The sequence below is a fragment of the Cupressus sempervirens genome, chromosome 5, assembly GCF_028749045.1.
Source record: "Cupressus sempervirens isolate cs-2001-9-10 chromosome 5, ASM2874904v1, whole genome shotgun sequence".
Classification (NCBI taxonomy): Eukaryota; Viridiplantae; Streptophyta; class Pinopsida; order Cupressales; family Cupressaceae; genus Cupressus; species Cupressus sempervirens.
Window position 1 is genome coordinate 963563210 of NC_143122.1, and position 72089 is coordinate 963635298.

Genomic DNA, 72089 nt, shown 5'->3' on the forward strand with positions numbered 1-72089 from the left:
AAAGGTTTGGTTTGGAAAGTTGTAAACCAGTTGGCACACCTATGGTAATTGGTCACAAGTTTTCCAGCAAAGATGAGACACCTATAGTAGAGTAGAAGAAGTACAAATTCATGATTGGAGGTTTGCAGTATCTGACTCACACTAGACTAGGTATAGTAAATACAGTTAGGATTGTAGCTAGATTTCAAGCTGATCCTAAGGAATATCATTTTGTAGCAGAAAACAAAATATTCCAATATTTGAAAGGGACATCTAACTATGGATCTTGGTATAATAGATCAAGTGATTTCACTCTATGTGCATATACTGATTCGGATTGGGCAGGCAATATGGACAACGGAAATAACACTAATGGTGGAGCATTCTTTCTTGGAAGTAGATTGGTTTCTTGGCTAAGAAAGAAGCAATAATGTATTTTAGAGAGTACTGCTGAGGCAAAGTATGTTGTAGCAGCAAATAATTGTAATCAAGCTATGTGGATGAAGTAGATGCTAAAGGATATCATAATTGAGTTTGAAGGACCTATTATCATTTATTGTGATAACACAAGTAGAGTGAGTATGTCTAAGAATCTTGTATTGCATTCTAAGACTAAGCATATATCTATTAAATATCATGTACTGAGAGAGAAAGTAGTAGAAAAAGAGATCAGATTGGAGTATGTGAGTACTAAAGATCAGATTGCAGATATATTTACAAAGCATGTTTCTAAAGATACATTTGAGTACTTTAGAGGTATGCTTTCCCTTGTCTACTTCTGAGTAGATGATGTAGAGAGTGCATTAGTCTAGTGGTACAGAACACTACTATTAGTCTGGACTAAATGTTGATGCTTCTCATATGGGGGAGTATCTATAATTATCTGAGTCACTAAGGACTCTTGGTATTTGGTATTGAATAGTGTCTATGGACTCTCAAGCTAGTTGATGACTTGGTGCAACATATTGGCAATTGGTATTTAACAATTGGTACGTTCTAACATTGAGATTGATGTCCTTGACATTGATGTCAGTGGGGGAGAATATGCATGAAAAACACATCTCCTAAATATGGGGGAGAGATATCTATTTAGAGAGATTTAGAAAGATTCATGAAAGGAAGTAGGAATATGCACCTGATGTATTGTGAATTATTTAGTGTGAAGTAAATAATTGATGTCTAAGTAGAAGGAGTATGCATCTATGTGCATCTGTTGTGTTTGAGATTCTTTTTATTGTGTGGACAACTCATGTTGGTCAGCAACAACAACAAAACATTGTTTGGTATTCTTGGAACTCAGATGTTTTTTCATCTATGTTTCCATCAATGCCAAAGGAGAAGATTATTAGCATGAATGTTGATGATACTACCTTGGGGGAGTAATGGAGAGTATTGAATGTTGCATTCATGACTGAGTTTGTCATTGATGTCAACATAGAATAGTTTTTGTAAAGATTGGTTGAGTAGCAGACAAAGATCTTGATGGTATAGATAATGGTTTGATTGTCTTGTGATGTGCAGTTATGGGCATGTTCGACACAGTGTCTTGATGATGTGGTCAAGTACGTAGAGTGTAAGTCAAAAACATATGAAGTTGTACCTAATTTACAGAAAGTAGTTCAGAGATAGAGTATTGGGAATGTAATTCTTGATGTTTATTGGCTATATTATATATGAGATGTAATGAAGAGATGCACTATCAAGTAGTGATAGAGAACAATCAGTGGATGACATCAACTAGTGCACAAGCCCTAGTATCGCACGCATAAAGTTTTGTATAGAATGTGAGCTGGAAGTGCTATTGTAATTATAGTTAATTAATTATCTTATTATAATTAATTGGGAAAGCCTCAAGGCTGACCTAACCCTATAATGAACGATTGAGGTTAAGCGACAAAAGATCTAAATTCTCTATTTATGGAGATCGTAGACCAGAATAAACATTTGTCATGTGCGAGAACCTAAGGAAGATAAGAAGTCTAGGGTATTGCTTCATATGGTGGCCAAATAGAAGAGTCTGCAATTGACATGCAAATCAAGAAGGCTTGAGAGGAAGAATTCTTGAAGGCTGAACAAGCTATTAGAGACAAAGAGGAAGAAAGCCAAGTAGAATGGAGGACTGAATGTGAGATCTGTAATCTGCAAGTGAGCTATAATTGTTATCAGATCAACTCCTACTATTACTCTCTAATAATTGTATCAATCTAGATAAATCCTTTGGATTAAGGATGACTTAACAGTCATTAGTAAATCCTTTAATAGGGTTACATTCTAATGGAATGTTCTAAAGTCCTCTAACAAGGCTCTCTCCTAATAGGGTGATTGAAATCCTTTAACCAATGCACATTTAACAATGTGCATTACAACCTTTAATAGGGTTGGCTCCTCACAAAGCTCACTTTAGAAGAGTGAAAATTGGTAGCATGTTACTAGTGGTTTTTTCCAAATTGGGTTTCTACGTAAAATCCTTGTGTCAAAATGTGTGATTGATTTTGCGGTTTTGCATGTTTACATTTCTACAAAGTTATTTTGACATAGGACAACAATATGCATATGTTTAAGATATTGAATGATCAAGGCATTCATAAGGATAAGTTGCAGTACTGAAAATTTTTATTTGTACATTTGGACCTTGGATAACTAATTCACCCCCCAGTTATTCTAAAGTATTCCAACAAGGTATTGCATTGGATGGTAGATTCCTTGCCACCTACCACTTGGGTTATTTGTGGGGACTTCAATATGATTGAGTTGGCCTCTAATAAAGAAGGTATTCTTCCATTCTAGTGGATAGCTAGAGAAAGAGAAGCCTGGTACTACATGCACAATAAATTAGGCCCTTTTGATCCTAATGACCATCATCTTCATTCTGGTGGGAATCAACATTCTTGGTCTGAGTTTAGAGTTGGCTTTGATAGGGTTTTTAAAAGACTTGATCATGCGATGATATTTGCACATTCTTATTTCTCTTTTTTTGAAGAAAGGGATATGTCTATCATTCCTCTGTCACATGTGACCTTATCAAATCATTTCCCCACTCTTTTTACTGTCACTTGGAAAATAACTCAAAGGCATCCTTCCAAAACTCAATTATTTTCTCAACACATCATTACTGAGTCATGAACCCACTTGGGCTCACATATTACATGTTTGGAATTTAGAGCCTTGAGCCCACACCCATTTTGGGTGGATTTAATAGTGGAATGATGTTATTACCCATATGATAATATTTCTTTAAAGCTATGGTAGGAAACTTTCCCTATATTGTAAACAGTCCTATGATGCCACCACCAAAGCTCTATGTGTAGCTTTGGAGGCTCTAGCCTTGAATCCATTTGATCCAAACCTATAACTTTAGCTTGCTAATCTCTACCATTAGAAGTAAGCTTCCAAGAATTATGCTGCTAGAGGGGTCTAGATCAAAGCCTATCTCCACTGGCTTGAGGTTGGTGACCAAGCCTTGAAGGAATTCTTTCAAGCTCTTAGAGCTCAACATAATTTTGTTGGGATTTAAAAAATTAAGGAGGTGCAATATATTCTTTCTGCCCTTCTTGACATTCTTCAAACCTTTATTTTCCATCATGAAAAGGTTTTCAATGCCCGGGATCAATCGTCAAAGTGAGTGTAGGCTTTGAAGGAATGCATTGATGTGACTTCTAACCACCTTGTGATTAAATAACGTGCTTTCTATGAGAAATTTCTTGCTATCAATGATCTCAAGGAGGTTGTCTTTTCCATGGTAGATGACAAGGCTCCTAGGTACAATAGTTTCCCTTGTGAGTTTTACAAAGCCTGTTGGGATTCCATTGGGCCAAGCCTTCACAAGGTTTATCAGGAATATTTTCATTCTATATCTTTAGGTAAAATTATCAACAAAGGCAATATCAAATTCATACCTAAGGCTAACAATCCTGAAGATATTTGCATTTGGAGGCATATCACTTTGTTGAATATCTCCTATAAGATCATAGCCAAAGCACTAGCGCTTAAAATCCAACATCTATTACCAGTAGTTGTCCGACTAGAGAAGACAAACTTTATCAAATCTTGTTATATCTTGGACAACATCATTGTTGTCTAGGAAGGCATGGAATGGGCCCATAGGTCTAAGCTACAAGCTCTCTTTCTCAAAATTTATTTTGCCAAAGCTTATGATCACATTGAATGACCCTTCATTCTTGCTATGCTAAAAGCTTTAGGATTTGGACTTGTCTTTCTTCAGTCTATGGAGATGCTTTTTGTTGATGCTTCTTCTTGCATCACCATTAATAATAGACAATTTGAGGCCTTTGGCCTTTTAAGATCAATTCACTATGGTTTTCCTTTGGCTCCTTCTTTGTATGTCTTGGCTGTTGAAGGTTTTGGTTACTTGTTGGCCCACTCCATCTCCTTTTGTCATGTTTGAGGCATTTCTCTTCTTGAGTCCCCCACTCAACTTGTCAATGGACACTTTGTTGATGATTCCTTCAATATTTTGAATGTACTCCAATGCCTGGATATCTTTTGTCTAGCTTTTGGGTCATCCATTTAGTGACACAAGATGCTCTGCTATATATAATATTTCCTTCCTACTCCACCTTGGCTAGCTCAATACTAGTGGAAATGGTTCCAACATGGTGAAAAATTTCATTTCATGGGTATCCCTTTTGCTTTTCAAGCTTCTGTAGTGGACCTTTGGAATGTAGCACTTGACAAAATCTCCAAAAAGTTAGACTATTGGATTACCAAGTCTCTCTCTTTGGTTGGTAAATTCCAAATTTGCTCCGAGTTCTTAGCTACTACCCACGTGTATTATTCTTCCCATTGGGCTCCATCCAAAGCCTCTTATTCCAAATTGGAGAAGCTTTTAAAGGATTTCCTATGGGCTTCAAATTCTAAGCATCATGGCTTCCACACAGTTGCTTGGCCGAGGAATCTAATGGGTTTGGCCTTATTTTCACTCACAAACAAGGTATTTCCTTGTGTGTTAAGTGGGTTATCAGAGCTCTTTCTAGGGATGAGGCATGGAAGATTCTTCTTAGGCACTGCATTTCCTCTTGCTTTCCTGTCAATAGGCCATCTGGGTTTCAAACCCTTCTTATCACCTCTAAGCATGTTAATATCCAAGGCTCCTTTGTTGTTAAGGGAATTTGGAGAGAATAGGAAGCTATCAAGTTGTGGCTTAATTGGGATGGTAATGGTTTTAGAGATGGGATTTCCTTGAAGCAACACAATTTGTGGTGGTTGTCCTTGTTTGCTATTGAGGGTGTGCTACTTGCCAAGATTTAGGCTGCCAGTGCGCTATGTTTTTTCAAACATGGCATCAGGACCCCCAAAGATCTTTTTTCTAGAGTCTCCATGAATCTAAGATCTTGGGAAGATATACAGGCCTGATATCGCCTGACTCATCCATATTGATAGACTTTTGACCTTCTGGTCTCTACTCTACCTCCTCACTTACTTCACAAGTTGGGCATTCAACTTGCCAAGCCTTGGTGGAAGGAATAGAAGTGGTATCCATGTAACCCTCTTGTCAATTACAAGCCAAAAATGGGATACCTATGGTTGGTGCCTCATTTGCCTATGATTGAGTCTCTCAACCAGTGTCGACACCTCTAGTCCACAAAATAGAATTGGAGATATAGGTTTAACACTATTTGGAAAGCCATTACTGAGCCAAAGATTGCACACTTTTCTTGGTGTGTTCTCTTCTAGGGTTCGCTTTTGGGTCCTTAGCTCAAGCATTTGGGTATTCCTGACCCATGTTGTCCTTTTTGTAGGTAACCTGAGACTTTTTTGTACGTCTTTTGATTTTGTCGCAGAGCTCAATAGTACTGGCTCTGGAACCACAATTTTTTTAGTCCTTTTAGGCCGAAATCATTTTCTTGGCATATGGTTTTTCTTGGGGACTCTACCAAAATCCCATTTAAATTCTCCTAGATTTGGCATGCTTTTAGGTTGGAGATTCTTTTCACTCTTTGGAAAGATATAAATGTTTCTATGTATACTAAGGCTTGCATATGTAATAATGCAATGCTAAAAATTCAAGTATAGGGCAACAAAGTGGCTCTAGAGGTGGCTCACCTGCCAGAGCTTCTCAATCATTGGGGCAATGCATAGTGTACAGTTGCCCAAGTGCCACTAGATTGGGCTTTGACGACCCAGACTCCACTACATAGTTTCCACCGAGGGCATAGCTCCTCTACCTACCACTCCTAAATGCCACATTCCAAGGGCCCTCACTGCTCTCCTAGTGGATGGGATGTTCACCATCACCACTCCACTTCTCCACAGTGTGGCTTGGGGTAGTCAATGGATGCTCCTCCTATTACTCCTATTATTCTTGGTCAGCCTACGCTTGCTGCTGACCCCAAGTGATCATTCCTTCGTCTGGACGTGGCAATCTTGTTGCCCAGGGCGGAGGTTGAGGAAAAAGAATATACTGTTGCTGTTATTGATGACGCGTGGGCTTCTCCTGAGCCACCCTCTAACCCTACTAATGCTTGGGGGTTTCATGATCAACATGACCCTCCTCCCTCAACAAGCACTGCTTTAGCTACTTGAGGGCTACTTTTTGTTTTTTTTTGATGAATAACTTTTAACATTTCCAACTCTGCCATTTGAACTCTCGCAGAGTGATCTTGTATCCCCTACCCCTTTTTTATGAATATGTAACTTTAATATATAATTAATAGAGAAGGGACTATTCATAAAATAAATTAAAAAAAAAAACCATATATTATTTTTATAAGAATTTTTTTTAGCTTTGAAAGTAAGACGATCTTAATATAAATAAATTAACTTTTTTTTATAAGTTTTTAAAAATAATATTCTAATTTTATTTATTTTTGCAAGTACCCATTATCTTATCTTGATATAGATTAATAACTAAAAAAGATAGATAAGATAGGTAATTCCATAATACATAATTTTATAGAAATAAAAAAAAGGCTTCTAAATTATAACTTCAAATACAATGTAGCCATAATTTTTTTGATGAGTAATCCATTTTCTATTAATTAAAATATTAAAGGTACATATTCAAAATATAGCCTGTGAGATACAAGATCACCACACGACATCAGGGTCCAAAACATTTTGATATATTTAGAGGTGGAATTAGTTTAATTAAATTGTCTAACATGTCAACAATGACATCTACCTTACCTAGCAATGCCCATTCATTCTTATTGACCTATCATTACTTTTCACACATGCTCATAAGCTTTTAGGGTTTATTTGGCTACGAGAATAAGAATATGGGAATAGGAATACATATTCTAAAATTGTTATTCTAGAATAGAAAAGAATATGTATTCCTATTCTTGTTTGGTTCAATTGGAATTTGAAGGGGAATTCACGAACCTAAAAAATTATGTTTTCTAAAATAAATAAAACTTGAATAGGAATACATATTCCAGTTCCACCTAATTGCAAATGCTCATTTTTGGGCCAAAATTGGAATATGTATTCCTATTCACAATTTCGATTTGGTACACCCAAATGAAGAATTAAAAATTTTAAGAATTTACATATGCCTATTCCACTCATATTCCTAGTGCCAAACGGATGGTTGATCGAGCTTATTGAGTTTGCCACACATCTCACTATTCATGATTCCACCCGAGGAGATTCATTAGTGAATAAATGGAAAACCTCCTTTTTGTTACCCCTAATGATGTTGGTTGATGGACTTATTCTACGGTGGTACAACTAAAGAGAGGGTTAAATCTTCTATTTATATTCATATAGTTAGATCATGATTTTAATTTATTTAAATTTAAAATAATAATTTTAATTATATTTTGTGTGTTGTAGATTTAATTTCAAATATGCTTTCTTGTTATAAATTCAATTAGTCATTATTAAACCATATATATTATAAAGAAATATTTTTCCTATACATAAGGTTGTCAATTTATTGTCAAAATTTGACAACATAGATAAAATTCTTGTAGGAAATAGCCATAGTCGTTTCTACAATCAAATTCAAAATTTGCAACCTAAGAAGGAATTGTAATTTGAATACTATTTATAAAAATCATGACTAATATGTTACATAGAAGTCATCTTTCAAAACTCTTCAACCTACTTAATTGGAAAAAAATTATACTAAACTTCCTCAAATTATTGTACAAACTAGATTAAATTTTCCACAACACAATGACTAAAATTTTGAGAGAATGCTATGTCAAACTAAAATTATTTATCTATTATACAAGCAAATTCACTCTATATGAAATTTCTTTTTTCAATTATCCATTCCCAATGTATAGTTGACTTGTGTGCACTTGTTTGATGAGATAAACATAAAAATTCCTCTAGAATAGTTTATCCGTAGCCTAACCCAGATCACGACTGATTTGAATACTATTTATAAAATTCATAAATGATATATAACATAGAAGTCATCATTCAAAACTCTTTAACCTACTTAATTGAAAAAAAAATTATACTAAACTTCCTCAAATGATTGTACAAACTAGATTAAATTTTCCACAACACTAAAATGACTAAAATTTAGAGAGAACTCTACATCAAACTAAAATTATTTATCTATTATAGAAGCAAATTCACTCTATAGGAATGTACAGTTGACTTGTGTGCATTTGTTTGATGAGATTAACATAAAATTTCAGCCTAGCATTGTCAATAAAAAAAAAAAAACATAAAAATTCCTCTACAATAGTTTATCCGTAACCTAACCGGCGGTCAGATCACGGCTGATGGGACGTGGCTGCGCCGTTATCTTCGGCCACTCACGTCTGCTTCATCTTTATCCACAAAATGAAATTACTCCTTCCTTACCTTGCGGACTTACCAAATTTATAAAACCCAACTAAAAGTCACATCTTGGGCGTGGAAAACGGCATAACAAATCAATATAAAATACATAACTCTTATTTTCAATCTGGATATAAACAAGCACACAAGGTGGTGTTTGGTTGTACTGAGAGATCCTGCAGCGAGCAACAATGGCAGCTAGAGGATTTTCTTCTCTCTTACAGCGAGCAGTCCGCTCTGCGTCCGCAAGATCATACACTTTTCCACCGTCAGGTGAGAAGACATCTTTTAGTCGATTTTCGCTCTTTATTTTTACACGATAATCACAGTTTGTGCACAGCATGACGCTTGTTGTTTGTTTTCCCTAATTTGCAAGGGTTTTGAAGGTTTTTTTAATGTTTCTGATATCTAAAGATGTAAATGACCAGTCCATAGAGCTGTGCATTTGTAACTGAGAACCTGAAAATGGCCGATTCGCTCTTTCTCAGTTATCTTCTCTCTGGAGTTTCTCGTTTCTTTGAATTTGCACTTTTTTTGGAAAAAAAAATCATTTTTACTATATAATTGAGGTTAAAATTGCTTGGAACTAGCTCCAATTAGCTTACTTTTTGATCTGAAATTTTAAGCCGGCTTATTTTGACACGTTCTCTATCTTTTTCTTGTTTAGTATAAGATTTTTTTTCACGCTAGGAAGTGATTAAATAGTATGATATGTTTAGAGCCATGCATATTCAAATATCCTATGAACTTTATTGAATTAGCCCTTATAATTAGGCGCTGATTTTAAAGGTTCCTTTTTTTTCCGCCGCAATAACGATTTTCTCCAGTTGTGTGCTTTTGTAGAAATTTATATGTTAATGACCTCAAAGATGAAAGAATGTGTTAAATGCATCGAATTTACTCTGATAATCACCGAAAACTTAATTTTAGCATATTTTCATGGTATCTCGTTTTTTAACTCCCCTTTGGTGGAAAGTTTTTTCTTATCTTGGGTGGTTATCGAATATTATGTTAAATTTGAAGCTATGCAGATCAAATAGTCAATAGAAGGTAACCATTTGGCCATTATAATAAGGCCTTGATTTCCATGCAGTCCGTTTTTACCCTGCAGTATGGCGATTTTTCTTCAGTTGCGTGGCTATGGAAAAAAATTATATGTTAATGGTCTTCAAGTTGAAATAACCTGTCAAACGTACCGAATTTGCACTTATCATTGTGCATTTATCATGGATAACTTAAAATTTTGCTAAAGTAGAGTTTGCTTATTTTGGGGGCCCTTGATCTGCAAGTTAAGAATGCCGCAATTTACCTCAAGAATGTTGTGATTTTTTATTGGAAAGTCAGCAAATTTGTCCACGATTTGACTGATTTATTAGCAGTTTTTCTGATTAAAAAACCTTTAATGCTGACCTTCGACAGCCTGTGATTTCTAATGAAACAAAGATGCGATTCTCAATAATCTCAACAGATGAAAAATGGTTGCAAGTCAAATGGAAAATAATCCTCAAATTTTTTATGAAAAATTTGCTTGCACTTGAATGCTCTTGAAACCTGAAACTTCTTCTGGTAATCCAATGACTTTGGCTTTGATTTCATGCTGTACAAAATAGAACATAATATTGTTTTAGCCGATATTGGAGTGACAATTACAATGAGGCTCATCTCCTTATATAGAGTTTGGGAAATGTAACTGACAAAAATAAACATGATGCATATTCGAATTTTAAATGCTAAAAGTATTTTGAAATAACAATACTTATTAAACCATTAAATTTTCTACAATGACTTACGCAGGAAGGCCTTATATTGTAACTGGTTTTGGATGCTAGATTTTCCCATAGGACTTAGTAAGCAACTGAATGTACAAGCAAAGTTGATCAAGGAGTCCTAAACAGAGGATAAGCATGTATAAAGCTCACCATAGACAAATATGTTTTGATTTCAAATATTTATGCTTGGTTATGGATGGATTGGATTTTATTTTGTGATATCCTTGGTTATATACTTTGGGAACTGTGAATATTAACGTGTAAAAATATGTTTATGAAGCCGTATATAGAGTGAAACAATTCTATTATAGATATTACTAATGATAGAGACTAAAGAAAAATTTAAGGTAGAGAAAATTCAGAAATCTAAGAAAGCTTGTATAGAAGGTTTAGTTAATAAGCAACAGGAAAATGATTAAAAGAAAAAAGAGGAATAAACTATTTATATTGAAGAGCCAATGGGCAAAAAAATTGTGAAACCAAAACAGATTCCAGAGTTAGGAAGGTGATGCACAATAGAGACTTACACATCATTTTTAGAGGCTAAAATGATGGACAATAGAGACATGCACATTATTGTGAGATGCAACAATCATGGAGACATTTTACGATATTGAATTAACATTCCAATCACTATGAATCTACATGTAATTGAAGGAGCAATTATGGAAATTGATATTGTCATAGAAGTGATACATATATTGGGCAGAAAATGAAGACTTGCCATGGAGAAAAATGGAATTGAAGTGGCACAATGAAATATGGATCAACAACAGAATCTTGGTACCATCAAGGACAACCTAAAGTGAAGATTGTATACGGATGATTGGTAGTAGCACATGGCTTCATATTTGTGTTAATATATAATATTGTTTTTGGCCTCTTCTCATGTTTTGAGAATAAAACATGCTAAGGGTGTAAAGAATGTACCGAGGTAGATGGTATTCTGGTGCACCAGGTAATATTAAATTAAATTGTTGGTGTATATCTTCTACTTAGTATCTCACTAATTTGTTGGAATAAAGGTATTTATCTAACATGTGGATAAGTGGGAAGTGGTAGGTAGTGGAGCATTATATAATGTAGGCAATAGACTGGGAGGTTATATGGAAATCATTTTATGTACGTGGATCTGATATTGAAATGTAATATCGAGTGCTTCATTTACTTGGAGATATATCAAAGTTATTGTATGTAAGTGGATCTCATATTGAAATAATATTGAGTACTTTTAAATAAGGTGCATTGAGTAAGGTCGACCTACCTAAGGTTTTATTTTCTTTCTGAATATATGGCACCATTCTGTTACTGATAATGTAGGTTTGTGAAATGTTTAAAAGGGGAGTGAATGCCATGAATCAACCTGCTAAATATATTATCTAATAGAAGACTCGAACAATAAATGAGGTGCATATAATTTGCAGTCACTATATACAAGGTAAAGATAGCCTTGTAGGGCACTTCCATTCATTTACAACCTGATCTAGACTTGTCCCACAATTCTGCTTTTGAAGTTAAAGAGAGCAAAGTTCACATTGGATGAAAACTAATGTATTGCTGATTCTTTGGTCATGATAATATAAGTTTAAGTCATCAAGGGTTGGACAATGTTTAAAAGGGATCAACCTCCTGAATGTATGATTTCTAGAACCATAAATGAACTTGGTGTGGTTTGTTATCAACTATAAAGGTAGAAAATAAAGCTACATTTTAGGTCACTGACAAGTGGGACACACCAGTTTTGTTTATGAAACCTCTGCCTTCTTGAAGTCCATAAGAGGATTGTTTCTAATATCAATATACTGTATATATTTAAAAAAATGTTGTAAATTGTAAATAATTTACTGCTTTCTGGTTTTGAACATTTGTTCTCTGCTATGATGCACACATGCCTTAACAAAACAGGTCCAATCGTATACATGTGTAGTGTAAAAGTTAAAGAATTTGGCTAAGGCATTTTTTACTTAGTTAACCAAAGAGACAATGAGAACTGCGAGATATCGCATCCATAATACATAAAACAAGTGTTACTGCTTTCTGAATATATTCTTTGTAGAAGATAAATCTAATTGTACAAAGCGTTGACCAGAAGTATGTTCATACATACATACATACATACATGTATGTACATACATACATACATACATACATACATACATACATACATACATACATATATATATATATATATATATATGTTTACGAGATTAATTTAATCATATACCGGGTTATCTAAAGGCAGGTCTTTATATAGAGGTGATCTTTGACATCTTTCCTGAATATAACGGCCTCAATATGAACAGTAGTAATTGGGCAAACTTGTCTGGATTGAGATTCCCATTGGTGGTTAAAAGTTTTCATGGTTTCTTAAACAGATGGTATGTAAGAGAAATATACCCATTACCTGACTTCTGTTTGACAAACTTTGAAGGAGTTTTCAATTGTTGGCAAAGTAATTTTACACGGTTGCGTGTTCATATAAAGTATAATAACTTTTTTTTCATACCATGTCCTTTGATTTAATCTGTCTTGGATTTTTACAGACTTGGTTTTCAAATTGTGCATTTCTTGCACATGTGCTCTTCATATCTGAAAATAGAAACTTGGAAAATCTGAAATTCAAGTTACATGATGTTTTTCAATGTTCATTGATATCATGACTTATCTATTTTGTTTATTCCACATGAATTGTTGTTAATAGAATTTCAAGTGTTTTGAAAAATATTGGTTTTAAATTTTCTCCAACTGTGATTCATTATAGTTATATCAAAAGAAGAATCCATATGGAATAAAAGATTTCGAAGGTTTGGGACTGCTGCAACTGCTTTAGAAGATGCTATAAAACCTCCAGTTGAACTCAAGTATACACAGCTTCTAATCAATGGCCAGTTTGTCGATGCAGCATCTGGTAAGTTTCTAACACTGAAGCTTCTCTTAGATTATTAGTGTTGTCAAAATCTCAATGTGCCACATCTTTTGCAATATGATTTGAATCATTTGTTGTTATCTACTTTGTTTCCTTTACTTTGTAGTTATACCATTATGCAGTATGGCAGTAACTGGTGTCTTCCAGATATTTTTTTCTGCTGATGCAACCTCATGATAACAGAAAATATTGGTTTTGATGATAGGAAAAACATTTCCAACAATTGACCCTAGAACAGGGGATTTGATAACTCATGTTGCGGAAGGTGATGCGGAAGATGTGGACAGAGCTGTAAAGGCCGCTAGAAAAGCGTTTGATGAAGGACCTTGGCCGAAGATGACTGCCTATGTAATTTCATTTCTTTTAAGTGACAGAAACTCTCTTTTTTGTCAGATGACTGAATTTTAAAACATTGATGGGTTGCATCTTGTTTGTGTTTGACGTTTTAATGTGGCCATGCTTCAGGAGAGATCATGTGTTATTTTCCGTTTCGCTGATTTGCTAGAAAAGCACAATGATGAAATTGCAACTTTGGAAACATGGGACAATGGGAAGCCTTACGAACAAGCAGCTGCAGTTGAAGTTCCGATGGCAGTACGACTAATTCGTTACTACGCAGGTGATGCATAGATACAAGCCAAGAGACAACAATTGTTTCAGTCTGGTCCATAATTAATGAGTTCAAACTCAATTTTGTTTGCTTATTTTGGTTCTACAGATGTTTTGTTTGGCATTGATAAGTTTATTGGATTCTTTTGTTTGTAATGACAAACAGGTTGGGCAGATAAGATACACGGACTGACTCTTCCAGCAGATGGTCCTTACCATGTTCAAACACTTCACGAGCCTATTGGAGTGGCAGGTCAAATCATTCCATGGAATTTTCCATTACTTATGTTTTGTTGGAAAGTTTTGCCTGCACTAGCTACTGGGTGTACTGTTGTACTGAAATCTGCTGAGCAAACACCTTTAACTGCTCTTTATGCTGCAAAGCTTGCACATGAGGTATGCTTTTATTGATAGAATGTGTTAGATTTCATGTCTTTTTTTTCATGTACACTGTGGTCATTATTTATGATCTTTTTTTAAAATTCTAGATATATATGTTTAGTAACTAAAACATTACAGATGTGTTCGCTCCGGTGTTTTTATTGGGCACTGCTATTATGAATTTTCAAGAGAAAATAAAATGTGGTTTTTGCTTGGATAAAAAATATGAAATGGATTTCACTCTTCATCTTCAAGAGGAAGGTAGCCAGTAAGCTATGAAGATAGTCATTGAGAACCTTCTTCATATTTATGATTGTTTTAAATAGTGTGCTCGCTTTTCATTAAATGTCTTTTATGAACTATATTGTTTCCTTTCCACTATTTAATGCTATGTGTTATTAGACTTGGTTCTTGAGAAAGTATCGTAAAAATATTAGCCAGTTTATCTTGAAGCCTTGTAATTTCATTAATTTACTTACCGCTTGGTATTATCAAGTTTGAACTTTGTGTTGACCAATAGAGTGTGACATTTGGTTAACTAGTACATTTTGTGCACACAAATTTGTGTCAATTTTGTTTGATTATTTATCAAAAAACAGTAACACTATAAATGAAGAACCTATGAATAGAAACCTGTAGATATATTCTTGAGAAAATTTCATTGATATTTTTAGTATGCAAGATGTTGTATTTCAATTGGAATGTGGGAAGAAACCTTATGTTTGTTTACTTTTCACTTTCTTCTTATTTGATTCCCCTTGAACTCATAAATAATATTTCACTCAATTTTTTGAAGAAAGAACACCAAGTAATTATATCGATTCAACTGATACTATCATAAGGATATATTGTTATAAGCTATGTCTGAAACTTGAAAAAGTAGTATTGTGGCCTACGGCCTCACTGGAACCATTATTTGAACCTATATCATATTAAAAAATCCATATTTAGTTTGCTATATATTCAGTCACTGCTCTCTGTAGGTTGCGAATGAACAGAAACAATTAAATGGCCATTTTGCTCATATGTCATACCTTTGAATGAAGTCAGGTTCTTTGCTTCCATTAGATTACAGTATTTTTATTTTTAATCTAGTTAGATTTCTTACTTATCCTATCTACCTTCCTGCCCATTATTATAAACTAAGAATGAAACTAAAATCAGACCATTCTAATGATAGGCAGTGCAATTTAAATTCAATATACACAGTATTTTGTACATAGCTGTTTACCATACTGTTCACTTTTCGTAATAATTGCCCACGAAGAGGGTTCATTTGAATCATAATCCCACTATGTTGATACTTGAACTGCCCTAATATCAAGTTTTAAACAATGATTTGAGATGCTTGGAAACCTGTCTTTAAACATATTTTGTGGAAATGATAGTAGTTCCAAACACAGTTAGAACTGACAATGAGTGAACAGAAAGGTAGGCTGGTAGATGTGTACTTGGTCAAATTCGAATAAACTCCTTTCTGGTGGAAGCCTGCATTCTATAAGTTGAAAAAGGAGTTTGCGGAAGGCTTGTACTTCTTGGCATGGTCATAAGCAACTTCATAATGCCTTAAGGATATCCTTTCATTTCCACTTGTGATATGATCTTAGTTACCGAGAAACTTATAGCCTGACACTTGGTATTAGTTTCCTGTATCACAAATGTGTCATAGTCGCAGAGACACATATGAGGATGTCTTCAAATGGTCAGACTTTGGATGAAATATTTTGCGTCTTTATGTGTCTCAAGGAAGTTTCCCTTGCATATCTGGATGTGTTTAGAAAGTTTGTTTCGAAAAGTAGGAATTTTTCTTTAGAAGTTCCTCATATATCATATAAATTAAATTGGTTATTTTTCTAAAGCACTGGCATTTGGCTTAAAATAACTAAAAGTATTAAATAAATACACTAGTCTGTTAGTTTTCTATTTTTGAATGAAATTATACAATTTTTTTTTCCCTAGTAGAAAGGTTTTTTTCAGTGTTACCCGGGTGCATGCACTCGGGTCAAAAACCCAGCATACCGGGTGCACGTACATCCTTGGTGTGGGTACGTCATGCACCTGAGTAACCCCACCACGCAAAATGCGCGACCGCACTGGTCAGAGCACTTGGGTGGGACGCAAGGACGCGGGTGTGTTCGGGGGGTAGGGGTAAGCGGGGTGCGGCTGACACATTACCCGAGTCAAAAACCCAACACATTGGGTGCGCGTACGTCCTTGGTGTGGGTGCATCATGCACCTGAGTATCCCTACCACGCAAAAAGCGCAGCCGCACCGGTCAGAGCACCCAGGTGGGATGCAAGGATGCAGGTGTGTTCGGGGTGCAGGGGTACGTGGGGTGTGGCTGACACGTTGGCTAAAAAGTCAAAAAAAAAAAAAAAAACATAATTTGGTAGGCGTCCCATGAGATCTATTTTGTTTTTGATATTCATATTCGAACAATGAATTTTGAATCTTTCATCTTTGTCGTTTGATAAATTGATAGTCAATGGTTGACTTACATGGTACAATGCGTGGTTTATATTTATCATTTATCATTATCATTATTATCATCATGTTTACAAGTTTTAGCATTTTACCAAGTTCAATGGTCATTGGTAATGGTTATGAAGTTTCAAGTTTGAACTTATGGTTCGTGAATCACATTTCAATTTTCTATATTCAACCATATTTGGTATGTTATATTGAAGTATCATTTCATAATTAACATTTTCAGTCATATATATATATTATGCAACCCCCCCGCCCCGCCTCCTCCTGCCTCCACACCCCCGCCGTCCCCCCATCGTCCCCAGATTGAGGCCCCTTTTTTCCCACACCCAAAGCTCATCCCAACACCCCCCTGCACCACGCACCCTTGCGCCGGTGTAACACTGGTTATTTTCGTTAAGCCTAATGAGGTACTAGCAAGGAGAGAAACAATAAAAATGATTAAGATATCTATGTGCACTGAAGTTTTATCAAAATCTTTTTTTTTTTTTTCAATAATGGCATTTTCTACGTGCTTCCCATTTACTGCCTTTGGATGATTATGGTCTAAAATTTAACTATTCATATCATGATGGCAAAGTTGACATTTATTTCAGTACTTCAGAAGTGTTAGTTTTTAATTTTTAAGAAATTTACATATTCCAAGTTTTCCGAGTTCTTGTCTCCATTTTTATGAAAACTGGCACATCAATACTCATTCCCATTTCCTGGTAACTGTGGATATAACCTGATCTGAACATAGAAAGAATTATGGTCATTTTTTTCTTCAGTTGATCTCAACTACCTTTGGTTTTTGAATACTGAGATTATTGTCACAATGGGAAGGCTGTGTGATTACTTGCATTTTTTCATAAAATAGCACTAGGAGTAGGGGGCACCATTAGGGATGAATTTGATGAGATCAATTTTATTAGCGTTTTTCTTTGACCAGCTAAATATGATTTGTTAATATTACAGCTTGAGCCTTTTGATTTGTGAAGATGGTAACTAATAAACATATGCTATATTTTGGCTTTGTGCAGGCTGGACTGCCTCCTGGTGTCCTGAATGTTATTTCAGGCTTTGGGCCAACTGCAGGAGCTGCCATGTCAAAACACATGGATATTGACAAGGTGCTTAATTATTTACATGTTTTATTAATATACTTACTATATTTATCTTTTTCCTGTCTATGCATGTGTAAAGATGCAACCCTTAGTTCTCTGCATGCACTGTTAATGTATCTCAAGTGTTGTATTTATTTCATATTGGGCTGCTCAATGAAAGTCTACAACAGATAATTTCTTAATAATTCATTGGGAGTAACAATACTAGAATCATTCGTTCTTTTGCTTGTGAACATTACTGGTGTAGTATATGAATGCACTGGATATTTATATTGGAAGAAGGGCTTTTTATCATAGTTTGCATAAATGCTTATAAATTCTCCATGTCTTGGTGGACAAAGAATTTTAAAGTGAAATATTAATTAAAGGTATGTGACATCTTATTTAGCAAGATCATCGTTTAAATTTTTCTTTTTTCGATGAAAAAATAAATTTTTTTCTGTATTAGGTACAATATGCCCTGTAATGGTAGAAAATTGATTATTCTATATCTGAAGAATAACTGCCCTTGAGTTAGTGTTAGACTATAAAGGTCTCTTTTCTGATATATCTGTTGAAAACATCATGCCCCATAGAGTGTTATTGTTACAAAGCCTTCTAAGAAGGCTAATCAATTTGAGTCCAACATAGTTAGTTACGGCAGTTCTTTAGGCATCGATCTCTTATTTTCTTTAGGTTCGAGTAGGCTTAATCAGAAATACTTACCCACATTTGATGATGACTGATCTATTGTCATTTATTTTTTCTTAGCTTGCATTCACAGGGTCAACTGCCACTGGTCAAGAGGTATTGAAACTAGCTGCAACAAGCAACCTTAAGACAGTGACACTTGAACTAGGAGGGAAGTCTCCTTTTATTGTATGTGAAGATGCAGATGTTGATCAGGCTGCTGAGCTTGCACACTTCGCTTTATTTTTCAACCAGGCAAGGAGTTCGGTTTCATATATGTATCTAATCTTTTTATGTTAATATTTGACCAATGCTTATCAAATCACTATCTACTCCAGGGCCAATGCTGCTGCGCTGGATCTCGGACATATGTGCATGAAAGCATCTATGATGAATTTGTAGAAAAAGCAAAAGCTCGGTGTTTAAGTCGTATTGTTGGTGATCCTTTTAAAAAAGGTGTAGAACAAGGTCCTCAGGTAGGCCATTTTCTGCACAGCTATGAAGTTTTGAGTGTCTGTTTGCTCAGAAGGATATTGGTAGTCTCAATGAAAATTAGAGGGAGCAAGCTTAAAGCACCAAATTAAGGCCTTATTTTGTTTGTGTAGACTGTGTCTATTTAGTTTCAAGATTAATCAAACAGCAGGGAAGATTCGTTTTGCTTTGCAGCTCCATACATGATATACACTATGAGATTTCAAGATGCTAACAGGTCAATTTTCCAACCTCCTAATGATTGGTCACAGTATGCTTATGAAATTCTAATGCATTCCTTCCTCTCATGATGTTTTCATTGCTTAGTGTCGTAACTGATGGGAAACACCTTAAGCAGTGTGCTTTCTGAGGTGAAGGGATGTTATCACCAAAAACAATTCTTTCAACAGGATGGAAAAATACAAGAGATTCTCCTTGCACCATTAGCTATTATATTACAGCCTCCTTAAAACATCCATTTTCTTGATATTATGATCCATCACTAAGATTACTGCAATATGTTCAACCTTTTCTGAGAATACTGGTTTCTATCACATACTGTTTTGAAATAGTTTTTAGGTTAACCTTCTAATCAACTTCGTATGGGAGAAACATATTTTCCTTTAATTACAGATGGTATTATTCTGGTTCAGATAGTCAGTCACAGGGTTCATTGCACAGACTGTGGGAGGGACAAAATGCTGATTTGAGAAGCATTCATTATAACAAGCTCTTACTTCAAAGAGCTCTCATAAAGCATTGATCTTTTATGAAGGTACAACTTTTTTGAAAGAGATCACAAGACCTCTTACAATACGAAGCTATTTCAACACTCCCCAAAAATAATCCAACAATAACACGAGCAACTTGAGAATGCAATAGAACATGTTGAATCTTATTTATTCCATTAGGAATAGATATTCCACCACTTATACAAAAATTATTATATTAGCCAAGTTGGCTTTCAAATATTGAAACTAGACCTTTCAAGCTTACAACTTCCTAAGGATGTAATCCTTTCTTCATGAGGACCTTACACCACTCCAACAAAAACCTAAAAACCACTTCAATAACTCCCACAATTCCCACCCAACTACCAACCACCTCCACAAATGATGTAAGAATATCTTTATATAGGGGCTCAATTATAATGAATGACCAAGATTGATTTGAAATCAAGGGCCAAGATTAAACCACAAAAGCCCTATTTAGGGTTTCCATAACCATAGCTACAAATATTGAATGCCCACCCATTTACAATTAAGCACCACCATGTGGGGCACTTGGAAAATTACATTGCCTTCACAGGCCAATTAAAAAATAGGTTAGACTTAACCAATGGATAAGGTGCAACTATCTTGCTACAAATATTAAATGCATGATATAATTTCATAAATGCCTAAAGCATTATATTAAATTAGAAACCTTCCTCAAACTTCTAGAATGCCACTTATACACCTTGATAAATGAAAAGTTACAAAAGTAACTTAATGATTATTTTTTCTTTTTCTCTTATTTTCTTCTTTTCTTTTTTCCTCATTTCTTCCTCTCTATTTTTGGATGATGCAAAATTGCTCTTACAACCTAGAAGCTCTTGTATCAAATCATGTTCACACCCTTCCATCATGCATTCCCCCTATCAGGTAACTTGTGTTTTTTTTCCACTAGCACAATTGATCAGAGACTTGTTTATGTCATTCTTCTTAGAATCTTTCATGCAGATGGCCCATTCCTAGTTTACTTACAACCATGGTGCACTCTAAATGGCTATTTGTTGTAAGGACTTGACTAGAAATAGTGATTGGATAGTGTGAGAAACATTGTTTTTCTCTCTGTTTCCGTATTGTTTCTAACTTTTGAACGCTTAGATTGGAGATGCCTCATATGCATGGTGTCTTTTTTTATTTGTTATACAACTTCCTTTAGTCATATATAAGCATTTATACAACTTCTTTTACTTTTGTATTTCCCTTGATTATAGTAAAAGATATCTGATATTTGAATTTTAACATAGTAGAGGTTTAGTTTTCAGGCTTTTGGCAATGGTAGTTTTTACAATTGTGTTGCCTAATTTCTATACAATCTCAAAAGAAGTCATTGATCACTCTTTGTAATAAGCATTTATCTATTCCATTTAGGAATGAAGATAACTTGTTGCAGGCTCAGTTCTATATTTATCTACCTATTTCCCTTGCAATGTGTTTCCTTCCTTTTCATATATGTCACAATTACTTATTAACACAGTCACTGTGTTTGAATTCTGCCTGGGATCTGCATTTTTGGTCTCTGATTGTTTCTTGATCTTAGATTATACCACTGAACTTAAATCATCAGTGGACATGAAAGGCAGTCTGACAATGATTCAGCCCCCTTACACTTAATCCATAGAATTAAGCATACTGCGTTAAATAGCTTGTAGTTTGTGCTCGCCTATGATTGACACGAAAAATTGGAAACAAAATGACCCTGCTCAAGTAGAAATTTCAGTCTGGAAATATTTCTGGACATTTTCAACTGTAAGGATCTTCATCACCTTGATATATAATTTCTAGAGTTTGCTTCTGCAAATGTCCTTGGCTAGTTTTAGTGATTTACTACTCAAGATATGCAAGCTGCTTGCATTTTCAGCTGGGGCTGTTTCTATTGTCTTTTCTTCTATTTGTATGATGTGGATATGCATCACATCCTTGTGCCATGGCCTTCCATGGTGGTTTCTTTATTGAGTTGTATTATTGATGATGTCTTTTCCTCCCTTACAAGCCCATATGATAATGAATTTTCCCCCTAATTTTGGCATTTGTAATGGAATATGGGCATTATTTTAGCTCATCCGCAAGTCTTCAAGGCTTCCTGTGCATATTTAAAAGGCGATTATCTTTATTGATGCTTCTTCTCTGTATTTTCATTACTGTCTCTAATGCCTTTTCATCTGCCAGTATGTTGCAGCTGAGCTTCCTTCTCCTTGATTCATTTGAAAATTTTCTTTTGGAATGGCTGCAGATTGACCAGGAGCAGTTCAACAAAATTATGGGTTATATCAAGGCTGGGAAGGAAAGTGACGCAACTCTTGTAACAGGTGGGGAGCAAATTGGGACTAAGGGCTTCTATATTATGCCTACAATTTTCGCAGATGTTCAGGTACAGTTAATAACGTGTGTTGGTTGCCACTCTCTTTTCTCAATTTCAGATGCTGATTAGATTAAATTGATTACAGGATAATGTATGCTAGTGTCTTGGGTTTCCTCAATTATAAATTGTTTTGATTATTGTTGTAAATAGGGTTGTCAATTAGTAAAATTTTTACCTTTCCATTTTTATACTCATGTTTGCAGTATTTAGTATTTACACTTGCCATGTTCATGATAAAACAGGATGGCATGCCCATAGCCACAGATGAAATATTTGGCCCAGTGCAATCAATTATGAAATACAAGTAAGTAAAAAACAAAGAATCAAATTCATTTTGCAGGTAGTTACTGACGAATATCTATTTTAAAAAGACTTATGCGAATTGTACTCTATTTCCATACCAGTTCACTTTTTTATTTTTTGAAGTTATTGCTTTTTGTGTATAGGGTAATAGTCGTGTCCAAAGAGTTTGGTATATTCATTTACATAAATACAAATAGGGAACTATATAGTCATGATGAACAGGGTACATAAACAAGAAAATCTCAATGAAAAGTTATTGAAGGTTTTTCCTCTCTTATTCTTTTTTTCTTAACTTATAATTTTGATGATCCTAGTACAAGTCAATATCCTCCAATTGTATAGTGGCTCATTAGTTTGTGTTGTCATGTGCAGAAACTTGGATGAAGTTGTAAAGCGTGCAAACGCTTCTCGATATGGCTTGGCAGCAGGAGTGTTTACTAAGAGTTTAGACACTGCCAACACTCTCACTCGTGCATTACGCGTGGGGACTGTTTGGATCAATTGCTTCGACACTTTTGATGCAGCTATACCATTTGGTGGGTATAAGATGAGTGGTCAAGGAAGGGAAAAAGGTATCTACAGTCTCCAGAATTACTTACAGGTTAAAGCTGTTGTCTCTCCTCTCTCTAACGCAGCTTGGTTGTAGACTGTTATTCTCTCAACTCGACTAGAAGTTGTTCTGCTATGTAGATTTGGAGCATTTTCAAATAGCTAAACATGCTTTCAAGTTGTTCTGGTTTGAACCACACTATTCATCTTTCCGTATTGATACAAGGGAAACATGGTTTTCTAGTTGTAAAGATGGGGTTCATATAAATGTATCCACTAGCTTGAGAAATTTCTGAACTCAATTATAATGTTCATGTAATAAATTAGAAATCTACGTTGGTTTTCACTGTTTTCAAGACAATTATTGGTCTGGGCTTGTCGTCTTGATTTGGTTTTATTTTAAAGTAAATCAAATTACTGGGTTGAATGTAATGACTGCAATGTGAATACTAATGTTGATTTTTTAAAATTTTGCTTAATGATGTTAATTTAATGCATTACATTGCTGATTTTGGAGCATTTTTTGGTCAAAAAGTTGAAAACCTAAAATATGGAGTTCATTTTGTTGAAAAATTGAAAACCTAAAATTTGGAGCTCAGAGAGCAGCAATAGTTGATAGTGCTGTTAATGAATTGTGGGAAGATGGTACTTGAAAATTGTGCAAAATGTAGATTTTTTCTCAGGTTCTAAACAGTGAACCTTCATATCACACTGTTTACTAGAACAAAATTCTCTGGAAGCTTATGCACTAGAGAACAGGGCAATGCAAATATAGTGCTTTCACAGTTCTTAAACTATGACTGCCACAGAACAGTTTGTAAATGATTGTAATGGTGGATCAACAGGCTTCAATTGATTCCTTACATTAAACATAGAATAGATATGATCCCAGTAAAAGAAAGTTTTGCAAGGTCAGAAGTCACGTAGAAAGTTGAACTGTGAAAAATAAATCAAGAACTTATTTTTGATCTTCCATCCTATGTAACTAAATGACTTCATTCTTCTATTATTTTCCTGCCACATCTATTTGGAGACATTGTCCTGCTTTTATTGTGCTGTGATGCCTATTTGGCAAAATTGAAGAGTTTTTTCTGGCAAAAATAAATAAATTGAAGAGTTACGTACTAGTTGAGAGAATCGCTGTAACTGCACTTACAAAGATGACAGACATGAAAATTTTAAGGTTCTCTGTCTTTGGATGCCAAAGGGGAAAAAAGAAATTTGGCATACATGTTATAAGGAGCAATTATGCTCTTGCATCAACCTCTGTAACGTTTGTGTGATTAAATCCCCTCAACTCCATCTACCATTGGACGAGAAGATGGAGAGTTGTATGCTAGTTGATCTCATTGTATTTAATTTAATTTTTTTCATTTGTTGGATTTGAATATCAGATGATGCCTTCCTGATTGGACCTCACATGTGATCTACTTAAATATACACTGCGGAGAACCTCAATATCTTAAGTTTGACCCTGGCCATCTTTCGTCTTGTAAAAGTTTTGTTAACATTTTTATTTTAATATCTTTTTACAATATCTTGGCTTTCTTTTTTAAATTCAATTTTAATACAGTAACAATGGAGTCAGACTGTTGTTTAAAGTGTTAAGTGAGGAATGTAAAATATGGAAAAATGGAATGGAAGAGCGTGGAACTGCCGGGACTAATTTCTAATGTTTAAGCTTGTCAATTGTATCCAGGCTAACTGACCCAATTTATGAGACTAGTAAATATATCTTACTCTTGATATGTGCCCATTCAAAGGTTCTTTTGATAGGTCTACATATGGAGTCCCTGAATGAAAAATCACAACAGTATGAAGAAAAAATTCATTAGCTGTTCTTCAATTTAACTATACCTGTTAAAACATCAATTAGCGAAGAAGAGGTAGGGTTTGTATGTTAATAGTATGACCAATATATATGTTCGTGACAATAATACTAAATCTGGTAGAAGGAGCACCATAAAAGATTATTGATAGATAGTAGTATTCATTTTCATGCTGTAAACTTCATACTAAATTATAAATAGTGAGGTATTAACTGGAATTGAGAATTACTTTAAATGCTAAGAAACAACAGCAACATGCCAACAGGAGAAATTATCCTTCCTTTGAACACAGGTGGATATGAGTCAACATAAATGCTAGTCATGAATATCTGACTGTAAGTGCTCCGACATGTTGTACCGATTCCAATTGGTATAGTGATGCTATCATCTTTCAACATATGGGAAGAGCAGCAGCAATTGTGGCGACTACCCCCAAGTACAAAACAACTTTTGATTACATTAGTGTATATCAACAGCCAATAGCCATATTGGAACCATGCAATCTATGTAAAGTTTCTGAAGGCTGCGGGGTTAAATTTTTGGGGAAGTGGAAATAGGATATAATTATCCGATCATTAAAGATACAAAGGAACTTAGAGGTGAATCAGTCATAAGGTTCATAATGGGGGTTTAAAATATTAACCTAATGGCCTCGATTATTTCCACTGCTGGGTGATAAATTACAAAAGTTGGAGGAGATATGAAATGGTGGCATGCAATCTTTCTAAAGGCAACTTTTTGTTATCTTCCTTTTTATTTGGTACAGATGAGTGCTTAGAAAACAAATTGCAAGGTTTTCATGTGAAGATGAGACCAAAAGATGGAAGGCGATTGAGGATACGTTGGATATTGGAACTTCTACTGTGAACAAAAGTGCATTTTTACTACCACTATTCATGGTCAAGTGGGACACTTAGCTAATGTTCTGAAAAGAAAAATTGTGTCTAAATGTACCGTATTATTGGGTTTCCAGTATTCCGTGCTTGTTGCAGAATGACTATGTTATCTTAACGAGGAAGAGCTGTGATAATGGCTGAGGATGATTAGGGGTTGAAAGGAACATCTCTGGAAAGTTTTTGATGATTTTTTTTTGATGTATTTAAGGCTTAAGCAACTTAAATTGCTCTTATCCCAGGTTCCAAATACACCAACAAAATTGCTTGGCCAAGTTCATTTGGAGTTGAAATGTTACAACTATGTGCACTTATTCATTTCCTCAAGTCAATGAAGTTTTCCATCACAAGTTAATTAATTACCTCAACCTCGTAATTAAAAACTTGAAGGAATTCAAATGCGGCAAAGAAATAACAGAAACAGAAAGGAAAAATAGCAGGTTTGATGATATCCAGGCAATATTTCCGGGTCTACTTCTCGATGGGGAACAGTTTCATTAATGCTGCCAAACTTGAAAACTGCCTTATTACATAAAAAATGCTTCAAACTTGTTATAAAAATACTCACACGGTCTCTGCTCGAGCTTTAACTGTTTTGCACTAGTTATCCCCTCTTTTTCGGGCTTCCTAGTCTATATTATGACAAAATCCGACTTGTCCATATCACGCCTTATAGTAATTGCGTGGCGCAGTAGTAAACAGTGGAATTGTGTGCTGGGAGGTCGGCGTTTCGAACCGCCCCACTATCATTTCGCTCTATGTGGATATTTTGTTCTTTTAATTAAACAAAGCGCACGTCAGTGAAAAATCTGTGGCTCAGTGCCTGGTACTGAAAATAGCAATAGGGTGGTCGGAGCTTTCAAAGCCGCAAACAAATTAATAATAAATAGCCTGCTTACCCCATGTCCTCAGTCCCGCATTCATACTGATACATATCAATTTATGCTCATGCATATTTTTAAGGCTTTGCTATATTGCCAGACAGAATGTACCAAAAGTTAATTTTTTTCTTCTTTATTTCTCCTCAATTTTTAATTTTCTAATTTAATTGATGGAAAGGTACTTTAAAAATGAACCGCATGTTATACAGCTGCTATATTTGTTAGCAGTAGCTGGTGTATATCTTTAAGGTGAGGGCTCCATGTAAAAAAAAATTGTTTCTTATTTTTAAGCATGGGTCTTAAATGATATTTTCAAATAAAATTATAATATTAATTATTGAGTATCATTTGATTTTCACAATCCATTAGCAATATCAGAGATTTTTTGGAATTTGATTGTCTCTGAAATTTTTAGCATCAATGTTTTGGATTACATAGAGTGATCTAGCATCAGGGTGAAGAGCAAGAGAATAGAAAAAATAAGTAGCAGACTAGAGGAGACACAAAGATATAAAAAAAGGAGGGAATGGGGGGAGGGTGCGGGGAGGGATACGAAGATGAAAAAGAAGAAGAAAATGAGTTTGATTTAAAATGAGAGAGAAGAAATTCAAAGTTTTAAAGCAATTAAAAATAAATAAATAAGAACACATAGATTGATAACTAAAGGGCAACCAAGGTGAACAAGCCAAAAGACAAAGAATGAAACTTAAAAAGAAAGAATATGAAAAGCTAAGAAAGATGAGACAAAGATAAAATTCAAAACCTATAAGCATACAAATAATACATACAAATAAGAAGAAAACAAAAATCAATAAAATAATAAAATAATTAAAAATGACTAAATATAAAAAATAATAACAACGAACTGAGACTGTGAATCTAAAAATGAACTACAAAAATTATAATACATATGAAACATAATAATGATAATAATAATAATAATACATGACTAAATATTAAGAAATAATAATAATAACAAATTAAGTATGTGAATATTAAGAAATAATAATAATAACAAATTAAGTATGTGAATCAGAAAATGAAATTACAAAAATAATAATACATGTGAAAAAATAATAATAATAATACTAATAATAATAATGATAAATAATACCATATATATATATATATATATATATAAAAGAATGTATAAATATTATAATGAAAAAAAATAACACCAATAATAATAACAACACAAATAATATAACTGAATGAGACAAGATAAATCAAATTTATAAATCTATAAATATGAAGAAAAAATAACATATAAAACATTGAGTAAAATATAAATATAAAAACAATAATACTAACAAAACAAACTAAGCATGCGAATTTGAAAATGAACCACAAAAAAAATGATAATTATAATAAAAATAATAATGATAATAAATAGAAATCTTAATAATAACATAATGAGCGTATTATATATATATATATATATATGAAAATGATAATAACATCAATAATGTAAATAAATAGATACATAGATAATCAAAAATCAATAAGAAATAACAATAAGAACAATGAACTAAACAAAAATAAAATGATGATAAATGACAAAAAGCAAAAAACAAAACTAAAATAGGAAAAATAAAAATCAATCACAAAATAATAATAAAATAACTATGTAAATATATAAATTAATTAGAATATGAAGAAAGTAAAAATCAATAAAAAAAGAATAACTATAAATAAATAACTAGATATAAACAAAATAAAATGATCTAAAAAAGAATATAAATATTATAATGATAGTAATAGAAACACAAATAACATAACTGAATAAGACTAAATAAATGTAGATTAATATATATAAATAATTTACCAGGCGCACTGCAGTTTATAGGGGGGCTGTGTTGCACCGATTCCTGTAGTCTAAAAAAAAAGAAAAAAAAAAGAAGAAAATAAAAATCAATAAAATAATAAAATAAAGAAAAATGACTAAATATAAAAAATGTCTAAATATAAAAAATAATAATAATAACTAAGAATGTGAATCCGAAAATGAACTACACAAATGATAATACATATGAAATATAATAATGATAATAATAAATGACTAAATATTAAGAAAAAATAATAATAATGAACTAAGCATGTGAATCAGAAAATGAATTACAAAAATAATAATACATATGAAAAAATAATAATGATACTAATAATACTGATAATAATAATGATAAATAATATAAAAAACAAAAGGCCACACTATACATATATAAGAATGTATAAATATTATAATGAAAAAAAAACCACCAATAATAATAATAACACAAATAATATAACTAAATGAGACAAGATGAATCAAATTTATAAATCTATAAATATGAAGAAAAAATAACATATAAAACATTGAGTAAAATATAAATATAAAAACAATAATACTAACGAAACAAACTAAGCATGCGAATCTGAAAATGGACCACAAAAAAACTGATAATGATAATAAATAGAAATCCTAATAATAACATAATGGGCGTATTATATATATATGAAAATGATAATAACATCAATAATGGAAATAAATAGATATATAGATAATCAAAAATCAATAAGAAATAACAATGAGAATGATGAATTAAACAAAAATAAAATGACGATAAATGACAAAAAGCAAAAAAATAAACTAAGAATGAGAATAGGCAAAATAAAAATCAATCACATAATAGTAATAAAATAACTATGTAAATATATAAATTAATTAGAATATGAAGAAAGTAAAAATCAATAAAAAAGGAATAACTACAAATAAATAACTAGATATAAACAAAATAAAATGATCTAAAAAAGAAAAAATGGGGTCCAACATACATACAAGAATATAAAGAAGAGCAAGGAAATAGAGGAACAACGGAAGAAGAGGACCACAAGACTAGGAACGAAGGTACATAGAAAGCCTAGGGGTAAAAAGAGAAAACCACAGATGAGGGAGCCCTAGAGAGCACAACAACGAAGAGAATGGAAGGGATAAAGAGAAGAACAACCACTGACCTAAAAAGCCACCACCAAGGGAGCAAAGAGGTGCAAGGAGGCAAGGAATGACCGACGAGGCTGGAAGACCACATGATCAGGGTTGTTGGCACTTAGCCAACATGGGAAGCCATGAGGGGTTTAAGGTCCACTTATCGTCTCTGTTGAGGTTGACAGGGTGACCGTTGATAACTACTGCTTCCTTAAGTTTCCTTTTGAAATAGTTGTCCTCCTTGGATAAGATTTGAGCATCCTCTAGACAAATGTGGTGCTTAGTGGCTGACGAGTGCTTAGCTAAAGCAAACTGTTAAACCTTGTCATGTCTAATGTTAGCACTATGCTCCTTGATTCTTGTGTTAAAAGAATGACTAGTTTCACCTATATAAGGTATACCACAAGAGCAAGAAACTTTGTAGACTCCTGATTCTGAAAAAAACATCTTTGGAGTCTTTGAGAGTAGGGGTTTGATTTTTGAGCCTATACCAGGTTTGAAAGCCACACGCAGGCCTTTTTGGCTCAAAATCTTGGCTAACTTCTGGGAGACACCATCTATAGAGGGAAATGCCATAAAAGAGGGAGGCGGTGAGGGGGTGGGTTTGGGAATAGAGGGGGAAAGAGAGAAAGAGCGAGCTTGGACAAAGGCCTTAGAAATTTTCTTGTGGGAGTACCCATTTAATCTAAAGACTTGGCGAAGGTGGGTAAGCTCCAAATTTAATTGGTCATCATCACAAATTTTGTGGGCTCTTGAGGCTAAGGTCTTGAGGATGCCAACTTTTTGGCTCGGATGGTGGTAAGAAGAGGCATGGAGGTACAAATTAGTGTGCATGGCCTTCTGAAACACCCGATGTCCCAATGAGCCATCTGGTTTCTTAATGAGCCCTCCCTTTATAGATGGTGTCTCCCAGAAGTTAGCCAAGATTTTGAGCAAAAAAGGCCTGCATGTGGCTTTCAAACCATGGTATAGGCTCAAAAATTGAACCCGCACTCTCAAAGACTCCAAAGATGTTTTTTTAGAATCAAGAGTCTACAAAGTTTCTTTCTCTTGCGGTATACCTTATATAGGTGAGACTCATCATTATTTCAGCACAAGAATCAAGGAGCATAGTGCTGACATTAGACATGACAGGGTTCAAAACTCTGCTTTAGCTGAGCACTCGTCAACCAGTAAGCACCACATTTGTCTAGAAGATGTTCAAATCTTATCTAAGGAGGACAACTATTTCAAAAGGAAACTTAAGGAAGCAGTAGTTATCAACAGTCACCACGTCAACCTCAATAGAGACAATGGGTGGACCTTAAACCCCTCGTGGCTTCCCATGTTGGCTAAGTGCCAACAACCCTGATCTTGTGGTCTTCTAGCCTCGTCGGTCATTCCTCACCTCCTTGCTCCTCTTTGCTCCCTTGGTGGTGGCTTTTTAGGTCGGTGGATGTTCTTCTCTTTATCCCTTCCATTCTCTTTGCTATTGTGCTCTCTAGGGCTCCTTCATCTGTGGTTTTCTCTTTTTTTTTTTTTTTCCCTAGGCTTTCTATGTACCTTCGTTCCTAGTCTTGTGGTCCTCTTCTTCCATTGTTCTTCTATTTCCTTGCTCTTCATTATATTCTTGTATGTATGTTGGACCCCATTTTTTCTTTTTTAGATCATTTTGTTTTGTTTATATCTAGTTATTTATTTATAGTTATTCCTTTTTATTGATTTTTACTTTCTTCATATTCTAATTAATTTATATATTTACATAATTTTTTTTTCTTCCCAAAGAGGGGTAAACACTTTGACCTAAAGCTATCAACCAGTGAGGCCACAAACAGGGGACCTCATCCCCATTATATTTGAACCTTGATGGGAAGGATAACAACTCAACAACTTAACCATCACAACATGCCACTATTGGCATATTTACATAGTTATTTTATTATTATTATGTGATTGATTTTTATTTTACCTATTCTCATTCTTAGTTTATTTTTTTTCTTTTTGTCATTTATTGCCATTTTATTTTTGTTTAGTTCATTGTTCTTATTGTTATTTCTTATTGATTTTTGATTATCTATATATCTATTTATTTACATTATTGATGTTATTATCATTTTCATATATATATATATATATATATATAATACGCCCATCATGTTATTATTAGGATTTCTATTTATTATCATTATCATTATTTTTTGTGGTTCATTTTTAGATTCGCATGCTTAGTTTGTTTCGTTAGTATTGTTGTTTTTATATTTATATTTTACTCAATTTTTTATATGTTATTTTTTCTTCATATTTATAGATTTATAAATTTGATTCATCTTGTCTCATTTAGTTATATTATTTGTGTTATTATTATTATTAGTGTCATTTTTTTTCATTATAATATTTATACATTCTTATATATATGTATAGTGCGGCCTTTTTTTTTTTAATATTATAAATCGAGAGTTCAAAAAAGAACAACAAAAAGGAGGGAGGCAGAGCCTCAACCAACTAACTAGGGAACAACAAAGGAAATAGTCCACCAAGCGGGACCACTACCTAAGATACATATAAATCAGAGCTATACAAGAAGACAAGTGAACCATAAGTATAGCAAAAAGAAAGCTAGTCCTGTGGGATAACATCTTCAAACTTATTGATCCAGGATATCCAACCGAGGGGACCCTCCATCCATATGACTTTTTTTTAATCCAGCAGTTGGTGAAAGACATGGAGATTATCAGCAGAGGGGTTTTTGTTGATCTTGATCTCTTACATGAGCTTGGAAAGAGCTTCATCAAATGCCATCTAATTGTCCATTATACTGGCCAGCTCGTAACCATTCTGCATCTCGTAGATAAACATGGTAGCCCGACCATCTCGCAGAAATCTAAGAAGCTTCCTTTTTTCCATATTTAGTACACAACATACTTGTGAAGCAATTTTAAAATATATGAGATTTCTATAAAATCCAGTAAGAGATCTGGTAAAACCTTGGAACTTAGAATCATTTCTAAATTTTCATATATGCCAAAGGATGAGTGATGAGAGAACCTGCCAGAACAAGTTAGCATCTTTTCTATGGCCTTCAATAAAACCAGAAATAATATCCAAAGTGTAAACATAATGAGTAATGCATATACCAACCATGAGCCAAATTTCTCTAGCAAAAGAGCAATCAAAAAATATATGTCTCATGGTTTCAGGAACTCTACAGATAGAACAAATATCAAGGTTAGCTTGCTAGTTTCTTATGGGGAATCTGTCCATTAGGAGCTGCCACTTAAAACATTGAATTTTAGGCTGAATAGGAGCTTTCCAAAGTTTATCAAAATTTTTATGCCAATCTAAGGAGGTAAAGGAGCAATACCAAATGTCATTAAGGTGGTGGGAAATAGAGGTATCATGATTAAGAAATCTGTAAATATCTTTAGCTTTGACAGAAGTGAGGAGAGTACCATCTTGCCACCTAAAGGAAAGATATCGGTGAGAATCCATATCAGTGTTACGGGGGAGATTAAGATGAGAACAAGCCACTTTGATAAGATTGTAAGTACGCTTATGAGAAGTAGGAAGATCATATTGATTGGAAAGGACATCCCAAATGATAAGTGGATTGTGCTCAAGGATATCCATGATATACTTAACACCTTTGTTGGCCCAAAATCTAGCCAAATAGCCTTTAGTCAAAGCAAGAGGTTTGCCCTTATGGAGAAGATTCCACCATAATGATCACTCACCTTGAAGAGTGAAGTTATAGTCAAAGGCTGAGTTATCAATATGGTGCCAAATGTTCTCCCACACTTTCCATATGGAATGGAAGACCCAAGTTCCCTGCACAGAAACATGGAATTTGCCAAAAATTAGATCATTGAGGGGGAGATGTTTCCAAGATTTAGTAGTTTTAGGAACACCATTTTGAATGTTACTTCTGACAAGCACTTTCCAGGGCTCATTACCAACAAGGGATTGAAGGATTCATTTAGAAGCAAGACCCATTCCTTGAAGTTTGAGATCTTTCAAACCAAGCCCACCAAGACCTTTCTCCAAATGACACCAGGCTCACTTAATAGAATGGGCTTTCTTAGTACCTTTTCCATCTGACCAAAGAAAATGTCTGATGGCCTTCTGAATTTCCAAAATCTGATAGTTACTAAACATCCAAACAGAAGAGTAGTATATACTATAGAATGAGAGAATCTTTTGGCAAACCTGAACTCTCCTAGCAAGGGAAAGGACCGTGATTCCATTTATTAAGTTTTCTGATTTTTTTTCTTTTATCCATAACCACATATCTTTGAGGGAAGGGCTCATAGAAAAGGGGATACCAAGATACCTAACAATCTTGTTAGGTCCTCCCCAAGAATAACCAAATTGGTAAAGCTAGTCCGGAGGAAGATCGTACCATCCTAACAAAATGGATTTAGAGTTGGAAATACGAGCTCCTGAAGTTTTACCAAACATATCAAGTTTATTACGGAGGCAGATGAAGTTTTCCATACCGAGCTCTAAGAAAAGAGAGGTGTCATCAGCAAATTGAATATTAAGAAGCTTAGAGTCATTAGGAAGAGTGATACCACACACCTTAGGGGAGATGGTGTCATCTTTAAGGATATAATAAAGAGTATCAAAAGTAATGACAAAAAGAGCAGGAGCAAGAGGGCACCCTTGTTGAATACATCGAGACAGAGGAATAGGATTGGATAGGGTACCATTGACATCAATCATGGTAGAAGCATCTTTTAGAAGAATTTGAATATATTTACAAAAAATATTTAAGGGAATCCAAAAGCTTTTAACATCATCAAGATGAAGTCCCATTCAACTCTATCGTAGGCTTTCTCGAAATCAAGGAGAAGCATAGCTGCCTCTTGATGTGAAGTATTGGCCCATTCCATGGGTTCCCAGCTAGTAATGTGATTCTCAAGGATGAATCTACCTTTAATGAAGCCAGTCTGAGTGGAGCAGATAAAATTAGGGAGAATAGCCTCTAACCGAGAGGCCAAAACTTTCACAAGAATTTTATAGGAAACATTAAGTAAAGTGATAGGACACCAATTTTTGATCAAAGCTCTGTCTCCCTCTTTAGGGATAAGCTTTATGATACTAGTGTTAATAGCAGTCCCCAGAGTGCCATGCGAGAAGGCCTCAAGGTATAAATCATAAAGGTCCTTAGAGATCCAATGTAAAATTCAGCAAGAATGCCATCCGGACCTGGGGCTTTGTTATCTTTTAGCTTTTAGATGGCATCAACAATTTCTTGCTGGGAAACAAGGCTTTGGTGGGTAGAAATATCATCCTCCGAAAGCTTCTTAGGAATAAGCTCAAAACATCTAAGTCTCATCAACCTCGAATTATCATCATCTTCAGAAGTAAACAGGTTCTTATAAATTTTTTCAAAGGCCAAAGAAATATGCTAGCCTTTTTTTTCATTATGATATTTATACATTCTTATATATATATATATATATATATATATATATATATATATATATATAGTGTGGCCTTTTGTTTTTGGTATTATTTATCATTATTATTATTAGTATTAATATTATCATTATTATTTTTTCATATGTATTATTATTTTTGTAATTCATTTTCTGATTCACATACTTAGTTCGTTATTATTATTTTTTCTTAATATTTAGTCATTTATTATTATTATCATCATTATTATGTTTCATATGTATTATCATTTTTGTAGTTCATTTTCGGATTCACATTCTTAGTTCGTTATTATTATTATTTTATTTAGAAATTTTTTATATTTAGTCATTTTTCTTTATTTTATTATTTTATTGATTTTTATTTTCTTCTTATTTATATGTATTAATCTACATTTATTTAGTCTTATTCAGTTATGTTATTTGTGTTTCTATTACTATCATTATAATATTTATACATCCTCAATCATTTATATTATACGTCCATTTTATTATTATTATTTGTATGCTTATAGGTTTCGAATTTTATCTTTGTCTCATCTTTTTTAGCTTTTCATATTCTTTCTAGTTAGGTTTCATTCTTTGTCTTTTGGCTTGTTCACCTTGGTTACACTTTAGTTATCAATCCATGTGTTCTTATTTATTTATTTTTAATTGATTTAAAATTTTGAATTTGTTCTCTCTCATTTTAAATCAAACTCATTTTCTTCTTCTTTTTCATCTTATAATCTCCCCCCTCTCAGTCTTCGTGTCCTCCCCACCCCCACCCCCACTCCCTCCTCTTTTTATATCTCTGTGTCTCCTCTAGTCTGCTACTTGTTTTTTCTATTCTCTTGCTCTTCATCTTGATGATGGGTCACTGTGTGTGATCCGAAACGTTGATGCTAAAAATTTCAGACACAATCAAATTCCAGAAAAACTTTGATAATATTAATTGTTGTTAATAAAATGTGAAAGTAAAATTTTAAAATCAATAGAAAAAAAAAGTAATTATTTTGGTCAAGACAAGTTTAACTTTTTTCAATTCCTATCTTTTTTTTTTCAAAGCTTATTTTTCATTTCCAAATAATAGCTCCTTCGCTAATTTTTAAGAACTAAATTTTTTTAGGTGAGCACTTTAGTTGTTTAAATTTAAGTAGAAATTGCATGAAGTATTGAAAAATGCGGGGTTTGAAATAAACAACATTGTCAATGGAGAAAAATAACACTAGGTGGCTCTACAATTTGTTTTCCCTCTTATCCATCTACAATCCTTTATCTATATTATTTTTTATTTAAAAATATTTTTAAAGATAAATGTGAAGAAAATAGACAACCAATTTTTTATGCATGGGGCCATTAACTCCACGAATAGTTGCTAAAAAACTTGAGCAACAATTGCTAGCCGAAGTAAGTTAAGCAACTATATGGGGACCTACCCTTAGTGGTGCAATGTTGTACCCAACCATTAGTCCACATGGCATCACACGATTAGTCCACATCATGACACATGTCACTAGAAGCTACCACATTGAGCTTGTCATGTATAACCTTCTAAGTTTGCCACACACTATGTTGATGTCATCACCTACCATGTGTGACCTCCTAGGCCTCCCATACGTTAGCACCAAAGATGACTGCACCATCATGTTTATGCCAACACTAGCCATATCTTGCATAGATAGACCTTGATTGCCATGATTCAAGCAGTGTTGGAATAATCTTGATGTTCCCTTTAACATGGTGCCAATTTCTTAAGCATTTGGAAGAATCAAATTTTTGGTGAATAATATCAAACTATACCGGTCCTCCCAATTGAGAAACTTCTGGAATGCTTGAAGTCCAGTTTTATGTTGAATTTTAAGTGAGAGCATTCTTGCCTCATTCGTCTTGTCTCATATGTCTACATGCTAGAATTTTGATCATTTGACCCATCTATACCAAGATTAAAAAATGAGATATCATTGCTAATACAAGAAATCACTCCATCTTTATAGTCATTAATGTTAATTGTTGCCTCCATTATCCATATAACTAGTTAATATAACAATAACAACCAATATTGAATAAATTGATTGAGAAGAAAAAGAATCAACATGATGAATTTCCTAAGCATGAACATGATTAGAAAATGAATTTTGTAAGCCCTCTTTTATAACCTTCGTTTGAAGCCTTAAATTTTCTTGCAATTGATCCTCATATTGTGCTTTTCCTAACACTTCATCATGATTAGAAATACAGGTGATTATTTATGAGTGTCAGTTTTACTTTGTTTTGTGATACTCCTTTGTACCATTCTAAAAAGTAAGCACCCTTAATTAGGTACTCATTTTTAGCCCCATTTTAGTATGTATGAGATCCCACATTGATTTCACGTTCTCCTAATGATCATTGGATCATTATAAATTACAATTACAATTATGATTGGTCGAAGATCATTTTTGATAAATATATCAACGGTTATCCTCATTTTATGGAACTATTGTTGGATGTGAGACTTATTGAAGGTTTCTTTACTTTATGGAAATATATTTCTTGCACTAAAGATCACCTTCTTCAAAGTCTAAGATGGTCCCTTGGTGATGGTAGAAAGATACTCTTTTGGGAGGAATGGTGGTTGAATGAATCCCCCTTGTCTTCCTATCCTCAGTTTTATGTTTTTAAGGGAACTTGTTTGGGATTTTTTTGGTACTTTGTCCTAGACTATATTGTTAATAAGGCATGGGTTGATTTAAAGGCGATTAATCCTGCTTTGGCCCCTCTTCAAGATCTTCTAAATTTGATTCATATCCCTCATCTAGAAGTGGAAGATTTTTTAGTTTAGGCCCCTTTTGAAGGGTGTTTCTATATTTCAAAAGCCTTAGGCCTTTTTGTTCACTAGCTTGGAACTTGAAGATATTATTGAAAGTTAAATATCTTTCTTTTTGGCTTCAAGTTTAGAAAAAAAATCCAAACCCTCAATAATATTTGTAAATGTGGGATGTGCTTACCATATAGATGTTTCTTTTTTGTCAAGGATGCACTTCACATATTTCTTAAGTGCAACTTTGGTAGGGAGGTTTGGGCCTTCCTAGTTAACCTTTGGTCTATTTCTTGGGTGTTTACTAATTCATTTGCGAATTTTTGGCTTCAATAGAAGCGCTCCTCTTTGTGTTAGCATGAATGCTAATGGTATATTTGTGTGGGAGTATCATAGCATTTCTAGAGACATGATTCTAAGCTTATGTGTTGCATTCATGACAATGTTTGTCATTGATGTCAACATATACCTTATTATGTGAAAATTAATAGAGTTGCAGAGGAAGAATTGTTTGGCACGGTCAATGGTCAACAAGTTTGATTATGCATAGCTAGGAACATATTCAATAATGTCTAAGGATACTATAGTTAAGAGCATAGGCATAAATATGGAGATATGATAGAGTTATGCGATGTTTTTTGAAGATAGCTTTCAGAGAGAGTTTTTGGAAATAGGTTAATAGTAAATTGATTATATCTTTTAACAGAGATGCAATCTGGTTAAGCAAGCTTAGAAGAAGTTGAGAGACCTACTGAAGATGCTATGTTCTAGATGGCAAAAGCATATATTCATTCTATGAGGTTTGGTGAAAATTGTTCGAAAGATGTTCTCCATGAGCTGACTATTGTAAATATCTTTGATTAAAATAGTATAATTGTAATATAACATGTAAAGTAATATATTAAGGATGTCCTATATTATTATTGTGAAGTGGGAAATTCTTAAGGCCAACTCGATACTTTTTTTAGGACTTGGTATAAAGGAAAGGTCATTTCCTTGTGGATAGGTGTTAAGGGCAGATGCTTTGTAATCAATGAGATCATTTTTGTTGGTTATGCAAATTTTTATTTGATTAAAACATAGATTGATGTTGAGGATGTACTATGAGCTTCAAAGGAACTATATTGGCAAAGGAGATGTTGTTTAGCTAGTTCAAATATCTTGGATGTGCTTATCTAGAATATTTTCTAGTGGAGATTATTTTTTAGGCTATTTGGACAGTGGGTTCAATTATCCTCCCTTTCACCTGCTAATGGGGTTGACACAACTCCTAACAGGATTGCAATCTCCTAACATGGATTTGAAATCTCCTAACAAAGACTCATATATATTGATAGTATTTCATTAGGTTCTAACAAAGTCCATCTTTTCACAAGAAAATCTTATATTAGCACAACATCTTGTGGGCATCATTCCCACCAAGGTTTTCTCTCTGATCAAGGGTTTCCCTAGTTAACATATTTGGTGTTATTGTGCATGATTATCTTTATATGGTTGTTGCATCTATTGTTTACATGTTTCATTATTAATAAGTAATTGAGAGTTGTTGTAATTACATGAATGATTCACCCCCCCCTTCCCCCTCTTAGTTATCTTGGTGGACTTTGCTTTCTAACAATTGGTAATGGAGCATCAGGCCTTGAAAGAAAACTTTAGCAACTTGAGGAGATCCATGGATTTTTTATTCTAGAAAAGAAAGTCTGAAGTTTGATGGGATCAATGTGACAACTGGAAGGAAGAGATGAAGACTCACTTGTTATGCATGGGTCTGGAATATTGGCTAGTTACATCGAATGCGAAGGGGGTGATAACAAAAGATAAGCTTGACTCTTGTGAACAAGATGAAAAAGATCTATTCATGTAGAATATGCTTGCTAGAGAAGCACTATTATCAACTTTTCCTGATACAAAATATGGAGCGATAAAATCTTTAAGACTTGCACATGAAATTTGGAATGCTTTATATAAAATATTTGAAGGCGATGATCATGTTAAGAAGGCTAGATTACATAGTTGGATATTCATGTTTCAAGATGCTAAGATGCACGGAGATGAAACTTGTATACAATAAAAAATTGTCAAGTCAATTAATTAAATATTTTAATATTCAATTAATAAAATTTCCTCTATTAACTTTAATAAATTATTTAATTTATTAAGTTAAATTCACCTCTTTCTCAATTAATTAAATATTTTAATATTTAATTAATATGTTATCTTCTATTAGCTTTAATAAATTATTTAATTTATTAAGTTAATCAAATATTTTTTAAATATTTAATTAATATTATTCCTTTATTATTATCAATAAATTATTTAATTTATTAAAATGAATTACCTAAGTTAGTTACACTATCCTAAGTCTTCTAAATAATCTTATTGAGTAATTTATTTAAATTTCTTAATTATCCACTCACTCAAATGACTGAGTCTTCCAATCTACCTATTCAGTACATGTCATGTGCCACCTCATAGTTGCACCAATAATTAATTTTAATTAATTATTAAACATCCTATTTATCCTCACCCTTGTGTCCTATTTTATGTGGCAAAGAGAGGAGATGCAACCTTGATTAACTAAACCTTTGAGACACATTTCTTTGGGTGACTAAGTCCTCTTCTTCGTCCTCTATTAACTTGGAGTCAATCAATCCACCCCATGCAGTCAATAGAGGCTCATGAGACACTTGTCCATGGAGTCCTCTCTAAAGCTAGAGCCTTCTCTAAAGCTGGAGTCCTCTTAAGAGATCTTAATGAGATATCTTCAAAGTGTCTTTCCTCTCCCTAACTTCTCTCTAACAACTCAACTAAACCCTTGATTTCCTCCATCTCTCCAACCAAGTCAATCTCATCCATCCATGTGTCCTTAATCATCTCTCCACCATCAGATGTTTCCACCTAAGCTAAGGTCTACCCAAAGTTTATAAAAGGAACCTCTCTATCCTCATTCCATCATCTAGAATCATGCTCAAATTTAGAATTTCAAATTAGCACTAGAAGAATTCTCAAGAAATTAGTTATCAAATCCATAGGTTCATTTTGCATCTCAATCATTCATTTCCATCTTCATTTAGCTATTCTATGACCATTCCATTTGATCTCACATTAAATTTCACAACCTCCAACCCCTTGAAGCAATTTTGTAGAAGGGAGCTGATCACAATCTATGGGCTCACAAAATCAAGACAATTCAAGATTGGGAGGACAATGGAGGCACTTGCAGCTGGTAAGGAAAGATAAAAAATTTCATTTCGATTTGCAATCCTTCATTGTGTATGTGTTTGTTTTCTTAGATTTTTTGTTTAGGCATGGTCACATAATTCTACTTACAAAACTATAAAAGGCTATTTTGACAAAATATGATTGTTGTTGGAATCAAAAGTTGTGGTGGATCTAAGACAAAATATGAGATTGTGTGGATAATTCTGAAGACTTTGACAACTGGCTTTTACCAGAGGGAACAAATGATTGAATAAGTTATTCCCTATACATCTAGCTGTACAAAGGAAACTCTTCTTGCAAGATTGTAGTCATCTAAATTATGGACGAGAGAGAATGAAAAACTGCCTAGAGTGGAAACAACTTTTAGTGTATAGAAGGAAATGTCTATATTCACAAGAAGTGTGAGTACAAGTGGAGATTATGCCAATAGTAGTCAAGAAAAAGAAGAAGAAAAAGACAAGAAGATTGAAGGAATTTCCCTTCTTATGAAGAGAGAACCTCAAGGTAACAAAATTCTTCTAAAAAACTATTACAAGTTAGAGTTGTCATTGCGCCAAAAAGTTGACCTATCAATGCTTGATACAATCACTAGACTTATAGAACACAAGAGGTGGTTAATCCATGTCACGAATCTCAAAGGTGAACATTGGCGATTAGTCCAACAATCCCCCCCTCAACATTACTCAAGGAGATTCAAACCTATGACCAAGATCTAAAACCACATGTTACAAGCTAGAGTTGTCATTGCACCAAAAGATTGACCTGGGAATGCTCAATACAACGAATAGACTAATAGAACACAAGAGGTGGTTAAGCCATGTCACGAATCTCAAAGGGGAACGTTGGAAGTTAGTCTGACAAAAACTTGGTCATTATTCCTCTAAATGTCCTAAAAGAGAATATAAGTTTAAACCTAGTAAGCCTTAGAAGTCAAGAATACCTAAGAATTGCTTCCATATTGATGAGGATAATGAAGTTGATTTTAAGATGGTAAATTTACTAGATGATAGAAATAATGAGGATGATGATATTATATTTTTTTCTATTAAGGAAGAAAGTCTTAAGAAAGAAGAAAATACATTAGTATCATAAGTTGAAAAGAAAAAAATCAGATTGGATTATAGATAGTGGTTGTTCTCATCATATGACTGGAGATATGAACATTTTTTTTGAATTCAATAGTTATGACGGAGGAATCGTTAGAGTTGGAAATAATGCAACTTGTCACATAAAAGGAAAATGATCGATTACACTTCATGGAAAGACTAACATTGAGGATGCTTACTTTTTGGATGGTTTGAAACATAATCACTTGGGTATTGGACAACTTTTTGATAAGGGCTATCAATTATTTATACAAAATACTTGCTTTATGAAAGATACAAATGGTACATTGATAGGTACTAGTACAAGGACAAGAGGTAATGTATTTAAATTAAACCCTACTAAAATGACATGTTTAGTTGCTAAAGTGGATGAAATCTAGTTATGACATAAGAGATTTTGTCATATCAACTTTGATAACATTGTGGAGGTCATGATGAGTTCTGCTCATGCTCCCACTCCGGATTTGGCTGCATTTCAAAATGTTGCTATTCCCACTCATCATGTCCTTCTTGGTACTATGCTCCCTATTTTAGCTGCCATGGTGTTTCCTCCAGTTGTTGTTCATGGGAAGTCTTCTACCCCTGCTATTGCATCTAGTGTTGGGTCTCCTGGGCTATCTTAGACATTGCCAACATATTCCTAGACGACCCTCTCAAGGTCTTTAGTAGCTAGGGGAAGGTCAATGATTTCTTATGTGGATGTGGCTTCTTTTGAGGCAGGTGTTTGTACCTCTACTGGGAGAGGGGGATCTCGTCCTTTGATGTTGCCTATCTCTGTAAGTAGCACCATTGTGGTTAATCTTGATTCAGATACTATGGATGATATCTTCAAAACTTTGGAGGATTTCTCTTCTATTGCTGTTATTTTTTGTTTTAGGGGTTTTTGGCCCTCTCTTCTTGATTTACATGTTTGTATTTCCAAACATTGGGAACCCATCATAACTGATATAGTTTAGATTTACCCTATGGCAAGGGGTTTTTTAATTGTGAAATTTGGAAATGTTGTAGATAGGAACACCATTTTGTCTAACTGTTGTTTCTCTTGGGAGGAGCAATTTCCCTTGATGGCCAAACCTTGGTATCAATGTTTTGATCCTCTTATTGAATCCTTTAATAAAATACCCTTATGGGTAAGATTGCCAAATCTTCCCCTTCATCATCAGCCAAATTTAGCCAAATCTTCCCCTTCATCGTCAACCGAATTTAGTATTGGAGTTTGTGGTGGAGGCCATTGGGGATTTCTAGATGGTTGATATAGATTCTTCTGATATTTTTAAGATGACATATGCTCATATTCTTGCGGAGGTAGATGTATCAAAGGGCCTCTCTAAACATATTACTCTAGCTTCTCCAAATGGTTCTTGGACCCAAAATCTTGATTATGAGAGTATTCCGTTTAGATGCAAGAATTGTCATTAGACTGGCCATCTCACTGCGTGGTGTTCCTCTGATAAGATTAGATTGAAGAAATCACCTTCTTGGTGGTTGGGTGTTTTGGACCATCATTATATGGTTTGAAAATTTTCAAAGGAAGAGGGTGTGGAAAATTGCTCTCCTCAGATTGATCATTCTATGGTAGTTGCTACAGTTGTTGTCTTGGATGCTCTTGATGCTATCTCGAAGGCTGCTTTTGTTCAAAATGTTAAGGCTGCCCCTTCTATTGCTATTGTCTCTGATCAGAGCATTGATATTTTTTCTAGTTCAACTATCTTATCTCTTGTTGATGTGGGTATCAATGCTCATGTTACTCCTAGGAGGGTTTTGGGGGTTAGTTGTGGTGCTACTTCTTTCCCTTATATATATACTATTTATGTTTTCCATTTAGTGGGTTCTCTGGATATCAAGATGGTTGCTAAAAAGGTGGAGGATGGATGGACATCAATTAAAGGTAAAAAATTCAAATCCTCCAAACCTTCGATGTCTTTTCATTCTCATAATATTGGGCCAAAATGATCTTGTTGGTCCTTCGTTGTGTTTAGCTAGGTTGGTTTTTAGCCCTCTTGTTGGGAACTATGGTGAGTTCCTCTAATTTTTTGGGTGGTGTTCCATAGTTATTTTAAGATCTTTCATTTCTTTATCTTTCTTTTCTCTTTGTACAAGGTTTTGGGTCCTTTCAAAACCTATTTTTACTTAATCAAAACATTGTGAAGGTCAGTAATACATTTTTAGTAAAGATTTGTGTAAGATTGTGATTTTGGAAATAGAAATGGGAAATATATATACTTTTGAGAGGGGGAGGGGGTGAATCATAAGTACAAGTCTTTAACAAATAAAACCTTTTAACTTAAAAAAAATGCATGCATTAACATATTGAAATAACATGTAAAGTTAATGTATCCATATAAACACTTGACACCAGATATGATTAACTAAAAACCCTCCAATGAGAAGGTAAAACTGGGGTGGGGGTGACACCCACAATTCTTCACTACTGTAGCAATAAAGTTCACTTGTTAAGGCTACATAGTTTGACCATTTTCATGAGCTTCCCTGTGAAAGGCCTACCCTGTTAAAGGCTTACAAAGGATTGTTAGGGCCTACACTATTAAAATATTTTAACACCTTGTTAAAAGTGTGCCTAGCTAAAGGACTTTAGAAAACTTACTTGGAATGTCACCCTATTAAAGGATTTTACAATGACTGTTATCTTGGCTTGATTTTTCACCAATTCTATTGTGTTGCATTCAACAGTAAAAACCCTAATTTTATGCCTGATTTTTTTTTTGAAATTAGGTAAAACCTTGGGTAAATTTCATGAAAAAAATACTAGTGCCTTATATAATTTTACCCTAGCCCTTGAAAAACTTTGAGAATCCTTTTTCAAAATTTTTTTTAGGCAATAAATAATTTTTACCCAAGGTCTGGCTTATGTAAGGAAGATTTCATTAAAACCTTTATTAATCTTTGCTAACTGCATGTTATTTTATTAAAAATTGTTAACTTCAACACCTTTTAGCAAGCCGTTGATCTTAGTCAGATCAATGGATGGTGCATCCTCGTAATCTTGAAATTGAAGGTTTGTAAATAAAGTGGGCATGTGCCTTGATGACACGTAGCCCTTGCTTGTTTAGAATATTAGTGCACCACAAAGATTTTGATGTGTCAAAGTAGGTTAGAATCTTATTGTAGGCCTATCAGTACTTTTAATGCACATTCTAAAATTCTTGTGATGTCATTGGTTGATCTGTTAATAAAGGTATCACTTTATGTCCAAGATTCATCGACCGTTGATCTTGTTTAGACGAAAGGCCAACACATGCTCACAATTTGAAGATGCACGAGAAATAAGCAATGTGGGGAAGTGTAAACATGACACGTAGCACAATCTGACATCATGGGCCCAACTTTTGAGAAGATGACATTGAGGTGTCCTCCGTAACAGTTGTTAGGTGAGTTGGACTAAAAGGTAGTATTCCATTTGTCAGTTTAGGTGACACAATGTTATATCGATGCATGATTTCATGATCATTGATCTATGTTAGATCTATGGTTAGTGCATGCTTGCATTAAGAAACTACTTGAGAGATTAAAAAATGCAAGTATGCACCCTAGCACTGCATGTCACAGTGGGACCAGGATCTGGGAAGAATGCTAAGTCATGCCATGCTATATGACACATGTGCCAAGCTAGAAGTGCTGACATTATGGGTGCAAAAACTTAAACATTAATGCAGTAGTTAGATTTTTCAGAGCACAAGGGCTAAGAGGAGTTATTTCATTGATCCAAGTGGATGATGGGACCATAAAAAATAAAGTTTTTACCTACCATTGATCTTGATCAGATTGATGAAGGGCACTTGCCCACATTAGGAACTTGAAGGAAATTTAAGCAAAGTGGGTATGCACCATGTGGACTTGTGTCCGTGGTGATGTCAGTACCCCCATCTCAGAATGTTTAAAAGGTTTGAGCTATGTCACCATTGATCTTTCTAGGATCAACGGCTGGCACATACCTGCTTTATGAAGATGCTTGTTGGATAAGAAAAGTGGGGATGCACCAGCCTGATGCATGGCAAATATGATGTCAATCATTCACTTTCTCAGAAGATAAAATGGGACTCACTTGCGTGGAAGTTTTTCAGAAGGCATTAATTCACATGGAGAAATTTTATTGGTTAGTACAGTTGACTGGGCATTATTAGATTGTAGATTTAATAAGCTAGTTGTATTACACTATTCTCTTGTTGCCGTAAAAGTGTATTATTTCCCTCAATCATTGATTTGGAGGAAGATCAATGGCCGACACATCCCCACAATTTCAAGATGCAAGAAACTTAAGCAATGTAGGGAAGTGCCCAATTGACACATCGTCAGGTTTTCAAGGGGTAAAAGCAAGTCTGCCTTTTTGAATTAAGATCGTCAGATCTGTCGAAATCAACAAATGAGATTCACATCTAGGCAACATGCAAACAACGGTTAATGGAAATTGATACTGTGCAAAGTTTATTTGTGTGATCTCAATGCATGAATAAAAATCATGATTTCACCATTATTGAACCACCAAAGCACAAAAGGGTTATCAAAGCATAAAGAATTTTTAGAGCTAGGGCACAGAAATTTTATCTAGCAATCCAATGAGTTGCAATGAAAATTATATAGAGAAGAAGTGCAATTGTAGTGAGTAAGCACTCAGTGACTCTTGAAAACCAAGCATCTATTTGTTACATAATTCTTAGGGTTTTCTCAAAATGCCTCCAAGAAAAGAATTCATAGGACAACCTAATTATCTAAAACATTCTATGCATGATGACTTTCTTGAACAATTTCGTTTGTCCATAACCGAAATAACTAAGAGGAGAGGGCTCATCCAGAAAAACCCTAGGGTAGCTATAGTGGAGGGTTTGTATGATAAGGCAAATTGGGTAAGAGATGCCTAGGTATCTATGAGAGGTTTAGAATTATTTAAAAAGTGGTTCTTAAAAAGGAAATTAGATATCCCTATGAGAAATGTCTGGGAATTCGACATTAGGAAGTTAACAGTTCCTTCAGTTTTCTTTGATAGTGATCTATTGACTAACCTAGCTAAGAAGTATGATCCTATTATAGGGTGGGTTAAAAACCATGTTGGAGTAAATCTTTTTAAGGTTTGCCTTGAATTGATTAGTGAAGTTTTTAATCTGAACCCTAACCGTGCTGTGCATGAGAAAATTGACATGGATGACCTGTAAGAAAGGTATGATGCACAAAGGATATACTTGAGGGTAGGGCCATTGCAAGAGCATGCTACCAAGATTGGTACATTGTCTGTAATCACTGCTAGCACACCTGAGCCATTAATAAGAAGACAGTTCAACCTAAGGGCTCAAGCATTATATTTTTCTCTCTGCAAGATTTTTGGGATGGATGAGGTAGAACATATCCCAGGCTCCATTTTTCTCATCATGGCTTAGACTCTTCAATTTGGGATGAGCACTATCCTTGATTTTTCTACTCTCCTTGTACAAAAAATTCACAATGGTTTGGTGGAGATAGCACAAGGGAAAGTAAACAAACCATTATGTTGGTATTCATTGCTCATTTATGTATGTTTGTATAAGGGAGTTACCTACTCCAAGGGTATGGAGCTGGAAACAACCAAGGATGGAGAGAGGAATCCAGTTCAGTTATGGAGTGTGGACATGACCTTAGAGGCTAGAGATTCCAATTTTGTAAGGTTTGATAGACATTTTGCATCAAAAATTAGATTGCTCTTGAGAGGAGACAACCCTAGGATTCCACAAGCACTACTAGAATTGGTTAGACCCAAGGACCATGCAAAAGGACTATTGGTTAGTTATAATTGGTGGGATATAATCCCCTATAATGTTTCAATAGTAATAAGAGTTTATGACTTTTTGGGAAAGCTTCATGTGGTACCATTCCATGTGCCTCTGAAAATAGGGATAGCAGAGTTGTTATGGCATATTGGGACCATTGATGAAAGAGATTTGCCAAAGAAAGATACTTTCTTTCCAGTTGTTATTACAGTGCATGATTTTGTCTTTGTGAGGAAAGGATGGAAACACCTCAATTTATTCCTGGATAGATACAACATGGTAGAGTCCCATGTGAGATTTATTGACCCTGAAGGATTGTATGATCTCTTAAGAGAGAGGACAAAAGCTGCCCGCATGGTGCAACATGTATATTTCCGTGAGGATGTTATAAGGAACATTTTCTCTTTACAAGAACATGAGTTAAGAAAAGAAAAATGGATAGTATTTAGTAAGACTCTAGAATTCATCAATGCTTTTGACTCCAATTATGATCCTTTGAAAGATAATAAATATTGGGGAGCCAAGATGCAAGAATTGATGAACAATTTTTCTATAATAATACAAACAATGAATGAAAAGAAGGCTGCATATGTTAAGACCTATCCAGATAGGGCTGTAGAGATACAGAGGAGGATAAATAGTAGAAACATAGTAGCTCCTAGATAGTATACTTTGCAGAAAAGGGTGGGTTATGTGATGGTGCAGAGTGTACAATAGGCTCCCCTTCAACAAAGATCAAGACCAACAAGTCCATCTATAGCCAATGCCCCAGAGAAGAAAAAGTTGGAGTAAGGGTCTTCCTCTCATGTAGAACAATACTCCCAAGGCAGACCCCAATCTAAATAGATGATGAAGCATCTTTAAGGGAACAACTTAGAAAAATTGGTGGAGAAGGGGATGTTATTGTTACTACCATAGACCTGGAGATTGGGGAACCACAAGAGCCTCCTACACCCTCCTTGGACCTTACTATTGTTGCCTATCAAGGTAAGGAGATAGATCCTATAGTGGCCATGGCTTTTGAGAGGTTTATTAATGATGAAAGTTTTGTGAAATCTAGAGCTTTTGCTCAATTTTTGTGGAGATTAAATATAGGAAATCTTGAGAGGACTTGTGAGAAGATAAAAGTAGAGCAACCTGATAAATCAGACTCTAATATAAAGGAAGAGGTGAAATCTAAAATTTTGAATGATTTTACCCAATTTACACTTGAGGCCGGAAGGCACATAGTTAAACAATTAGGAGTCCTAATTTTAACAGAGTGAGACATAGTTAATGCAATGGTCTTTGATTCAATTAGAAAGGAAAAATATGTCTAGTATAAAATAGAGGAAGAGGTATTGAAAACTCATAGAGGAGTCAAATTCAGTGATGACCACCAAGCCCTAGTGATTTCGTCAATTGAGAAGAGGGACAAAACCAAAATGCAGGAAATCTCTACTACAGAGCATGCTGGTGCATTAACAATATTTAGGGCTGGTGAGGTTGGCAACAAACAAATAATTGGAATGGCTTCATAAATGCTGAAATTTGGTAATGTGGTGTCTAGTCAGGAAGAGGATAGGTTTTCTCAACTTAATGCTAGATTTGAGGAAGTTTTGAAAGCATATGAGGAAAGGGGTACAAAGATACAACCATTGGAAAACCACATATCTCAAATGGAGAAGAAACTAATGAAAATAAAAGTGGGAGAGTCTAGTAGATCTAGAATTGCATACCCCCCATGGCCACCCATTGAACCTTTTAAGTCAACCCCTATTATTGAAATACTGGATACCCCTGAAAGGCCTCAATTCTACACTGTAGAAGATTTTGAAGAGGAGAGGAATAAGTTGTATGCACTACATGTAGAATTAAATAATCAATATGAAGAGAAGTTAAGGTAGGGTGTAATTTATTTAGTGGACATAATTGAATAGCCATCATTTTTTGAGTAGTTGGCAAGGATTGCAGCCATTAGGGATGAATTAAAGAGAGATGAAGTTAAATTCAAACCCCTTGTATAGAAGTGGATAGAAAGAAATAATGATATCACTACTATGTGTATATTTGTCATCCAACTGCCTTGTCATCAAATAGAAAATATTTTTGACTTATTAAATAAATTGCAAGGTTTTGATGACAAACAAGATGCTTTTCGGAAAAGATTAACAATTTGTTTTTCTAGGTATATTGTTGAAAAATTTGATTTGTTTCCTAGTGCTTTAAAAACTATTGATAAAGTAAAGGAAAAGGAACAATGGAAAAGGGAGTTGGATGAAATTTTTTGTGAAAGGATGAATAAAGTCATAAATGAAACTGGCCACTTGTTATGGGCAATGACCAATGAGGAGCTGGTAAAGGTACAATTATTCTATACTGCCATTAGAAAAGATCTTGTTGATATAGAGGCAATTGCAAATTCTTGAATAACTGTACAAAGGGAGGTCTTAAATTTTGATTGGCCTAATAACACTGCCTACAATGAATGGAAGGATAAATTCATGTCAATAGAGAATATGGTAGAAGGTGATGAGGCAAAAGATGATGCTGAGGTAAAAGTTACCTTTACAGTTGATAATGAAGACAAGGAGAATCCTTGGGTTAAAGTAAGTTTGTAGGTAACCAGAGATGACTCGTCGCTTTCAAGCCTGATAATTACTTACTCTGAGGATCTAGAATGATAAAGAATCAAATCATAGCATTTTTTTTGTTCCAAGAACTGTAATAGAAAAGGAGGCCTACCAGAAAAGTGTTTGATGTATAAGTTTTCTATTGCACATATTTTTTCCTTTTGTGACAGGTGTCTGTAATTATATTTCATAAAGGACACCTATTAGTTCTCTATGCCTGAAGCTTGTTACATCTCAGATTATATAAGTGAGATCCCAGGGCTAGAGAAAGGGTCCGAATGCTGATGTATTTTTTGGAATTGTCAAGAAATAGAATAGTCAGTCCTATTTGATGTTGTAGTTTAGACACTTTCAAGTGTACTTTTTGATATATAGATATGACATAACTAGCTGAATATTCTAGGCTTTTTTTGAAACTCTATTGGTTACTAAATTAGTCATTTCAAAAGGATAATACAAAGGGGTATTTACACTGTTTTTTGTGTCATCACTTCCTGTCTCCATTTTATGAGCTTGTCTATTTTGAGGTCATTTGAATAAGGTTCATGTGACTGAATGCAGTCTAGAGGGGTTGTGTATTGGTTCTATTGTTGCTTTTAATTTAATGAATTATATAAATGCTTTAGTAGATCCATAGAATTCATGAGTTTATGAAAAGGATATTTTATAAGAATGGGAATGGGTGATTACTCTTGATAAATTCATTCACAAGTTGTCTGTATTAGATCTCCCACCAATAGTCAATTTTTGCCTAATGGATAAGGCACTGGTCACATAAATCAGTGATGGTTGAGAGTAAATCTTACTTCTACATGCCAATTCAATTATAAATTCAAAATCATTTCCATTTTATTTTTTCAAGATTGTAATGTTGGTCAATAGTCATTTATACATTATTTTTGAGTTTTAGGTAGCTGCTATTACTAGGAATATTTGTAAACTCAAGGAGAATTTTGACCAAATCTATTTATGAGGGATGTGTATGAATCAAAGAATATCAGTAAATGGATAAATTGAATATGTGACAGGGTATAAGATGAGAATTAGAATGAAACTAAATTAAATGCAATTTCTTGTTAAATCATCCCCTAGGTATACCCACCTTGGTTTAGTAGTATCTAAAGAGTAGAAAACCATCTTTGATTTTGTTGAAGTTGGGCCCAATTGATTTGCACATGTAATTGATAATGGGAAATAGCTGATCCTTAGATTATATGAGTAACCTCACTATAGTATTGAACATTTTGCTGTTCAGTAGTTTCAAACAGCAACAAAATGGTGACTTTGCTGGGGACTGTGCTTAGTATTTTCATAAAATAGTGTGTCATTTAAGATCTGTGTCTCCCTTGGGTAGAGTCTAAGGTAAGCGTATCATGTAGAACTTTCTCATGGATTTTGGGTTTGTACATTTTGCCTAACACTGGCAATAAAGCATTTGTCATTTGTCGAATAATTGTTCCCATTCTGATAGGGTGGGTGGTGACTCAAAAAGGTTTAACCAATGTCAATACTTGGAAGTTTTTCATCTCAAATAATGACAAATAAGAAGAATACACAAGAAAATGTGAAGCAAAACCCAAGAATCACATTACAAACTGATCTCCCTCCTAGGAGAAGACATAATTGGGTTGTGAAAGGAGATCATATATAGAAAGGAAATTATTTCCAAGGGAAAATGGTGAGGAAAGATAATACCAACCATTCTGCTATTAAAAATGAACCTTTCTCCAAGGGTCCTAGATCTCACCTAGGTTTATCTGACGATGATTTTTATAATACTCCTAAAATGATATATCAAGAAAAGGTTGTACAACCATGTGCACTTAGTTTGTGTGTTAGTAATAGCAATAATATTTTCCAACATAGTACAAATCCTTTCATGTCAGATTATTCTCCTAAAAAAGCGAGACCAAAACATTTAGAACCTAAAAGCTTCAATGATGAGAAAACTTCTAGCTCTGAGTTTACTTTCCTTGGCCCTGATGAGAATAAAATCTTGAGAGTTCAACTTGCTAAGAAAAAACCTATTGATAGGAGGTTTCAAAAGGAAAGGGAAGAGAAGACCATGAAAGCTTATGAAGAGAAACAAGAATTATTTAGGCGAATTGCTGCTTTGAAGAAGAAGAATCAGATAATAGCTACTGCTTGGTAGCCTAAAATTGTGGGTCAAGTTGAAAAACTTAAATTACAAGAGCAAAGGTTGATAAAGAACCAAGATACAAACCAAGAGGGTCCTGTGATATAACAGATCAAGAGTTATAAGACCCTAGAGGCTAAAAGAGATATAGGACATGTTGTTGATGTTCAAGATAAAGAAAAATAGAAAGAAGTTGGCATTAGGATCAATGAACTAGAAAAAGTTGTCAAGATCTATGATTCTATATCACCTTCTGATATTGAATTGGAAAAGAGAAGGAAAGAAAAGGTTTCTCTATCTAATAAATTAGAGATTACAGAAAATGAGGTAGCTATAGATGAACATCAAGATTAAATTCTTGGGAAATGCTAAGAAGAAGTCTACAACAATGCCTAAGGATAATATACATGGTTGATTTAATGCATATCAAAATACCACTAGTCTACCTATTTCTTTCTTGTCTTCTTTTTCACAAAAGGTAGATCTAAATAAGCCTATTTGTGATGCTAGTACTAGTAATACCATGGATAATGCTAAGAGAGATGTTCCTTATCATCTTAAGATTGATTTGCAAAGAAGACCTGTTCAGTTAGAGGGTTATAGGAAGATATGTTTTGATGGATTCATTAGTTTCCCTAACCCCATCCCACAATAAATGAGAAAAAGTTTACCCAAGTTTGCTGGAAATAATGCTATTACTTGTGAGGATCACTCAAGAAGTTTTCTAGATATGATGAGTGACTATGAGGTTGAAGCTGAAATGTCATAATGAAGTTATCTATTTAGTCATTAACAAAAGATGCTAGAGAATGGTTCAAGAGACTTCCTGAATTATCCATTATGGATTGGAAAGATATTGAATAATGTTTCAAGGATAAATATGGTAACAAGCTAAATCAGAGTTACATTTTGAGTGAATTCAATAACATCAAGAGATTACCCAATGAATCTGTCATTAAGTTCAATAATAGATTCCAAAAAAGGATGTACAAGCTAATGCAAGCCATGCGAGTTGATGACAAGGTATGCCTGATCACCTATTTGAATGCTTGTGATGGTAAAATAGCATATCAGCTTAGGGACAAGGAACCTAGGACTTTAAGAGAAGCTTTCAGGATTGCTATTAACATTGAAAATAATTTGAGAATTTTAGGGAGATTAGAAAGTAAAAGGGATGACCCTAGATTGTTTGGTAACAAGGGAAATAGGAAGGAAGATCATAAAATTGTAGGTGGGAAGAAATAAGAGTCTAGTGAGATAAGTCAAGTTCTCAATGCTATAAAGAATTTAAGTCTTCCTCAGTTAAAAAATGATAGGAATCCAACTAACAATAGGATCCCTTATCAATCTAACTTCAATAGACATAATAGGTTGCAAAATTTTGCCTACAACACTACTCGGAAAGATGGTCAACCCAGTGTTCCTCCTCCTAAGAATAATAACAACAAGGTGACCCCTAATCCTTTATCAATTTTTTTCGCAAATTTGGTAGATGATCTTGAGTTTGTTTCTAAACCTACATGGTGTTTTGCATGTCAATTACCCCATTCTCTTGAATCTTGCATAGTAGCATTATCATTTCCAAGAAATCAAACTGTAGTGGAAAAATGTCATGAGCATGAAGGAAAAAATGATGATGTAGGATGTAACATGTTTGAATCACATTATTTTGATAGTGAAGACTATGACAGAGATGTACATGACCAAAGACAGTTTCAGAGTGTCATACAATAACAAATATTTTCTGATGAAAGTGATGTTGAAGAAAATGTGTGTGACATGGTAGGTTCAAAAGAAGAAGTAACCCTAAGAAAATATTCTAGGGAAGAGATTGATCAAATTACTGCTAGTATGGTAGCCCAAGTTCACACTAGAAGCATGACTCAGAGAGATGAGAGGGAAAAAAGTAGCTAGTATCTTCATAAAATGAACTAATCATAAGAAGAGTGAAGTTGTGAAGCCTAAAGAAGCCCCTACTGTGAAGGTTAAATTTACAAATAAAAAGTGAGAACCAAAGAAGGGGGATAATCCTAAGGATTTGGAGTTTTCAAATAATGTCCCTAAGAAAATGGATGAGGAGGTATCAAAGATTATCACTAAACAAGAAAAGAGTCATCAAAATGCTCTGAACATTTTGGATAAAAATGATGAGAAGAGGAATATGAATAGTGGTAACCCTTCTGATTCTTCTATAGATATGCTTGCTATTTTATCTTAGATTATTGTTAAGGTTCCTTTGTCTAAATTGCTAAGAATCCCTAAACACTAAAATAAAGCCATAGCATGGTTGAGAAATACTGATGTAAAGGTAATTTAGGATTCTAATGAGAATCATGATCCAAAAGAAGAGGACAAAGAAAAGGAAAATGAAGTAGTTGTGTCTCAGATTCCTTAGATGTTTTTGGATAGCTCTATCAATGAATGTTGAGGAAGTATTGAGCCATTTTTCTTGAGTATCCTAGTGAATGGTAAAACATTAAAGAACTGTATGATTGATTTTGGTGCTTCCAATACTGTTATGTCTTTTGAAATAATGAAAGAATTAGGCTTGAAAGTTGATACTACTAAGAGAAGATGTTGCATCATGGATAAAAGAGAAGTGACAGTCATAGGTACTATTAATGCTCTACCCTATAGATTGATAGCCTATCCTAACAAAGAACATACTATGAATGTATTAGTTGTTGATATCCCACCTCAATATGGTATGTTATTATCTAGAAAATAGAGTGCTACCATGGGAGGAAGTTTGCAGTGTGATCTATCATTTGCTACTTTTAACATTGATGGGAATTTGGTAAAGATAAATAGAGAGCCAAAGAGCATATACATGATAGAAGAAGAGATTGAGGATGATATGACAAACTTTGTGCATACAGATGTCAATGCATTCAAAGTTGAGGTCCTGACTCTAAAGAAAGGCAAGTATAAATCTTGGATGGAAATAGAAGCTCATAAAAATATAGACAAAGGTGATTTGTGGGCCATGTTCTTTGATGGTGCTTATTGCAAGGATGGAGCAGGTGTAGGTATTTTGTTGATTTTTCCTACTGGGGTAACATATAAATTTTCTTTTACATTGAGTTTCCCCTGTACTAACAACATAGCTGAGTATGAAGCTTTGCTGTTAGGACTTAGACTAGCTCATAAGCATGGAATAAAATGTTTACATGTTATAGGAGATTCTAATTTAGTTGCATACCAGGTAAGAAATGCTTATGTGTGAAAAAATAAAAGGTTAAAACAATATAGAATTGCAGTATGGGACATGATGGAATATTTTGATGCATTTGGGATAGTTTGGAAGGATAGAACTAACAATAAGATGACAGATTTACTAGCAAATATAGTAGTAAAACCTGATGACATTACATTTTCTTGTATATCTAAAGTTGAGATTCAAACTAGGCCTTCTGTCCTTGATAATGTCCAGAATTGACAAGTATTTGAAGATGATAAGGACATTTTGAGATTTCTAAATTGTGAAAATATGTTGTCAAGACAAGAAATTGATTGTGCAGCTTATGTGGAAAATATAAATGGAAAAGATATTGTTTTTGGATAGGAAGTTGTGCAACTAAAGATTAACAAGATCCCAAAAGGTCTAGTTGTCTTAGAAACTATTTTTGATAACCAAGATAGGTCACAAATGGATACTAGTGAATATAATGCTAAGGACCTAGAGGAAGTAAATTTGGGAACTATAGAAACACCGAAGAAGGTATATATTGGCACGAAGTTATCTCTTAAGATAAGGCAAGGTTTAATAGATTTGTAAAGGAAATATAGGCACATGTTTTCATGGTCATATGATGACCTAAAGGCTTATAGAGGATTTTTTTTAGCATGAAATTCCTTTGAAGCCACATGCTAAGACTTTTAGACAAAAATAGAGGCCAATAAATCCAACCTTGGCTCTCAAAATGCAAGAAGAATTGATCAAATTAAGGGATGCTGGGATCATAAAGCCTATTAGACATTCTTCTTGGGTGTCCAACTTAGTCCCTATTAGGAAGAAAAATGGATATATAAGGTTATGTTGATTTCAGGAATCCAAATATATCTTCATTAAAGGATAATTATGGTTTACTAGACATGGAGGCTATGTTGTAAAAGGTCACTAGCTCAGAGCTCATGTCTATGATAGATGGATTTTCAAGTTACAATCAAGTGATTGTCAAGGAATCAGAACAATTTAAGACTGCCTTCACCACCCCATGGGGTATTTATGTGTATGTCAGGATGCCTTTTGGGCTTACTAATGCAGGGGCTACTTTTCACTATGCAATGGATGTGACATTTGCTGATATTATTGATAAATTTTTAGCTGTGTATCAAGATGATTTAACTGCTTACTCTAAAGAGGAGAATGATCATTGCATGCATCTAGAGAAGGTATTTATTAGAGCCCTCAAGTATGGTATTTCTTTGAATCCTAGAAAGTGTCATTTTGGTGTCACTGAAGGAAGGTTGTTAGGACACCTAGCTGGCAAACATGGAGTAAGGATTGACCCTGAAAGGGTAGAAGCAATAGACAAGACTCAGAAACCTAAGAGTGTTAAGGGAATTTAGTCATTTTTTGGACAAATTAACTTTCTTAGGAGATTTGTGACTAATTTTGCAAAAATTAGTAGACCTATATCAAGCATGTTAAAGAAAGGGTCTGAGATAAAGTGGGATGGTGAACCTAGCACTACATTCCACAAGATTAAGCAAGCTATTGAATATGCCCCTGCTCTCAGAGCCCCAAATTACGACAAGCCAATGCATATATTTTCTTTTGTCTCACTTCATACTATTGCTATAGTATTGTTACAGAAAAATAAAGAAGGTTATGAATAGCCCATTGCATTTTTTAGCAAGTAGAACTCAAATATGATATAATTGAGAAGCAACCATATGCACTAGTGAAAGGGGTGAAGGCTTTTAGATGTTATTTAATGGAAGCCATTGTTATTGCATTTGTTCCTATTGCTACTGTAAAAGACATTTTTTCACAATAGGAGGTATATGGTTGAAGATGTAGATGGATCAGTAGAATACACAAATTTAATATTGACATTCAGATCACTAAATTGGTCAGGGGTCAGGGTTTGGCCAAATTAATGATAGAAGCTAATTTAGAGGCAAACCAAATCAATTAACTTGATGATGACTACAAGGAAAATCTTTGTGATATGGATACCTTTGACTAGTACATGGATGTAATTTATTATTTGCAAAATATGAAATCTTCATCACGGTTAATAGAAAACTAGAAAAGATCCCTTAAATTGCAGGCTATAAGATATGTTATAGTTCAAGGTCAATTATGGTGGAAAAATGTTGAAGGAGTCCTTTTGAAATGTATAGATGAAATTGAGTCTAAAAGGATCCTAAAAGAAATTCATGAAGGTGTATGTGGAGGTCATTATATGGCCAAAACTACTACTCATAAAGTTCTGAGGGCGGTGGCTAACACTTTTAAGAGATGCTCATGAATTTGTGAAAATTTGTGATACTTATTAAAGATTTGGTGGAAAGTTGAACTTTTTTGGGAATTTACCATTAAGACCAGTTGAAGTGTAGGCACCATTTCAACAATGGGGAATTGATTTTATAGGTGAAATTATAAACAAATCGGGTGGTGGACATCCTTGGATCTTGGTAGCTACTGATTATTTCACTAAGTGGGTTGAGGCAATCCCTACTAAGAATCTAACAAGTAAAGTAGTTGTTAATTTCATCTTAAATAATATTGTGACCAAATTTGGATGTCCACAGAAAATTGTGACTGATAATGCTATGTATTTCAGGTTTGAGGAATATAAGAATTTTTGTAGAAAATATGGCATTATAGAGTACACAACCTCACCATATCATTCTCAAGGAAATGGTCAGGCAGAATCAAACAACAAGAGTATACTAAAGATTATCAAAAGAATTCTAGGGGAAAACAAGAAGGCATGGGATTCAAAATTACCATTAGCTATGTGGGCTTACAGGGTTACTATAAAAAAAGCCATTAGATGTGCCCCATTTGATTTGGTTTATGGTATATACGCTAGAATTCCCTAGAATAACCTAACGGAGATGTCCAAGTTTATTCAACTTTATGAAGATGATATTGTTGATGAGATGCAACTCAGAATGAATGACATCTTGCAATTAGAAGAAATAAGGAGAGAGTCTTCTATTCAAAATGTTAAGTTATAGTCACATATGAAGTATTTATATGACAAAAGGACCACTCAGAGGAAGTTTGAAATAGGTGACATGGTATTAATGTGGAATTCTAGAATGGAAGATAAAGGAAAGCATGGTAAATTTGACCCAATCTGGCTTGGTCCATATAACATGGGGAAGATTCATATTTCTTGAGAGATTTAACTGGAGATGCAAATGGGGAAGATTCATATTTGGTGATACAAATGGGGAAGATTCATATTTCTTGAGAGATTTAACTGGAGATATTCTTGAATTGCTAGTTCATGGACAATTCTTGAAGAGTTACTTTTCTTAAGGATCTGTTTTTCCATGAAAAATAGTTTTAGGGTTCCTTTTGTTCTTGTATATTTTGTAAATCCTTGTAAATTAGTGCTGTATAGTCTGGTTCCTTATTTCTATGTTTTGTTCTGTGCTCTCTGAAGAAGTTGTCATTGTTGTGTCAAGTATGTGGTTTTCTCTACCATAGATTCTGAATTCTTGCATAGACTCAGGTAGTCTATCATCCCCAGACAGAGCCACTATTGGCCTAATTTTTCACCAATTCTACTGTGTTGCATTCAGTAGTAAAAACAATAATTTTATGCCTAGTTTTTTTTTGAAATTAGGTAAAACCCTTGGTAAAATTCATGAAAAAATCCTAGTACCTTATATAATTTTACCCTAGCCCTTGAAAAACTTTGAGTCTTTTTGCAAAATTTGTTTTAGGCAATAAATAATTTTTACCCAAGGTTTGGCTTACATAAGGAAGGTTTCATTAAAACCTTGTTAAAATATTTATTAATTTTTGCTGAACATGTGTTATTTTATTAAAAATTGTTAACTTCAGAACCTTTTGGCCAATCGTCAATCTTAGTTAGATCAATGGATGGTGCATCCTCGCAATCTTGAAATTGAAGGTTTTTAAATAAAGTGGGTATTCACCTTGATGCCATGTAGCCCTTGCTTTTTTAGAATATTAGTGCACCGCAAAGATTTTGATGTGTCAGAGTAGGTTAGAATCTTTTTGTAGGCCTGTTAGTACTTTTAATGCACATTTTAAAATTCTTGCGATGTCATTGGTCAATCTATTAATAAAGGTATCATTTTATGTCCAGGATTCATCGACCGTTGATCTTGTTTAGATCAAAGGCTAGTGCATGCCCGCAATTTGAAGATGCACAAGAAATAAGAAATGTGGGGAAGTGAAAACATGACACAGCACAATCTGACATCATGGGCTTGCCTTTTGAGAAGATGAAATTGAGGTGTCCTCCGTGGCATTTGTCAGGTGAGCTGGACTAAAAGGCAGTAGTCCATTGGTTAGTTTAGCTAACGTGATGTTATCATGATGCATGATTTTGTGACCATTGATCTATGTGAGATCTATGGTTAGCACATGCCCATATTAAGAAACTACTCAAGAGATAAGAAATGCAAGCATGCACCCTAGCACTACATGTCACAGTGGGACCTAGATCTGGGAAGAATGCTGAGTCATGCCATGCTATATGACCCATGTGCCCAACTGGACGTGCTGATATTATGGACACATAAACTTAAACATTAATGCAATAGTTAGATTTGTTAGAGCACAAGGGGTAAGAGGAGTTATTTCATTGGTCCAAGTGGATGATGAGACCATAAAAGACAAAGCTTTCACCTATTGTTGATCTTGATTAGATTGATGAAGGGCGCTTGCCCATATTAGGAACTTGAAGGAAGTTTAATCAAAGCAGGTATCTACCATACGAACATGTGTCCATGGTGATGTTAGTACCCCCATCTCAGAATGTTTAAAAGGTTTGAGCTGTGTCAACGTTGATCTTTCTAGGATCAATGACTAGCGCATGCCCACTTTATGAAGATGCTCATTGGATAAGAAAAGTAGGGATGCGCCAGCCTGATGTGTGGAAAAGATGATGTCAAACACTCACTTTCTCAGAAGATAAAATGGGATCCACTTGTGTGGAAGTTTCTCAGAAGGCACTCATTCACATGGAGAAATTTTATTGGTCAGTACAACTAACTGGGCATTATTAGATTGTAGATTTAATAAGCCAGTTGTATTACATTGTTCTCTTGTTGCTGTAAAAGTGTATTGTTTCTCTCGACTGTTGATCTGGAGGAAGATCAACGATCGGTGCATCCGTGCAATTTCAAGATGAAAGAAACTTAAGCAATGTAGGGAAGTGCCTAATTGACATGTGGCTAGGTTTTAAAGCGATAAAAGCAAGTTAGCCTTTTTGAATTAAGACTGTCAAATTTGCCGAAATCAATGAATGAGATTCAAATCAAGGCAACATGCAAACAATGGCTAATAGAAATTAATACTGTGCAAATTTTATTTGTGTGATTTCATTGCATGAGTAAAACTCATGGTTTCACCATTAGTGAACCACCAAAGCACAAAAGGGTTATCAAAGCATAAATAATTTTTGGAGCTAGGGCACAAATTTATCCAGTGATTCAGTGAGTTGCAGGAAAAATTATATAGAGAAGAAGTGCAATTTTAGCAGGCACATACTCTATGACTCTTGAAAACTAAGCATCTATTATTACATAATTCTTAGGGTTTTCTTAAAATGCCTTCAAGTAAAGAATTCATAGGATAGACAGACTATCTAAAACATTCTATGCATGTCAACTTTCTTGAACAATTCCCTTTGTCCATAAATGAAATAATTAAGGGGAGAGAGCTAATCCCAAAAAATCCTAGGGTAGTTGTAGCAGAGGGTTTCTATGATAAGGAAAATTGGGTAAGAGATGCCCTGGTATCTATGGGAGGTTTAGAATTATTTAAAAAGTGGTTCTTAGAAAGGAAATTAGATACCCCCATGAGCAATGTCTGGGAATTTGACATTGGGAAGTTAACAGTTCTTGTAGTTTTCTTTGATAGCGATCTATTGACTAACCTAGCTAAGAAGTATGACCCTATTATGGGGTGGGTTAAAAACCATGCTAGAGTATATCTTTTTAAGGTTTTCCCTAAATTGATCAGTGAATTTTTCAATCTGAACCCTAAGCACACTATGCATGAGAAAATTTACATGGATGACTTGCAAGCAAGGTATGATGCACAGAGGATATACTTGAGGATAGGGCCATTGCAAGAGCATGCTACCAAGATTGGTACATTGTCGGTAATCACTACTAACACACCTGAGCCATTAATGAGAGGACACTTCAACCTAAGGGCTCAATCATTATACTTTTCTCTCTGCAAGATTTTTTGGATGGATGAGGCAGAACATATCCTAGGCTCCATTGTTCTCATCATGGCTCAGACTCTAAAATTTGGGATGAGCACCATCCTTGATTTTGATCCTCTTCTTGCAAAAGAAATTCACAATGGTTTGGTGGCAATAGCACAAGGGAAAATAAACAAACCATTCTATTGATATTCATTGCTCATGTATGTATGTTTGTATAAGGGAGTTACCTACTTCTCCAAGGGTATGGAGCTAGAAACAACCAAGGATGGAGAGAGGGTATGGAGCTAGAGTAAGGGTTCAATTTTTGATGTATTTTTTGGAATTGTCAATAAATAGTACAGTCAGTCTTGTTTCATGTAGTAGTTTAGACACTTTGAAGTGTACTTCCTAATATATAGATATGACAAAACCAACTAAATATTCTGGGCTTTTGTTTAAACTCTATTGGTTACTATATTAGTCATTTCAAAAGGATAATACAAAGGGGTATTTACACTATTTTTTGTGTCATCACTTTCTATCTCCATTTTATGAGCTTTTCTATTTTGAGGTCATTTGAATAAGGTTCATGTGATAGAATGCAGTCTGGAGGATCAGTAGATTAGTAGAATTCATGAGTTTATGAAATTGATATTTTATAAGAATGGGAATGGGTGATTACTATTGATAAATTCATTCACAAGTTGTTTGAATTAGATCTCCCACCAATAGTCAATTTTTTCCCAATGGATAAGGCACTGGTCACATAAATCAGTGATGGTTGAGAGTAAATCTTACTTTTGCATGCCAATTCAATTATAAATTCAAAATCATTTCCATTTTATTTTGTCAAGATTGTAATGCTAGCCAGTACTTGTTTATACATTATTTTTGAGTTTTAGGTAGCTGCTATTGCCAGAAATATTTGTAAACTCAAGGAGAATTGTGACCAAATGTGCTTATTATGGATGTGTATAAAACAATGAATATCAGTAAGTGGATAAATTGAATATGTGACAGGTTATAAGATGAGAATAAAAATGAAACTAAATTAAATTTCACACAGCAATTTCTTGGTAAATCATCCTCTAGGTATACCCACCTTGGTTTAGTAGAACCTAAAGAGTAGAAAACCAAATTTGGTTATGTTGAAGTTGGGCCCAATTGATTTGCACATGTAATTGATAATGGGAAATAACTGATCCTTATATTATATGAGTAACATCACTCTGTTATGTAACATTTTACTGTTCAATAGTTTCAAACACCAACATGTTAAATCACAAACAACTAGGTCCATTCTGTTGTACTTGGCACTTGATAATACTGATGCTCAACACTTACTATAATTCTATCTTGTTCGGTATTCGAACTTGCTCGACATCAACTATTCACTTGGCACTTGAATTTAATGACACATGAGTGACTCAACACTCATTGCAACTCAACATCTATACATATTATACTCAACATGTGTTACTAGCTCGGCATGAACTTAGTAAATATCTTAAGTGTGTTGACACTCAATTGTCAAAACCAAACTAAGATCAATAATCTCCCCCTTTGATATAAGTGGCAAAAACACTTAACTGTACATAACAAATCTAATTTGCTCGAGTATAATATATAAAGAGTTTGGCATATGTATACAAAACTGCAAAATTTTCAAAACTCTGTAATTGCCTCATATACCTTAAAATTTTCTAACTCCCCCTTAATTAATGTGCCCATTTTGTATCCAAAATTTCTTCTCTTTTGTGAGTAGATTTTCTTCATGCTAATACTCTTTGTCTTCAAAATTTCTGACACTCTATTTCTATCTGATATACTCTATTTTTTTCTTTTGCTATTTGCTCCCCCTTTGCTTGCTCTACCACTTTTGTTATCTCCCCCTTTCATATTTGTCTCCCCCTTTAATATTTCTCCCCCTTTTTGACACTGATGTCAAAGGGTCTATACATTTATTTTGTATTTGTCCAAAAAATTCTTATGGACTTCCATAATAATCTTCAAAGTAGCATCCTAGGTGTCTAATGTAACATCTAAGGACTTGATTTGGATAGCTATTTCTGCTGCAAGATGAACTAGTTCATCTAATGTTGAAAGATTGGGATATTTCTTTAACACTATTTCTTCATATCCTAGTTCTTTTAGGAGTATTTTCGTATGGCGGGTAAGGGAGGCTTGTCTACTAACCAACTTGGCTCTTATGTTATCCTCTTCTACTGTTAACACAACTAGTTAATTTTTGTGTTTGAAGCACTAAATGAAAGTGCTTCTTACTTTGAGCTAGATTGTGGGGTAGTTGCATACCTAAAACCTTCAAGTTTCTTTCCAGACTCAAAATTTTGTGCCTCATTTCTTGTGTGAAGAGTGTGGGATCACACAATTTTGTGTACAATGAGAATATGTTCTCAAGTACTTTCTTCACTTTCTTAGTTTTGTTAGCCAATCCAACTTGTGATAGTGCTATCTCACCAGATATTTTCTCATTGAATTTCCCTTGAAATTTCTTTTCAAGCCATTCCATGAGTTTAACATTGGTTTCTTGGTCTTCAATCATCACTTGTTCAACAATTTCTAATAGTTTTTCTAATATAGGTTTTGATTCATCAGGTGTTTGCAAGCTAAAAGCATCTAAAAAGATGTCTTTGATCTCCTGAAGTGCTTGCCTTTGTTTATACTTCTTTCTAAGTATTTCTTAATTCTTCTTTCTTTCCAATACTTCTTGCATGATATTAATATGCTGTAAGGTCATTGTGGCATAATCATATTTTGGTATCATCATGTCTTCATCTAAAAGTGCATCACCATAGTGAAATACCTTAGCAACCTTTGTTGTGCTGGAGCTTGGTGCTGAAATCTACCATGGTATTGCATCAATGCTTAGCCTGTGAAGAACTTTAGTAGGAGAGCCAGTTGTTGGTAGATTTACCAATGTCTGAATGACTTCTTGCTCCTTCTCCTTGGGTAAATATTTCTCTCCATTAGATCTACCTTGATCAATTATGATCAATTGTGGTGCACCTTGTGTTTGTGCATTAGGTATAGAATCATTTGTTTGTCTTGCTTATTCTCTTGTAGGCTGCTTTACTTTTGCAGTTTCAACTTCATAAACTTTTGTAGTAGTGTCAGCCTTTGAAGATTTATCTTCTGTTTGTATTAATGGTTGAACACTAGTAGCTGTAGGGATGGTAGTAGGTGGTTCTTGTGTGTTCACCTTTTCCCTTGTTATGTTAGCTACTACCTTTTGTAGTTCATCCACATTGACCAATATAGGATTTTCACATAACCTTTCTTGTAATGTGGATTTGTCAAGTATCCTTTTCAAATCCTCTGTTGTTAATGGATTGAAGTTGTAAGGTGATTTATTAGGAACATGTTTCTATATTATAGTCTTTGTAGTTGTGTTTGTGTCATGTGGAGGGCTCATGGCTAGCAATTGTGAGTCTTCAACATTCTATTCTGCTTGTTGCTCATCAGCTATTGCCACCTCATCTTCCTTTTGTTGTGTCTCCTCCATAGTAGTGTCTACTTTATCTTTTTCTATTTCTTCTTCTTTGTCCTCACCTTCTTCTTCATTATTCCTTATCTCAAAGGGGTCTACTTATCCTTCTTTTACAGTTGTCAATCCATATATTAACCTCCACATTAGTGTGAATTTCTTCACAACGTCCTCAATTTTATTCTATAAAATGCTAAATGCCCTATCCTTTTGTGCAAATCTACTACCATATTTCTTATTAGCCTTAGTTATGTACCCTTTTGAAAATTCTAGCATCACTTGGGCTAATGTTGAATCTCTTATTTCTTCTTCCATGTTTAGGCATTAGTGCCATTTATTCTCAACAATTGCATACAAATATTTTTTCATTGTGTTATCAAATTCAAGAGGGGTATTCTTGAATTTTTCCATCATGGCATATATAGACTCTTCAATCATGTTTTGGTCTTCTCTATCGAGTTTACCAAATTCAATGTTTTTCAAACTAGTCAAATCTGCATTATCTCTAATATTATCACAAATGTTTTCAAGATCAAATTTGGGAGCTTGACTTACCATTCTGAATTGGCTTGTGTCCTCTGATTTTGTCTTCTCATCATTTGACTCTAGTTGTGCTACATATATTTTTTGGTAAATAGATTTGTTCTTCTTTGATTATGACTCTTGAATGCCCAAATTAGGAACAATATCTAATTAAAAATAGCTGAAAAGGAACTTATGAGTAGACTAGCTTTTTTTTGAATTGATAGGCATAACTCCCTATGGTAGATTTACAACAAGTTATGTTTTGTATCTAAAACTAAAATGGGGGTATGTTCTTGACTTGAGAACAGAAGAGGTAAACTAAGCCAGACCTAAACAGAATCTAACTCAGGCTAAAAGGATTTCTGAAGAATTGATTAAGTTTATGAACCCACACATTTTATGAACTCATAAAGCTTAACAGTATGATTAATAATACTGAACTTAGTTAATTTGAATCTAAACTACAACTAGCTTAAAAGGAAAAAAAAATGTTTGAAGGATCTCTCTTTGAACATGCAATGACACTACTTATCACATCCATTCACTGTTTTCAAATAGAGGAGTGAAACTCTATTATTTTCTAGACAAAAAAGAAAGCATAAAACTATAACTAATAGAAATGCAATATAAAATAATTAATACCAAAATACCATTCAATTGTCTCTACAACATCAAGCATTTTAGACCAAAATTTTTTTGACCTTTTATTAATCTTTCAATTTCATACATATATGATTTTGAGATGATTGTTACAATAGAAGTTCAATCGGTTCATCTTCTCAAAAATGACAAATGGAAAGAAACCAGTTTATTGTATTACAATAATTACATAAGAAAGCAAATAAAGGGGGAAAAATGTGAATTACTTTGACTTCTTCCCTTTTTCTACTTTTTCTCTATATGCCTTAGCGACAACTATGATTGGGATTAGCTATTCATGCTTAGGCATGTGTATGTTGGTGTATCTCAAGAGCCATTTGGAATGTTCTCTGGCTAACTCCTTCACAACATTCAATTGATTTGGTAGCTTCTCCATGGCCACGTGTATGCATCTGCTAAGTGGCTAGAGTTCTGCAACTCTATTTTGACTATTGGAAGACACACTAGATAGACTATTCAAGAATTTGGAGAAGTTCACCTTTATGAAATTTATCCTAATGAGTGCTTTTCATTGGCCACTAGTCTATGAATCTATATGTAGCCCCTTCATGAGTTTGAATCCTCTATCTTGGGTCTTCTTCACTTTATCCTCTATTTCCTTAAGTCCCCTTTTTGTTGATAGGATCATTTTTGTCTTAAACTATATGCTCTGAAGCCACTCAGGTAGAGGTTTTTCTCCCTTTGGCAAGATTTTTTCTTCAATAGCTTCTTTTGCCTTCACTTGAATGATCATCTTCAGAAGGGAGACACAATCATTACACTTCATCCTTTCTCTAGCTAGAGTATTGCTATTTGATAAGATGTCATCCTTCTCTGTTTCCAATCTTAGGATAACATTACCAATTTTTCTATAATGGTAGCTCCTTCTAATTTGAGCTTCCCAATCCATTCCTTACCAATTTGGCCAAAGTGTCTATCTTCCTGAAGTTGAGAGATGAGGGTCTAAACCTCAACAATAGTAGGATTTTTGGTTATTGATAATCTAGAGATAGTTTCCAATGGAGTAACCAACTATTTGATGAAGCTATTTAACTCTTCTATCTCAGCCTTCATTCTAGTCTTTAACAACTTTAGAATTTCTAATTTTCCCTCAATCATCTCATTGGTTGACTTCCACAAGCCAACCTTGGTGATGCTTGGCCTCTCCAAGGTCCACTGAGTGCAGAGTAAAATCATCAGCAGTCATATCTTCAATCCTTCCTTCTTTTTTGTGCTTGGCTATCTCCATTGTCAAGTGCCTTTTTTCTAGATCTTTCCCAAGTATACACAAAGCTTTCTAGTTCTTTATCTTAGTTAATGTAGATCTAGAATGAACTACAAGGGATACAGTGTCTTTGGTGGGAGCACTTTAATCTTTCCTTTCCCTATTTCTTTCTACAGTATCCTCCAACTAGGAATCAATACCTATCACTTTGGAGGCCATCCTAAGTGATTCTATACTAAAAATATTCTTCTTATCTGGAGTGATTATCACCACAATTGAAGAGAAGGGATTCTTCAGATCTCGAGAAATGAACTTGGAAGAGCTCTAGCCTTTATCTACCTTTGGAGTTTTCTTTGTTGCCTCATTAGACTCAATAGATTCACTACTACTACTCTTTCCATAACCCAAATCTACTATCTATATTATGGAGCCACTTGGTTGCAAAAGTGTAGAACTTGTTGGCAAAATGGGACTATGATGAGGAGAGAGAACTGGAGTAGCATGGGGAGAAGGAAATGGGGAACGATGAGGAGATGGAACTAGTGTGACATGGGAGGATGGAATTGGTGTGGTAGCACTATCCTTTGAATCTTTTGTCTTCTTCTCTTTAGCACCCATTTGAGTTCCAATGACTGGGAGGGAGCCATCATGACAAGTCTTAGCCATGGGAATGTCCTTGTTTGGAGGTTGATCACCTTGTCCTAAACATTGAGCTGGCCCTTGAGTAGTATCTATTGTTACGCTTGGTGTAGCACTTTGGGAGGAAGGATTTGTAGCTTCTAGAGAAGCTTGAGTGGCTGTACCTTTACTCTAGTTTCTTTTGGTTGTCCACTCCACCCACTTCCCTGTTCTCTTGATGATTCTAGCCATCATAACATCTAAATCTTCCTCAGGATTCTCATAAGGCTCTAAACTAATAGGGGTTCTCCTTATCTTAGTTAAATATGTATTGCTATACATATTTTGTCCATCACCCTCCAATCCTTCAACATTGAAATTGACACCATATGTTTTGATTTGCTCCACTGTAAGCCTGGCAAAAGCACAATCTCAGCTTTCAAATTCATCTTTACAATCTACCCAATAGTCTTCAATAGTGGTAATGTGTTTGATCACACTCCCAATTTACAAAAAATCCTTTGCATATCCATTTAGATCAAACATAGGTCTCATGAACTCATACACCTCCAATTTTTATTTCATCTCAAACACTTTGAGAATATTCTTTGCATCAGAGTGGGACTTGCAGCTATAAGCTCCAACTTTCATTTGGAATTCATACCCTTTCTTCTTTAGGCTTTCACTTAGCACATTCACTTAGATTGTCAGCCTCATGATCTCAACCAACATGATCATGTCGCTTGGATACCTGGGCAAGTTCAAGGGAAATCCATTGAAAGTTACAAGATGCAAATATGAGAAAGATAAGAACTAGATAAAATAGTTCCCAAATTGACTCATAGTTGCCATTACCTCTGGGTTGAATCTCCTCTCTAGGCATCCCTGGAGTTCCCTAAAAATTCTCATTGTAAACATGTCATTAACTTTGAGATATTCTACATAACATTTTTGTAATTGCAAAATTGGATAGAACTCATAACATTTCACATCATGAGGAAAGTTTTCTATTCTTGGAAGGCCTGACCACAACTATAGAGATGCTAGCATATAAATAAAAAAGGAAGACATAGAAAAGGTGTTGTAAAACTTTACAGCACTGAGAGCTCTGGATAGATGCTCACTTACCTCATGGGCCCAATCAATATATTGTGTATCTAAACAAATAACTTTTACTAGAAAGAAATACTATTCAACAAAATTAAGAGCCTCTACCTCACCTTTCAATTTGTGTAGGAGAACTAGAATGTCTACAAGCTCAAGCTTGAGAGCAGTACCAAATAGAGTTTTGGGGACCTTACTCTTGGTGCCCTATGACTTTTGGAACCAAGATCACATAATTTCTTTCCTCCACACCATCTTCTTCATAGAGAACTTAGAGACTACTCCCCCTACTATCAATTTTGAAAACTCCTCTCATTCTAGGACTTGGAGGCAATTCACCATAGTTTTCCTATCAATGGAGATTAGTACTATATGATCAGGTAGAAAAATTTGTCTGGTATCCAGATTGTAATGATTTATGCATTCATAAATCATTTTTGGAGCTTGGATTGACACCAAGAAACCAACTACCTCTAGTAATCCACTTCCTTAAAGCTTCTCCATTATAGGATGAATCAACTTCAACCTCAGCCTCCTTTGGAGATCTTGCATATCATAAAAGTAGAGTGAGGTATTTGTGAAGTTTTGCAATGTGGACTTGATCCCATTTAGCCCATCAAATCCTGTAAATCATGTTGCCATCCTATTGGAGAATGAAGTAAATTAAAACTTTAAATTTAGATGAGGCATAGGGAATTGAATTTGCAAAAAAAAAATATTTGAAAGCAGTGTGCAATTTAACAACATAATAGTTCAAGAAAAGGCAGTAGTTTTAAAAACTGTTATGTTTCCCTCTATAAAGGAATCCTAATTCATCCGTTAATCTTTAGGATTTGTGCCACACGAACAAATTAAAGGATAAAGCCATTGAATTAGTAAATGTGGGAGCTTCTAACAAACATTTCAGTGTCTTTTCACTATTTTCGTTAGCTCAATGATAAATTTCCTTTCTTTCATACCTACCTTTCCATTTTCCATTTGCTTTCAGAGAATTAAGAATAGAGTACTCCATAAAGAAATATCCAACTAGCTAGATTATGCTTAGTATACCTTTCTAATAGTGGTTAGATCATTTTCATTATCATCTTAAGATGTCTTGTGTGTAATTAGTGAGCCCAACCTGCTTACAAAGTTGATTTCTTTATGAATGCAAAAAATTGGCCTCATGGGTTGAAAACCTGCCGAGGAGAAGACGATTTTCATTTTTCCGTCCAAGCTTTACTTACACTTTATCTTTTGAGCTAATGTTTTGTCTAGGTTTGAAAAATCTTGAAAGGACTATGAAAGTCAAAGGGGGCCCCACTTCCTTGTCTCTTTCCTTCACAATTGCCTTTGGTAGAAAATGGACTTCATGGGTTGAAAGCCTGCCGAGAAGTCATTTTTGGGTTTTTTGCTTAAGATGATTCTAAGCATCATGATGAATCCTAAATGTTTCCCAAGGTAGAAAACTGACATGAAAATAGGAATTTTCCATAAAGCAACTCATTATCTTCTTACCTCAATGCGTAAGCCTCATTTGTTAATCTTTGTGGGAAATCACCTTTATGGGTTGAAAACCCACTGAGGACAAGGTGATGCTCAATTTTTGCAAATTTCATTCTTTCATAGGAAAAACATGATAAGCCACAAACAAGTCCAACTTTGTGAATAACTTTGCAAATTGCAAGAATCCCCATCGAATTAAGTATTAAGCTACCCATAGACTCATGACATCAAGGAAAACCCACCTAGCCATAAAATGTGGGAGAAGGGAAAGATGGAAAGTTTGATGAAGACTCTTTTCACCTAAGGGGAAAAACTAGACCTAGACATACCCAGACCAAACTAAGACACAAAAATCTCCACTTTTGCAAAATGGATATAGGGTGAAAATTGGGGCAACAGTTGGCTCTAACCTAGAACTTGGGTAGAGCATACCCAAGAAAGGAACTCAAAATATTTGGTTTCACAAAAATAAAAGGGGACAACACAACAAAACATAAGTAGGGAAAAATAGGAAAATAAAGGAAAAGAAGGAAAACAAACTAGGAAAACATGGAAAGGAATTAAATGTAACTATAACAAAATATAGGGGTTTCCTGTTCTCAATTTAAAATTTGATAAAGCTTCAAATCTTGAGCATTATTGGTCAGAGGTAGCAGTTTGCCATCTTGATAAGCTAGTTTGAAAGAATTATTCTCAAATGCCTGATGAATTATGAATGGACCTTTCCACAAGGTGTCAAAATTTTTATGAATACCTTTTGGAGCACTTTTCTTATCCCAGAGTAACACACTATCTCCTAACATGAATTTTCATGGTCTTGCCTTCTTATTAAATAGATTTTTTACTCACATCTGATGTTGTGTGATGTGATCCATGATT

General features: G+C 34.3%; 1 protein-coding gene across 1 annotated transcript; it reads left to right on the top strand.

Annotated features, from left to right (window-relative positions):
• Positions 1–8873: 8873 nt before the first annotated feature.
• LOC149559161 (benzaldehyde dehydrogenase, mitochondrial-like) lies at positions 8874–23502 on the top strand. Its single transcript, XM_089833074.1, has 11 exons — positions 8874–9015; positions 13273–13419; positions 13643–13785; positions 13903–14056; positions 14213–14442; positions 17937–18026; positions 18771–18944; positions 19028–19165; positions 22161–22298; positions 22532–22593; positions 22965–23502. The coding sequence occupies exons 1-11, from the start codon at positions 8934–8936 to the stop codon at positions 23236–23238; spliced, it is 1632 nt and encodes a 543-aa protein (XP_089689200.1). The 5' UTR covers positions 8874–8933; the 3' UTR covers positions 23239–23502.
• Positions 23503–72089: the final 48587 nt, after the last annotated feature.

Excerpts from the sequence above, each read along its gene's own strand:
- LOC149559161 (XM_089833074.1), top strand. The coding sequence starts at position 8,934 with ATGGCAGCTAGAGGATTTTCTTCTCTCTTACAGCGAGCAGTCCGCTCT. Across the intron at positions 14,443-17,936 it reads CTGCAAAGCTTGCACATGAG|GCTGGACTGCCTCCTGGTGT; the intron begins GTATGCTTTTAT and ends GGCTTTGTGCAG. Across the intron at positions 18,027-18,770 it reads AACACATGGATATTGACAAG|CTTGCATTCACAGGGTCAAC; the intron begins GTGCTTAATTAT and ends ATTTTTTCTTAG.